Below are 72,089 nucleotides of genomic sequence, written 5' to 3'. Positions count from 1 at the left end.
ATTATTGTTTTATTGTAAAATAGTCGGTGATCTGCACTGTTCCAGAACTTCATACTCATGCTATAAAGTTAAATGCCTTACATGCAGGTTAGTGCTTTTTTAATGTTTTCAATATGTTGAGAGCAATCTTTCCCTTCCCTTACATCTTGGAAAGTCTAACCAAGTTGTCTCTTTGATTTGTTTCTGCTGCAGAATGTCATAAAAGAACTTCCACCTTCAGCCTGTCCTGTGTCTTTCATTCCAGAACAGGTGGAGCTGTTTGCTCTTGGATGAGTTCCAAGACATTAGCTTGATTTCTGCAGATGCTCATTCCTCATAGTCTTCTTAATTCCCCAAAGGAAACCTTAAAACCGTGGAAAAATCTAAACCTATGAGCTTTTCGGTTGGTTTTGTCAGGTCAATTCCTAGGCATTATCAAGCAAAGAATGTGTCTCAAATCTGATTTTGCTTTGCTGATGTCATGTGCTCAGCACTGGCCACATCCCCACATATGGTTGGGATTTTCATGATTCCATGCTTCGGGCAGAGGGTGTAGGAAAGGTTGTTTTGGACATCCTGCAGCATTACTGCATTACTAAGCCCATGACTTCCCCTTTGGTTTTCCATTAAGGGACACCCTTGGGAAGAATTTATGGCCGTCTCTCCTGTTGCTTCAGGCATGGACCTTACTCTTCATTCTCCATTGGCTTCTGTGGCTTATGAAATCAAGAGGTAGCTCTACTTGATTTTTGAACGATTTGGCTAATCAAGGGTTTATATCAATCTTCTGAAATGACTGTCACTGGAGATAGGTTGGAGACATAGTCTGTCACAAGCTCAGTAAGAAATATCCATCATTTCTCAAAGTCCTTTTCTTTGTATGTTGTAATTATGTACGCTTTTCTTGGCATAGACAATATCTCTGTAGATAAGAAGCAGGTGTCAAAATGAAATGTCAGTTTATCTAAAAATAGAAGTAAAGCCAAACATGTTTTCTACTCTCATTTGGTAGTCAAGCCTGTATCTTCATAATTAAGCTGAATATCCTGTTAACCTGATGAGTGTATTTCTATGAAAAAAACATATACTTTTATAAATTTTCACAGTTTGGTTTGACTTGTTTCATAGAAGGCAGTTGCATAGCCTGTGGGAAGAATATTTTTGTCTACATATTCTTCTTCTACCAGGTTTTTAATATTGCTGGAATATGTTGAATGACTGGAATGTCTGTGTCCATTTTTCATCTCCATTGACTGATGTGTCATTAAACCAAATACTAGTTTATTCTTATGAGATAATAAAGATTCCATCTATCACACTTGCTTGCGTGCCACTTTTCAAGGTTTACAACGCTTTATTAATAATGCTTCAAGAGCTTTCTGATTTGTTTTGCCAAAATTTGAGCTTTTGCTGTGGTGTATAATGCATTTCAGTGTATAATGCAATCAGTACAGTCAAACACCCCTCTTTAGAATAATTATGATTCTATCATTCAATTATTGCAAAGTCAGCATGCATTGGAATTAAATTCTTAAAGACATATTTGCATTTAAAAAGGCTAATTTTTCTATGTCATGAATCACGGAATGACAGAATCATTAAGGTTGGAAAAGACCTTTAAGATCATCGAGTCCAACCATCATCCCAACACCACCATGCCCACTAAACCATGTCCTGTCCATCTACGTGTTTTTTGAACACTTCCAGTGATGGTGACTCCACAACCTCCCTGGGCAGCGTGTTCCAATGTCTAAGCACTCTCTCAGTAAAGAAATTTTTCCTAATATCTAGCCTAAACCTCCCCTGGCGAAACTTGAGGCCATTTCCTCTTGTTCTATCTCTAGTGACAAGGGAGAAGAGACCAACACCCACCTCACCACAACCCCCTTTCAAGCAGTTATAGAGAGCAATGAGGTCTCCCCTCACTGGAAGTATTCAAAAAACATGTAGACGTGGCATGCCAGGACATGATTTAGTGGGCATGGTGGTGTTGGGTTGATGGTTGATGGTCTTAAAGGTCTTTTCTAACCTTAATGATTCTATGATTCTGTGATACTGGGAATATTTTTTCGGTGTGGAAATCTCCCCATATATTGTTTGAAAGAAAAACTATTAAGAGTTGCATTAATATTTTACAGGTAACTCCAGACCTCAAGTTTTAAAGGAGAATTGTTTAAAATTTAGTTTTAATGAGTGATGATGTCTCCAGCTGTTCTGTAAATAGCCAGGAAATGAAGACCAGTTGGTTCCCATTTGCAATCTGAAGCTGGATGAGATTTGTTTGCATGCTTTACAGTTAAATACGAGCTTGCAGCATCTTTAACACATTTTCGTCTCATTTCTGAATAAGTACATTCATTGGTTTTTGAGTGGTCTCATGCTTTATAGAAAGAAGGATATGACTTTTTTTTCAGGTCTGTCTCATCTTCAGTCTTATTGTTGCACAAAAATATTTTTGATGTTTCACAATCCTAGGCATGAAATTAATTGAATTTTGTTTTTCTTCTTTTTCTGTGAGATGTGAGCTTATAACCAGAACTAGGCTTATATAATTTTTCTCTGGCAGATACTTTTTTTTTCATTACACAGATGTGAGGAACTCTGATGCTATTTTTCTTTATGTACCAGAACCCATCCTCAATTAAATACTGAACTTTGTAGAAATGACCAGTTTCTTTTGTTGTACTACAAATAAGTCTTCTACATTGCTTTCAGTGAGGTGTTACATTAGCAAAGAATTCTTTCTTATTTTTTTTGCTCTTCTGAAAAATCTGGGTTGTCACAGGTTTATATGATCTTTCTTCCCCTTGCACCACAATTATCTGATAAAATTGGAATGTGGGACAAGAGTCACAGTCTATATGCATGTGGAATTGCTTTTGATAATCCTGTTCTCTTTCTGAACGAGCAATAAATAGTATTGTCAGTATCTTTCTTGGCACGTGTGGGATCACTAAAGATAAAACACAAGTATCAGAAAACAACCTGTCACTTTTTATTTTGGAAGGCAGTTCAGTCTAGCGTAGTTGTAGAAGTAACAGCAATAAAGACAGAACTCCTGATACACCGATGATCTGCAAATAAAGCTGAATAATGCTGAATGCTTATGAGTGGAGTGTTTATCATGCTTCTTCATCTCTTCACCCTCTGAAAATGAGTACAAGTGGCTTCCACCCTAACATTTGGTGTTAAGCTTAGTTAATCTTAGCTGAGGCCTCCACAGCCTCCATCCATCCCAGATATTCTTTGTATGTATGATTTCTGTTGCCCTTACTCCATAGCAGTTGAAGCCATTAGTCTTCCATGCCTGCTGTACTGTCAGAAGGTCGTATGGGATTTTCAAATCTATCATCTTCAACTTGTTTTCTGGAATTGCTGGTACTAGTCATTTCCTAGTCTAGATCAAATGCTAGGACTATTCCCTCTTACATACATTCTCTTACTGAAGAGAGTTTAAGTCTTATGCAATTTTTCCTTATCTTTTGGTAAAATGAAGAGTTTATATTCTACATTTCTTTATGAACGGCAACCTTTGCCTTCTCCTGAGGCAGAAATTACCTCATAAGCACACATGCAACCTGTTTGCCTGTTCCTGGCCTACCAAGTATTCAGGAAGAAGTGGCCTCAAAACACATACCCAAGCCATTTGCCTTCTCCTGGTAAACCTCCTTCTCTTAACTATATTTATATTCTTCTCATAACTATATCTATAGTGTTGTTCTTGTTGTTCTTCTTATGATCAGTAATAATTTCTTAAAGACTTGTTCTTCTGATACTACTGTTGTTGTTAAGATCTTTCTTGACACATGCATTGTTGGGTAGATGGCTAAAAGCATATGGTTTTGAAAGACACGATTCCATCCAAACAGGTACTCTGGTGGTATTTCCAACCTATATTTGTGATGCTATGACAATGAATTCAATGTCTCTGCAATAAAATTTTTAGCTTTGCAGAATAAAAATTTCTTTAGAAAGTCCATGGGACTCCGATGTCTCTATTACACATCAGCAGACAAAAGCAACTGACTGCCATTCTTGATCTTTCGCCAGTTGTTGGCCCAATTCATGTTGAGTACCTGATTCCTTTAGTGCCTGATTCTTCATTACTTCTCTCCTGAGTAGTAGAAGGAAGCTATAGTTTTATTATGATATTTAACTTACATGAATTTATATAAGGGGTTTTTTAGGTATATGAATCACCTCTGTAGTCAATACTGCTAAGAGGTTTGGTATGTTCTCTGTTTTGTCTTAGTATTTTGTATAATTGAGGTGATGTAGCGTAGACTGAAAGAACTTTTCCACCATTATTCAGAACAATGTTCTTCACCTCTGGTATAGAACCTGTGGCCTCTATATTCCACTAGATCAAATGCTAGTCCGTTGGTGAACATGAGCATCTGTCCTGGACATCTGATTTCTCTCTGCTAAAATGATCTCTCTATTGTTTTCATGCCCTACTTGGTAGAAAAATATGTATTGAAATGCCTACCTCATTTTCAGTAAGGATTTGCCAGGACCGGTTGTGATGTCTAATCAACAAACTGTACTTCATGTTCTGCATTGTTTGAAGAAACATGAAATAAATAATCAAACATTTCTGGTGCAAATCTCTAGGATTTCTTGAATGATGGGGGGTCACAGGTGGACAATGTCTGTGTTTGTAATAATTTACTGTTATGGCTGAATGTGGATTTGAAGATATTTTGTCACAGACTCAACATCAGTTGGACTCATTTGACAAAGTCCCATTCCTCTTTAGAAAGGAAAATTACTGTTGTCAAAATTTCTCTTGCGATTTAAACTATCATTATAAGTGAAATGCAGGTGTGAAAGATGATTTCTTTTTTTCAGACAGCAAGTTCAGCCAAGCTTTTCTATGGAAAAAGAAACAATCAATCGCTATTGCTGAACTCCCTGACATGTTGGGTATCGTTGGTAATGTGTATGTTTTCTTCTTTACCCTGTATGTTCATGTCTCTACCTTTTTCAGGATCCTATAGTGACTAAACTCTCAGTTTTGTTTTGAAGCTACTTTAAGACTACCTTCAGGCTGTATGATGAGTCAAACAGCTTTTCTTTAAGCATTATTTTGGTCTTCTACAGGGAGCAGAGAACACCAGAGAACACCAGAGAACTGGAAAACTCCAGTCCTTATTAATTCTGTTTCTTACCCCACAATGAGAAGAACCTGTGTGCCAAGAAATTGTGCACTATTCTGAATTACCCTAACTAAGAAAAATGGTGTGATACTCATTTATGCTATCAAACAAGATATTGCATAAAAAATGTCCCTCCTCTCCTTTTATCCACCAAGCCAGTCACCTCACTGTAGAAGGTTATCAGGTGTTCTGGTTAATGCAAAAGCATGCCTTATACCTTGCTTTCCTTACTGCAATTCTTTTTCATCCTGGACACTGCTGATATCTATTGTGATTGGAAATCATAACAGTCCTGGGCCACTGGCTCTAGGTGGCCCTGCCTGAGCAGGGGGATTGGACCAGACGACCTCCAGAGGTCCCTTCCAACCTCAACTATTGTGTCATTCTGTAATTCTGTGAAATTCAGAATATTTCATATCTTTCAGACTTGCAATGCAATTCCACTCATTGCTCAAAATACTTTTTTTTTCTTATAGATTGATTATTATTGTCAGAAACTCTGACAGAGAAGTTGTCTGGTTTAGATAAGACACAGGGTTCTAAGATGCAGCTACTGTTGGCACTTTCTCATCTGTGAATTTCAACAACTGAAGATCCTTTCAAATTTTTTGCTTGTTTGGCCATGAACTGCATACACTTGCAAAACACTTAATAGTGTAGTATATGATGTCCCTTTTCCCAAAACACTCATATGTTGGAAATATCCCCTTTAGATAACAGGGAAGTAACACATTATCCTTATTTTCAAATTTGTGAGGAAATGATTGCAGGTCAGATGAGAATATTGACACTTTTTCTGTAATCTTTCAAATACTTTCAGACTTTCTATACTTATTTCAAAATGTATGAGGTTTTGAGGGGGGATCAGATATCAATCGAAGACTTACACAATGAGGTAAAGCATTCTTTTGTACACTTCTGCTTGCTCGGTTTGTTCTTCACAATGAAATATTATACCAAGGTACCAGAACATCCTTTCCATGACTGAAGCAGACTGACCAAGTCTTCTCATTCAGGACTGGAGTGAGAAGTTGAATCCACTCAGGTCCTCCAGGCATGGCTAGAAAAGTCTTCTCCAGTGTTACTTGTCTACAAACACAGAACAGTGAACAGACGGTGATGAGGCAGATGTCAGTTTTATTAGCTTCTTATGACCGTGTGAGGATGCGTTCTCTCTCCTGAACTAAATCAACTCTGTATGTTGCTGGGATTGAAAGAACTCTCAGGTACAAAATCTACTCATAAGATATTGTTAGTATCCTAAAACAATTAAGACTACAGTATGAGAAAAATGATACATTGCAAATATTCCCCTCCCATAAGTCCAGGTTTTTTTACCAGGTATTTCGCTAGATGTTTGGACATGTATGCATACACAGAAGGGCTTTTTGCAATTAGTGAACCTGGGCCCATCTGGGTCCATCCTATCTCCTTCCTGACTGCAGACTGTGACTTTATAAATGAACCTTGTTCCTGAAGCGTGCAATTTTAATGTAGGTGCATTAAGTGCCATTTTAGTCACTTGGTCTCTGACTGTCATTCCAGAAGGGTGTGGGTCTCCTATAGGTCCAGTGGCATACCTGTCAGATATCTTAGGTTGTCTTAAATAGAAATAGATGCATATTTTTAGGCACCTAAATAGATCTAAAGGAGACCAGACCTGGCTATATACTACTGAATGATTAAGGAAGTGGCAAACTCAGAATCACTGTATCACAGAATCACTAAGGTTGGAAAGGGCTTTCAAGATCATCAAGGCCAACCATTAATCCAGCGCCACCATGTCCCCTAAACCATGTCCTGAAGCACCACATCCACACGTTTTTTGAACACTTCCAGAGATGATGATTCTATCACCTCCCTGGGCAGCCTGTTCCAATGCTTGACCACCCTCTCGGTGAAGACATTTTTCCTAATATCCAATCTAAACCTCCCCTGGTGCAACTTGAGGCCATTTCCTCTCGTCCTATTACTAGTTAGTTGGGAGAAGAGACCAACACCCTCGTCGCCACAACCCCCTTTCAGGTAGTTGTAGAGAGTGATAAGGTCTCCCCTCAGCCTCCTCTTCTCCAGACTGAACAACCCCAGTTCCCTCAGCCGCTCCTCATAAGACTTGTGCTCCAGGCCCCTCACCAGCTTTGTTGCCCTTCTTTGGATACACAGACTCAATAAGGTCAGCAAACTCAGTAACATCTGTCTCAGAATGATAGGTGTCATTGCCCTCCAATCAAATAATATTTTACCATATTAGCAGGCTCTCTCTCTCCTGAGCTTGTATGTTGCAGGGTATTATACTTATGACATCACTTATGATCATTCCTGGTTCCTGGTTCCTAACTAACATGAATTTAGTAATTTTAAGAAAATTCTTGCTCTTCAAATTTGGAAATCTCTGTTTGCTCCTTCTTCCATGCTCTGTCTTCTGCACGATTTTGATTAACCTGTTCCACTAAGAAAAAACATTGGTTGTTAGCACCTTGGGAAGAGAGATGCTCACCCGTTGCACATAGCTGGCAGCTTCTGAGCCCGTGTCTCATCTCCTCCAGAGGCCAGACTTCACCAATATTTCCCAGCCATGAAGTTTGATTCACTTGTAGATTTGGATTCATTTTTAGGACTATTTTACAATTGCAGGGATTACAGCATATACAGTTTATACAGTTACTGAACAATGAATAACAAGGTCCAACTGCCCAGTAACTTATATTTGAAGAACCCTTGACGTGGCTTCCTTTTTTAGTTATTTGATTAATTCCCTGAATTTTATTATTGATTATTATTGCCTATCATGTGTCTATCACATCGAATTGTCTAATTACATTATATTTTAAGTATGCCCTCACAGAGTGGCAATCAGGAATCTTCAGGTACTTCATTCCCTCAACTGGATGAATTCCACTGCAGATGTTCTGTCTCTGTAAAACATACTGTACCCATGTAGCCCTACAGTACAGTATTGCCATTGGCCATAAGCTTTGTACTGAGTTTGTAAGGTCTCAGGACTCATGTTTGCTCTGTCTGAACTTTTCGTGAACTGCCTGCAATTTTGTGTGACTTGATTTTGCTGTGACAGCAATTTCTCTGCTTGATCAGGTGTCTGTTGCTAATTTATTTTTACTTTTGTTTATCTTTGTCTGGTACAACTATAGTCTTATATAGATAGCAGTAGCAACCAGTTGTCCTAGGCAGAATGAGATATTTATAACTCTAATGCAATGATGCAATGCAGAGAAATTCTGGCAGGGGAGTGCAGGCAGGGGAGTGCAGGCAGGGGATGGGGCACAGCCTGACACTGTAGACCCCACACTATAAGCAACTCAGTAAAAGTCAGTTAAAAAAAATGGAGCTGGACAAAACTTGGTTTAAGGGTAACGAAGAGAACAAAGAAATAACATATGTAAAAGGCATCATATAGAGAGCATTTGGGTGTAACCTGGTGCTGCAGGCCAATGAAGAAAGAAAAGTGTGAATATATGTATATATTACAGAGGAGTGCTTTCTTTTTGCCCGTAAACAAGATTTTGAATGTAACCATACAAATGTGACATGAAGAACTATTAAGATGATTAACTGGGACTCTGATCCACACTGAAATCAGCTGAGGTGGTAGCAGGAGGCTAAAAATGGAAGAAAGTGTGTTATTTCAATAGGAATGGGATAACAGGTTCCACCAGCCTAAATTTTGTCTGCTGTTCAGTTCTTAGAATTATTTCATGTGGATTGTTTTTGCTTCAAATTTTACTATAAAATACCTCTTAGTTAGTATGAATTCCTATGAACATTTTCCCCTGCTACACTGTGTATACTGCGCTACTGTCTGTGTTTATACTGAATCATTAATTTTCTTGTGTGAGTACAGTAAAGATGCATCTATTACCATGAAATAATTTGAAAATGGGATATTCATTGCTTGCATTTATTTTGGAACATCAAGGCAGAAGCATTTCTAATTGATTCTTTCAATTCTCTACATATCCAATGCTGGGTTGCTTTTTGCAGTAATTTCTCCCCATTATTTGTAGATATGAAATGCTGTAGTTTATTGTGCTGACAATATTCAAAGGAGTTTCCTATCATTTTTTCTTCCCAAGGGAAACTGCAATCCATAGCAATTTTCCACTGCTGAATTTTCATAAAAGCACTTGTCTAGAAAGTTTTTATATAATAGTCTATTATAGTAGATAGTTTTATAGCCAGAGAAAAGCAGTAAAGTTTTTCAAAGCTCACAACTGCACACTCGTTCTACCTTCCTTCAAAAGAGCAGAGTAGGAAGTATTATTTATTCCCTTTTATAACAATTATGGAATCAGTCAATACCGAAAGAACAAAAGAATCTTTTAAATAGGTGTATATTTCTCTAATTCATACATAGTTTGTAGTCATCCATAGCAGGGATACCTGTCCCTTGCAATTATTTTCTGTCTTTAGATACATGCACTCCAGCAGTGTTTCATTAAACTTTTTGTGATGGGATGTTTTTACTGCTGTACAATATGCAATCATGGACTGAGCCAGAAAAACAAAACAAATCTTCAGGTGAATTTTACAAGTAGTTTTATGCATGTGTGTGAATCTGCAAATTACATATATTTTAATTTCCACATGTATTCAGTATAAGTTACCATACTATGGGATTTCAGTTCCAGATAGAATTCTTTCCAGAAACCCTTTTCTCATAAAATATTCATCCTGTATGTTTCAGATGTAATTTCAGACATTCTTAATCAATGTGACCAGCTGCTGGGATCAGTCTTTGAATGTTCCAGTCCCTTGACCAGAACAGGTAAATAAGAATGAAGAATTTAATTTAGATACAGGATAAGTATTTCAGTTTTACTCATTTTTATAGGAGAAAGTACCACCTTTCATATTCCTGGGGTTGAACAACCACAGCCAACACTCCTCTACACTTTCTCCTCAAGTAATGCTGTGAGATCCAAGTAGCAAAAAGCTTCTACGTCTTGTGGATGGTGAGAACCATAGATGCAACTATACAGCTGTTTCAGATGGTTTTGGCAAAAATAAAAAGCATGGTGAACATTTCTTTGGCAATTCTCCTGGTCATTACAGTGGAAATGAGACTGAGTCGTCCATTGTCATGTGGGCTTCTATCTAGCATTCTGAGGAAAGTCATCAAGGAAAGACAGTTGTTTTTTTAAAAAAAAAATTACAGTTAAGAGCTTCACTGTAAGGTAAACGTGGATATCAGCTGGGTTTTGGTTTAAATTATGCTTAAAAGAGGCAGAATTCCATGTTAAGGTTAAGTACAAGATTAAGACACCTACATTTAGGTTACATTAATACTAGGAAGTAATTTGTCATAGCAGGAGTAGATCAGCAGTATGAAACAAATCATATCCATCTACAAGAAGGGCCCAAAACAGGACCCAGGAAACTACAGACTCATCAGTCATACTTCAGTTCCTGTCTCTCCTCAGTTCTGACTCAGTTCTCTTCAGTTCTGACTCCTTCAGAGAGGAGAGGAGAGAGGAGAGGAGAATGGAATGGAAGTGTTTTAATTGGAAGGGACCTATAATGATCATCTAGTCCAACTGCCTGACCAATTCAGGGCTGACCAAACGTTAAAGCATGTTATTAAGAGCATTGTCCAAATGAGTCTTTGACATTGACAGGCTTGGGGCATCATTGATTTGGATCAAGACTTTCTCTGTAGTTGTGGGTCTAAGGTGCCCAAACTGCATATGGTTTGATGATCTCCGAATGACCATCCATTGGCTCAGTATCTCATGTATACATCTGTGGTGGGTTGACCTTGGCTGGACGCCAGGTGCCACCAAGCCATTCTATCACCTCCCTCCTCAGCAGGACGGGGGCAAAAAATAAGATGGAAAAAAATGCATGGGTCAAGATGAAGGCTGTTTAATAAAGCAAAAGCAAAGGCCATGCATGGAAGCAGAGGAAAACAAAAGACTTACACTTTACTTCCCATCAGCAGGCAATATCCAACCACTTCCTGGGAAGCAGGGCTTCAAGTATACTATATATAGTGGTTGCTCCAGAAGACAAACACCATAAAAAATAAATGCCCTTTCCTCCTCCGTTCTCCTAGCTTTTATTGCTGAGTTGACAACATATGGTATGGAACATCCCTTTGGTCAGTTTGGGTCTGCTGTCCTGGCTGTGTTCCCTCCCAAGATCTTGCCAACCCCAGCCTAGTGGTGAGGGGGGAATGTTGGAGAGACAGCCTGGGTGCTGTGCGATCACTACTCAGCAGTAGCTAAAGCACTGGTGTGTTATCAGCACCGTTCTAGCTGCCAATACAAAGCACAGCACTATGAGGGCTGCTGTGGGGAAAATTAACATTCAAAGTGGGACGTGTTTGTGAATGGAACCAATGCACAGTAAGTGGGAACAGCTTGAGAATTAAAGCCAAACTATGGGTTCAACGTTGTTATATACAAACTTAGATGTCAATGTGTGAACTCTGTGCCTGCCTCCCCAGTCAGCTGAGACTGAGGGGGGATTCAGATGCCGAGATTTAGGTACGTAGCACCATTTCAGACACTGAGGTATTCTACTTGGCTTCAGGTGCTGCTCCAGAAGAGCAGAGGTCTTCTGTAGGTCTTTCATCAGATTTGCCAACTTCACAGTCTTTTTCCTTGGCTGTTATAGGTCATGCCCTTAGGCATCTGCTTTTGCATGAGCTGAGTAACTCCACTGATGGTATTGACTAATTACATTGATTAAAGCATGAATTCAAACACTCAGCTCATGTGTAGACACTCACATTTAGATGTCTCTGAATCCCACCCTCAAAGCTCAGTTCAGTTATTTGAATTTAGACAGGCAATACTATTTGAGATACCTTAGGCTATGTGACATGTATTCACAAGGCCAGAATATATGGCACACGGCTTGGAAGAGCCACATTTATCTGGAGCAACTGCGAGAAGACAGGAAGGATGTCCTGACACAGAATTTTCTATGTTTAGGAAACAGAATTGAGCTGCTGGTGTAAAACCTTTGGTCTATTACAATTTCCATGACGCCATGTCATTAACATATTTAGAAAAGCAAAGCTATTTATTCTGTTCATGAAAAGCACCTGCAAATTCTTGGATCTTACACGTTGTGACATAAATATCAGGCCATTCTATAAATCCACTTTACATTGCTCACATCTATAAAAAGTTGCTAATTTCTTGCACAAACTAAAATTTACACAGTCAAAATGTTATACGTGAATTAGACTACTGTCAGCCTGTGAAAGAAGGTAAATAAAGAAAGGAAGTCCGTGAGCATATGTAAGCAGCGAGATAGCATAATCCTCTTCTATCCCTGCTGTTATATATCTCCAGAAAATAGTCACAGCCTCTTCACAGACTGTGTCGTTGGTTAATCTACATACTATAAACACAATGTGATATTCAATCTGCAAGACATTAAAAATGGTGAGGTCAACTGATAGCTGTTCGGCCTATACGAGGCCATGTCTTAAATCTGATGAAGTTAACTGGAACATGTGTGGAGTGATTTTGAGGATAAACTTTCTGTCATTGTTATTTAACATCATTCTTTTACACAGCCCCGTGTACGTACATTGAAGGACGTTAACTCTAGTAAATGAGTTCAAGTACACCATTTTTGAAAGGCATGAGACCAGCTGTGAAGAGATAAAACCATCGTTAACTGTGGAAAATTTCTTGATATCTTTCAAAACAAAGTCACAGTTATTTTGGCACAGTACAGAATGATATTTTTCAGCTGTCAATGGTGCTTCAAATAGAGAAGAAAAAGTTGAGACAATCATTATCATTGAATCACTGCAGTTTTACAACACCAGCAACAATAGTTTACTTCATAATTTCTTTAACTAAAAATGAAACATTTGTGAAAGAATGTGTTCCTAGCTGGCTTTCTGGCTCTGCATTTTCCATTTACAAAATGAAAGGGAGAAATATTCTGAAAACAAGTTTTGTTTATAGGAACAAAGCATTCTGTCTGAAAGCATTACGCATTTACATCTTGTAACTTTTCCCTGAAGACCTGCATATTACCGCTACAGTAACTTCTTGATCAACGAGTATTACTTTGCAAATTTGCATCACCGTTAGACCTTTTGCCATATGGAGGTGACTCCATTCTCACCTATGAGGAATTAAATCTGTTGAGAGCTCTATCTCAAATTCTCATAAACTTTTGCAAAGTCTGATGAGTCATAAACAGATGTCCTTTGTCTTTTGAACTGACATCTGTTGTAATGGCTGGAAGATGTTTATTTCTGTCAAAGTGTAAAAAATTTTTTTCTGAAAAGCCTATTCCTTAGACAGCATGTGTTAAAGAGTAGCCCTGGAAAGACAGCAGCTGTTTTTTTTCAGAGCCTAGCAAGGCTCTGCTTCTGCTGATTTTATTTTTTAGTCCTTTCAGAATGGAAACTGGTTGCCCTTCTCATTTATCCTGAAAGTTTTAAGAACTGCCCAGGCTGTATAATCAGAATTTCTTCACAGCCATCTTCTGCTGCATGGTTCACCACTCTTGAAATAGATGGAGTCATAACAGCTCTCTGAGTCATTCTTAAACTGATATAATGCCATTGATGAATGTTTGTACGTTTGATGTGTTTTTTTCATCCAGGGGTCATGCCTTTCTAGTTGAAGGAGCTCCTGCACTAGTCTGTAAAATGAGTTTCATAAGCATTATGGTAGGCAGGCACTTTATGTGAATAGTATGCCTATTATGTCTATCCACATTATTTCAACCTTTAAAACAAGGTCTTATGAGAGTCTCCAACATTCTAACTTGCAGAGACAGCAACATAATTTTAGTGTGTCTTGGAGCTTTCTGTATCTCATATTGTTCTGTATGAAGCTTCTTACCATGACAGTGTTCTTACTCCACCCAGTCTGGGAGGTATCAGGATTAAGTTGCATACATGCTAGTGTTTTTCCCTCTACATAGGGAATGTGATTTCTGTAGTCTCCAGTCTTCCTTCTTTCTCTGCTTGAACACCATAAATTACATGCCAGAGAAAGACAAATTACAGTACTTCTTTAATTGTAAGATCACTTGTCATAAAAATTCCCAGTCCCTTCAGAAAATTAGTGATGAAAGAAATCACATCTCAAGTGTTGCGTAAAACCTTAACCTCAGATAGCAGATGCTCTTAATACCATAGAAACTCTGTTCTTTTAATCATTCACAGAATTATTGCCCTGTGGTCCAGTGACTTTGCAGAGCTGTCTATCTCATTTGCTGACCCCAGGGAGTTACAGGTTATCACCTCCAAAGAGCATAGCTTCACATGATTCCCTCACATCAAGAGCTAACTCATCACTGTTCAGCAAAAAGTTGATTCTCTACATCAGCAGATTACTTCAGGCAGCTTTAAACTCACTTCCTTTTTAATTTCCAGCTCAGTGCATAATTCTGCAGCACTGTATCTACTTTTCTCCTTTCTGTTTTTAATGTCAAGTCTGTGTGTTAGAGAGAACATTTATTTGGCGCATGTTAATAGCCAAAACAAAAAGATTTTTAACATGATATCCTAATGTGTATTCTGCAGTTTTCCACATACGCCTTTGTATCTGTCAGTCCATTCATCCATCCATCCATGATGATGAAAGCAAATACATAAAACTTGGAAAGAGAAAGTTGTGCCTTTACCATTTTTACAGAATATTACTGCATTTGAATATGTTTCGGACATATCAAAGTTCAGAACATCTTCAGGATATTTCATATTGTATTACAAAAACAGGTTATAAATGGCATTTTCTGCCCAATATTCATGCCCATATAGTCATACAGTTTTTATGTAGGGAAGGCTTTGTAATACGTTTGAAATAACAACAGTTAAGTGGAAAAGTAAAGATATGAACACATGAAGTAGAGATACGACCTGAGAATGAAAAATGAGCAAAAGAAAGAGAAGAAAAAAGAAGTTGGGAAGGAATAATTAATGAAGAATGAGAAGAACATCTGTTGAAATTTTGTAGTATCTCTTCCTCCTATTCATACTCCCATGTTAGCAAGGTGAATCACTTATATCAGGACCAAAATCAATTTGCTTGTCCATTGACAAAATATAGTCATGGACTTTCAATTTAAACAATTTCACATATTTTCTTCAAAGGAAACAACATCAAAGAAGAAAGATAAACATCTGCAAGAGAGCACAATTATGTATTTAATTTTGTAAGCTCCTTCATGAACCATCCTTCACATATGAGTGGCTAATGCCTAGAAATGTAAAAGGTCACTAGAAAGGAAGTCAAAATGCCAACTATAACTTCTTCACAGCAGCTAATGAAAAGAGTTGCTTCTGACTCAATAGACTCAGGACAAGGAAGAGAATAAAGAGAGTGTGATACACATGGCATTGACAGAACTGTACATCCTTTGAAAGCAAACCAAGCTAGCACAGCCAGAAAGAATGTTGCTGAAGTAGTGTCCAGAAGTAACGAAAAGTAGAAATGCTATTTTGGATCCTTACCAACCTGACCAAACCATTGCTCTGGCTTTCCCTAACTGTTATAGGGCTGAGGAGAAGTTCTTCCAAAAGCTGAGATCCTTCCTTGTATCCAGAGACCTAAAAAAGGGTAAGACAATGTGCTTAGCCTGTGAGCCACAGAAAGCTGTTCTAGCTGTTCTTGGGCCTAAGGTACTTTTTGCAAACCTCAGAAATGTTAGGATGAGGATCTAAATTCCTGCTTGGATTTACTGGGGATGCTGCAATAGCTTTCAGCTGCCAAAATCTAATATTATTGATGTGCAATATCATTATTAACTAATTATATTAGCACCATCAGCCTGTGGCATACATAAGCAGATGTGAAAGCTTTTGTCAGAGGAAAACCGGACTGTGGGGGAATAATTATCAGTCATAAGTTTAGACTTTAGGGCTTCACAATGAGATTACTTATGTTTCTGCTTATTTACTGTTGCTACTAAAGAAAGAGAGAAAACAAGTGTTCCACCTTCAGGTCAAACAGCCGAAGGCTTTTCACAGCCCTCCTGGCACTTTCTTTCCTGCCTTGCAGCACAGTGTGATGACAGAATCTGTCTCTCAGGCACAAAATGTCAAGTTCACTTGTAACTCTCAGCCAGGTGGGTTCAGAGTTTATTGGTGGTGATGACCAGCACCTTTTAACAAAAACGTCCTGTTGTTCCTTCCTACAGAGTAGGTATCCTACACCATCGGTATCTAGAGAATTGCTTAAAACACCAGGAGGAAAAAAAAAGGCTTTTTTTACAGTCTCAGTGTTATGAGCATCCCGAGAGAATTGAGAACACAGAGTACAAAGAGTCACTTTAGCATCTCATCTCCTATTGTGTCTAAGCAGTTTCTAAAGCTTTGTGAAAACTGATGTTTTTTAATAAGTGTTCTTTTCTTCCTCTCAAATGCTGTGTTGATAAGCTTTTTAGATTAGCAGATAATGTAAAGAACTTCAAAGGCTTATGCAGGCATTCCCAGTTGGCTTCCTGAATACAGCTGGGAGTCAAACTAATTGGCAGGCTGCAGTGAGGCAATTATCCACAGGATGAAGAAAAATGGAGACAGAGACTAACATTATGTATGCATCTTTACTTGACTATGTGCTTTGTTTTGTGTGAGTGAAACTGCTATCAGAGTATTAAGATAGTTTTAATACTCAAATAACTGAAATTCATCTGGGGCAGGGGGCTGAACCCTCCTCATGCATTCTGTAGGCAAACTGGCCATCTAAGTAGGGTAAAAACACTGTTTTTTAAAAAGACATATTTGCACTACAGATCTTATACTTTTAAAAATAGTACTAAAGAAGAGAACTGAGGGCGGTCCTGATCTCTGTCACACAGTAAAATTCAAAATAACTCTATTAACTTCAATTACGTTGTTCTGGTTTTCTTCTGAGATTAGAATCTAATTCATCTCTACTATAATCACATCATAGTCATACAGAAAGACTGCTAAATAACTTTTCCTTAGGTAGATACTGGTAGTATGATAACAAGACTGCTTCTTTCCTTTTTTCTTCCTCCAAGATCACAGGGGCTGCAGCAAACATTCAGAGAGTAAAATACTTTTATAAATGTAAAAATGTAGTGATGGCATTCAGTGTGACATTAAAGGATTTGAAAAATGTCATAAAACTGAAAACATTTTCATGTGGTTATCAGCAATGTTTATTCATCATAATTGTTCTCTGGTCTTCAGGGAATTGCACTGCAGTCATTAGCGATGAGAACAAGGATAGCACTCCGCTCAGAGACTGGACAGCAGAGCAATTGGACTCATTACCCTGAATCATGCAGATTCAGCAGAACAAATCATCCCCGGGAAACAGAATCTCAACTTGAGACCATTGCAGAGGCTCAAAGGAAAATATATTTCTACCACAGAGATATTGTTGGAAATAAGGTAATATCACTGCCATGCAGGCTGATTCTATGGTCTCCAATTGCTTTGGCTTTTCAGGAATGGCACTACCATTTATTATTAACTATTTGTATTTTCCATACAAAGAGCTTCACATTTCACTGACAGGTGAGGTACTTATTGTCTATGGAATGTACAGGGACAAATACCTATGACTTTACATGAGACAGCTAGGAGCCCTTCTATAAAAAAATTTTCCTTAAAAGTTAGGAGACATCATTGAAGCTTTGTCATTAAGTAAAAGCCTACAAATCTAGAAAAGAAACTCTGACAATAGCTTACAGCTGGGAGCCAGAGGACTAAGGCTCTGCTCAGGGGAGTAAACACTAGAAAATCAGGAGCAAGAACTCCCTACTGTCTTATTGCTGAGTTACAAAACGTATTTCCCTCTTGCTGTTTCTCTTACAACTCTGCACTGTCTCACCTCCAAAAGGAGATGTGGTACGAGCCATATTCTGCCTGCTTAGTAAATAACAACATGTGGCTGAATCTGTGTTTCTAAGGTAGGGCTACCGTACAGAATAAATTTCCTGCTGCTACTCTTGACTCTCCTCCCCAACCTAAGCTGAAATGAAGTACTCTTTTTGACCTCTACCTTAGACCTCTTGATTTCTCAGTGTATGCTTCAAGTGTATATTCCACCTCTTTCGCTCTCAAAACCCTTTAGGATCTTAATAGTATAAGTTTTCTACAATTCTTCTTCACTCTCTCTAAAAAGTGGTTGTTGCAACTAGTAGTGAATAGATTCATAGAGCTTTGCCAGTTTAGATTTAGCAATTGAAAAGAAATAGTACAATAAACAATGAAATGTGGGTTGATGAGATTATGCACCACTTTATGGTGGCAAGTGATGTTATGAGCTTGTCATCACCAGGAATTTAACTAGCTTGGTTAGGTATTATTCCATACGTACTTTGGAATTGCCCTTAAGTGGCCACTGGACTCTGAATTCAAAGAGGCGTAATCCTAAAATAGATAATCTTCTCATGAAGAGGCTTTGTACATTTCTGAGTTAATTACTTTTATGTCAAAGCAGAAAGCCCACAGGGGTTATACAGAGAGCGCCAAGTTGGTTGCTTTCCACCATGTGTCGTTAATATCCTCATTGCATTTTTCCACCCACGTTTCCCCCTTGAATTGAATTTCATCTGTTTAACAGTGTTGCTAGGGATAATTAGGAAATCTGGTAGAGTTCTTGGCAGCAAGGCTGTGCCAATATAGGAAGTCATTCCTTCAAGTTGTGGCTTGTCCCATGGGTGGACTAGACTACCTAGAACAGGACAATTCAGGAGGAACACTGTGTTGGGGCATCCTCAAAAAAGAAAAATAGTTTAAAAATGCAGAACTCTTTATGTAAAAATTACTCCAGAAACACAAAAGTTCTTTGTAGAAGTTTATAACTTCAAATTAAATTATGTGTCTCTTGGTTGCTATCTGAGTTTGGGACATGACTGTGCAGATGGGAAGTTAAAATACTTTGGCAAAAAAAATCCTATGATAAAATAACAGAAAGAGCGAACAAGCAACATTTTGATGAAACTAAACTGGCACCATAACTATAGTTCTGAGGTACTTGCCATTTAAATCCTCCAGTTTTGCCATTAATCACACAAGGAAGACCTCAGCTCTGCCACCTCATTGGCTTTTCAACAGCAGCTCAAGGGCTCTGGTTCTCCAAGCTCAGACAGTTTTAGACTTATAAAGGAAACTTAAGCTTTGAAACATATCTACTTTTTGTCAAATACCAAATCTTAATTACACCAAACACAATTGTTAACCAGAATTTTCAGCCTGATGCGATAGTGAAGAATGACATCGACGGCAAAATTCTTTATTCAACAGGTAATCTCTAATCGTCCTACACAACCATGGCTTTTATTGGGCCTTTCTAGGTTTATGCTCCTCCTAAACTATCACTTCAATATGTGTACCCCCGCACATGTTACTAAGTCAGCCCACTCTACCAGTCAGATCACTTCCCATTATATATAACTGCACTTATTAAATAGGCAAATATACTGTTTTCTTTGTGCCTTTGAAAAAATTTTATTGCACCCTAGACACAGATATGCCATATGTGGAGTTGCACACATTAAAGGTTCCAGTAGTAGATTAACTTGTGCTACACTTCCCCATTTAGCTTTTTAAATATTTATTTGGATGTTTGTTTCTGCAGTGAACAGGATTTAAAATGATATAAAACCAATAATGAAGCAATAAAGTGCTCCCCTGTGCAGAATTCATACCACATTTAAGTGGCACAGTGGAGCAGTTTATGGCAAGTATTCTTGGATGTGTGAAAGTTTACTGTTATTGTGCTGCAGATGTTTCTAGGTAACCTTTAATAAGAGTGGGAAATACAGATCTTTGAGATTGCTGCTTGTGCTTTATGAGCATATTTTATAGAAATCTATAGAGATGAGAATGACAGAAAATAACAGTGACATTATTGCCCGAGAGCAGGGCACCATTAATGTGTCTCAGTGGCAGTTCAAATAAACCCCCCGTCATGGTGCAGCTTAGTGTAAAAATCAAGTTTGGCTTTCACAGGCATGGAGACTTGCAGAAAATCATCAGAGGAAAAGTACAAGAAAAAACTTACAGGCATGGCTGGAAGAAGGAATACTGAAGCTAATTCAGAGACAGAGCAAGCATTATTTGTAATATTTGTAATATTATTCTAAAGTATCAAGCAGCTATATATATTTATGTCTGTACACATATGTAATGTATATATGTTCTAAATACTTTCTAAATGTTATGCCCATGCTAATAATGACAGCTGCTTAAAACCAGCTCTGGGAACCACTGGGTGAAATTTTTGTAAGATAACATTCTACCTATTTCTGTTGTAGTTTGGTCTGAACTGTTAGTCATACCAGTGTAACCTGTCTGAAGTCCCTAAAAGTCACTAAACATGAAGTGATCAGCAATGGCTGAGATGTCAGCAGAGGAGATCTGCAAATGGAGTTGTCTGTGTGTCTTAGAACAGCTGTACAACTCTTCATGTTTTGTGGGCCTTATCTCGTCATGCTTTTTTCCTAGAAATTTTTTCCCAGTAAATTTAACATGAATTTGAGAAATTCTGTGAATATCCACAGATTATGGAGGTTTAATACATGTGGCAAATAACTAGTTTATTATGGCGAATTTGCAGAACAAAATGACTGTGTTAGTTACATATATCCTCAGCCTGGGGGCATTTTCCTGTAGAAATGAAGTCCACAAGTTTGGGTTTGGATGCATTCCCATTTGGGCTAAAGAAGACCAGCAATAAAAGCACATTTAACTTTAAGTATTTTAACTTTTATCATCTTATGTGATATTGCCTAAACCAAAGGCATTTTTCATTGGATCTAACAGTGGCAACCATCCTTTATTGTTTTCACGGCATGTTTGAATCAAGTTGAGATATACATTTCCTGCATAACTAGAGAGAGCATTGCTTTTAAAATTTTTTCTCCCTGCAATGACATCTACATTTCTGTTCCTATCACAGAATCACTGAATCATTAAGGTTGGAAAAGGCCTTTAAGATTATCAAGTCCAATCATCAACTCAACACCACCATGCCGACTAAACCATGTCCCAAAGTGCCACGTCCACACGGTTTTTGAACACTTCCAGTGATGGTGACTCCACCACCTCCCTGGGCAGCTTGTTCCAATGTCTGAGCACTCTCTCCATTAACAAATTTTTCCTAATATCTAGTCCAAACCTCCAGTTTTCTTATAAGCCCCCTTTAAGTACCGGAAGGATGCAACAAGGTGTCCCCAGAGCCTTCTCTTCTCCAGGCTGAACAACGCCAGCTCTCTCAGTCTTTCTTCATGAGAGAGGTGTTCCATCCCTCTGATCTACCTCTCAAGTGGATTGACTGCAAGACTGGGACTGGAGGAGCAAAGTCCCTCCCATTGTAAGAGAAGATCGGGGTCAAGACCACCTGAGGAACCTGAACATGCACAAGTCTACGGGACCTGATCAGATGCATCAGAGAGTCCTGAGGGAATTGGCTGATGTCATTGCCAAGCCACTTTCCATGATATTTGAAAAGTCATGGCAGTCAGGGAAGTCCCTGGAGACTGGAAAAAGGGAAACATTGCACCCATCTTTAAAAAAATGTAGCAAGGAAGACCCTGGGAACTACCAACCCATCAGCCTCACCACTGTGCCTGGGGAGATCATGGAGCAGATCCTCCTACAAGCTCTGCTAAGGCACATGGAGGACAGGGAGGTGATTTGAGACATCCAGCATGGCTTCACCAAGGGCAAGTCCTGCCTGACCAACCTAGTGGTCTTCGAGGATGGAGTGACCACATCAGTGGACAAGGGAAGAGCTACCAATGTCATCTACCTGCACTTCTGTAAGGCCTTTGACATGGTCCCTTACAACACCCTTCTCTCTACATTGGAGAGAGGTGGATTTGATGGGTGGTCAACAGGTCAATCTCCAGATGGAGATCGGTGACAAGCGGTGTCCCTAAAGGGTCCGCATTGGGACCAGTACTCTCTAATATCTTCATCAATGACCTAGACAGTGGGATCAAGTGCACACTCAACAAGTTTGCTGATGACACCAAGATGAGTGGTGCAGTTGACATGCCTGAGGGACAGGATGCCATCCAGAGGGACCTGGACAAGCTTGAGGAATGGGCCCGTGTGAATGTCATGAGGTTCAACAGGCCAAGGGCAGGGTCCTGCACCTGGGTTGGGGCAACCCCCAGTATCAGTACAGGCTGGGCGATGAAGGGGTTGAGAGCAGCTCTGCTGAGAAGGACTTGGGAGTACTGGTGGAGGAAAAGCTGGACATGAAACGGCAATGTGCACTCGCAGCCCAGAAAGGGCGATCACCACCAGTGTTGTTGATCACTGAGCTATTGATAGTGAGCTGTTACACACTGGTGACTGACTTGCATAGCTTCAGCAATTAATGTTGTATATTTCTGATGCCTGCTTGTGTTTCATCTTGCTTTTGTCAGAAGTAAACTTCATTTTCTAATGACAAAGGATTTATTCCCCTAAGGTCGCCAATACTGATGCTGACATTTTCCCCATAAAATCTCCAACACTTAAATCATTGCATGTACTTTCATTTCCATAGGCAAAAATAAGGCATTTTTAAGTAGAAATTTCTGTAGCTTTTTTTGCTTTGTAAATTAGCACACCTTATATTTAGAATAGCACTTCAGTCTGTCTGGCCAAGGACTGTGACTTAGAAGTAGGATCCCCGGGTGGGATTGACGTTAATTAGATGTGACAGCCACCCAACATTCAGGCTTGGCACAGATCTTGCAAGCGTCAGGAGTTTAGCACATTATAGCAGGAACCTCTGTCCTTGACAACAGAGAGTGGTGAATACTGATCTAGCATGCTTGAACAGGAGTTTGCAATATTCATTGCTTAGAATTGATGGGAGAAGTACCATCTCATTAAGAGTGACATTCTTGTTTTTTTCCATTTTTAATGTGATGAGTAAAACTCTTTCCCACTGTACTGCAAAAACTCAGGAAGGTAATGCAAGAGTGAGAAATGTCTGGCTCTGAGAGTCTGTCATACATCCAGCTATACAGTACAGGCAAAATCAGCCAGATGTTAAAAATGTCTATGCAGGAGCACAGATAGAAACACCTCAGCAGGAACTGTGAGCACAGACTACCTTTAAAGATTAACTTAGCCCTGGCCCAGTAGACCTGATTCAATGAAGTGTTTGGGCATATAATGTCTGGGGAAGTCTCCAGATTAAGTGTCTGCTCTGAGTCTTCATAAAGTCATTGAGTTTTAAGTGTGGCTTTCAAAGTAAACACGATTAAGGGCACTGAGAACTGGGTTTGGAGGGAACGAGAGGAGGAAATGAATGTCAGACGGTATAAAACTTGGAAACTTGATTTAGGAGAGCACTTAAATTTAAATACAAGCCCAAAGCACTTTTTTGCACAGGATGTGTGGGATGAATCCATGTATCGCATTCAAAGTATGGCATGATGCTTAGTAGAGTGTGAAATTAATAAGAAAACATGGCTATTTAGCACTTGAAACAAGTGTTTTAATCTTTTAATTCCAACATTACTAATGGTCTAAAGCTTCATAGGTTGGAGTGGTTTCTTGCACTCTAGACTCCTTTAGTTTTCTAACCTAAGCTAAGGAAAGCAAAAGGAATCTAAATGGAAGACAGTAACACACCTACTTCTATTAACATGGGCCAAAGCGTCTAATCTTGTGTTAACTATCCGGAGAAGAGCAAACATACATGAAGAGTCAAGACCAAGCAGCAGACAGCACACAGGGTGCAAGTCCTTCATCTTCCAGCATGTCTGTTGTGTCATCTTTGTTTAATGTTTATAAGTGGAATGGGGCATTTCATGTTTTTCATATATGACATCTGGTTTTATAATTCAGGAAAAGCTAAATTTAAGAAATTTAGGAAAATTCAGTGCTGGATACTGAGGAGGGTTTTCTAGTCTGTCACAGTGGAAAGCTGCAGTTCTTTCCAGAAGGAGCTGTCATTAAGAGATTACGGTACAGAACTACTGATTATTTGCTTTTCCATTAAGTGATGCATGATTAGGCAACTGGAGCCACACTGTGAAAGAAGACTAGACACACACCTTCTTGAGTCCGGGAGTAGAGGGTTTGGTTGATTTTGAATGGAAATTATTATGGTTAGGAGCAGGAGTAAAGATGGGTATGAACAGTGTTTCCTTCCATACCAAGGCCCATTTTCTTTTGGAGACATCTAATAAAGAAAAGGTGGTTTTCTGGCAGCAATACTGATGTAAATTATTTCCTCTTTTATCTCCAATTTTTATCAAATTGCCATTTTTTTTAACTTTGAGTCAATTATATTTCTTAGAAACATAGAGTCCTAGAATCCTAGAATCATAGAATAGTTTGGGTTGGAAGGAACCTTTAAAGATCATCTCCTTCGACCCCCTTGCAATGACCAGGGACATCATCAACTAGATCAGGTCGCTCAGAGCCCCGTCCAACGTGACCTGGAATATTTCCAGGGATGGGGCATCTACCCCCTCTCTGGGCAACCGGGGCCAGTGGTTCACCACCCTCATTGTCAAAAAGGTCTTCCTTAGATCTAGTCTAAATCTGCCCTCTTTTAGTTTAAAACCATTACCCCTTGTTGTATCACTACAGGTGCTGCCAAAAAGTCTGTCCCCATCTTTCTTATCAGCCCCCTTTAAGTCCTGGCAGGCTGCAAGAAGGTCTCCCCAGAGCCTTCTCTTCTCCAGGCTGAACAACCCCAACTCTGTCAGCCTGGCCTCAGAGCAGAGCTGTTCCATCCCTCTGATCATTGTTTGTGGCCTCCTCTGGACCCGCTCCAACAGGTCCATGTCTTTCCTGGAGCTCTTTCTGGAGCTGAGGGCTCCAGAGCTGGACACAGCACTGCAGGGAGGGTCTCCCCAGAGCAGAGTAGAGGGGCAGAATCCCCTCCCTTGATAACATGCAAGACACATCCTCCTACATTTCTCCACCCAACTCAACTTGTTAGCTTCAGATGCAGATTGAGAATTTTGTCTGTTTTTTTAAACATTGCTCAAACTGCTGAATGTAGCTACTACCTTTCACTCAAGACCGCTGTAAGAAATCTTTGAACACCTTTGTACAGTCCCTGAAATATTGATAAATTCTAAATATGTACAAGTATCTCCACTCAAATCAGAAAGCAATGTAAGTTCATTGAGGAATTCTAATAAACTTGGAGGAGATGCTACGGTTCAGGGGAGAATCTCTGTGTGGATGGGAGAAGGTGTAGGGGGACTACACAGCCACATCAATCGCAGCCACATCAGCACAAGAAAAGGGACCCTAAGAAAAAGCTCAGAGCTGGGAAACTGCCCAGCTGATCTGATTTGATTTTACCTGTTTTTAAGAAAGCAGGAATTGGTATAAAACCCAAAATATTCCTGTTATCATCATCTGCTAACCAGCACAACTCATTATATCTGTAAAGCCACTTAGGCTATATAGATATAACCCTTTTAGGGCTACCTCCATTGTGTGTCGCTGAATAATAAGAGATATTTTACCCCACCACAGCAGGCTGTTGGTCCACCTACTGAATAATAGTGTTGTGTTTGTGCAAGAGCAACTCTTAGATCTCTGAAAGATTAGCAGATCTGTGAGCTTTGAAGCTCTGTTGCAGAGAATTTATTAAAATGACCATAAATAAATCAGTATTTTTGCCATTTCTTTCTAATTCTCTTAACATCTGACTGGTGGAGTGTGATAGTAGAAGAGTGGTTTTCACTAGCTATAATCCAATTCTTTCCAAATCTCCCCTTAATGACCCTATTTCTAGGGCTTCTTGGAAGGCAGAACCCTGAGCATTGGAGAAGCCACGAAGCAGGAAGATGTTGCTAAAACTGAGCTAAGAAGTGGTGCTGAAATGCAGGATAAACACAGTGAGGTTCAGTATTGTGCGAACTTGACTACATTTCTGTCAGGTGCATCAAGCATAATGAACATCACATGTCTACCCAGAGTGTAACTCACACACCTGAGCTGATATTTATTCATGTAGTGCAAGGACAGCATATGACTTCTGGACCAATTATGAGATTAAGTGGTGCTAAGCTTTTATGTTGTTCCTGTGGGAAAGAGTGTCTCCCAACTGGGATTTCCAGACGCACTTATCTTGGAAGGTCATGTCAATCAGGCAGCTGCAGTGCAGACCTATGCATCTGAAAGGCCATCTACCTGCACAAATATGTAGTCATTACACTAAACTGTGGCATCACTGCATATGGGTGTGGCCAGCAGGAGTAGGGAAGTGATCGTGCCCCTGTACTCGGCACTGGTGAGGCTGCACCTTGAATCCTGTGTTCAGTTTTGGGCCCCTCACTACAAGAAGGATGTTGAGGTGCTGGAGCGTGTCCAGAGAAGGGCAACGAAGCTGGTGAGGGGTCTGGAGCACAAGTCTTATGAGGAGCGGCTGAGGGAGCTGGGGTTGTTCAGCCTGGAGAAGAGGAGGCTGAGGGGAGACCTCATTGCTCTCTACAAGTAGCCAAAAGGGGGTTACGGTGGGATGAGTGTTGGTCTCTTCTCCCAAGTAACTAGTGATAGGACAAGAGGAAGTGGCCTCAAGTTGCACCAGGGGAAGTTTAGATTGGATATTAGGAAAAATGTCTTTATGGAAAGAGTGGTCAAGCATTGGAACAGGCTGCCCAGGGAAGTGGTGGAGTCACCATCTCTGGAAGTGTTCAAAAAACGTGTAGATGTGGCACTTCAGGACATGGTTTAGGGGACACGATGGTGTTGGTTTGATGGTTGGACATGATGATTTCAGAGGTCTTTTCCAACCTTAATCATTCTATGATTCTATTCTATGATTCTAAGATACAAATCATCACAAAATTAAGACAGAAAAATGTTGTTCTTTCCAGGATGTACTATTAACAAAAAATCCTAGCAAAAAAAGTCTGAATTGCCTAACATGTTGTATTGGATTTGCATGGCAAGGTTTTGGTAGCGAGGGACTGCAGGGGTGGTTTCTGTGAGAAGCTGCTAGAAGCTTCCCCCATGTCCGACAGAGCCAGTGCAGCCGGCTACAAGATGGACCCACCGCTGGCCAAGGCCGAGCCCATCAGTGATGGGGGTAGTGCCTCTGGGGAACGGAGTGAAGAAGGGGAAAAACTCTGCAACAGCAGCCGGAGAGAGGAGTGAGAAGATGTGAGAGGAGCAGCCCTGCAGCCCCCAGCCCAGAGCAGGAGGGGCAGGAGGGCTCCAGGCGCCGGAGCAGAGGGTCCCCGGCAGCCCCTGGGGATGCCCCCGGGGAGGCCGGCTGTGCCCCTGCGGCCATGGAGCTCCACGGGGGAGCAGATCTGCACCCGCACCCGGGGAGGGCCCCACGCCGGAGCAGGGGGATGCCCGAAGGAGGCCGTGACCCCGTGGGCAGCCCGCGCTGGGGCCGGCTCCTGGCAGGGCCTGTGGCCCCGTGGGGAGAGAGAGGAGCCCCGGCTGGAGCAGGTTTGCTGGCAGGACCTGGGACCCCGCGGGGGCCAGGCTGGAGCAGCCGGTTCCTGAAGGATGGCACCCGTGGGGGGACCCAGGCTGGAGCAGCTCGTGAAGAACTGCAGCCCGTGGGAAGGACTCACGCTGGAGAAGTCCATGGAGGACTGTCTGCCGTGGGAGGGACCCCAGGCTGGAGCAGGGCAGAGGGTGAGGAGTCCTCCCCCTGAGGAGGAAGGAGCGGCAGAGACCAGGTGTGATGAACTGACCACAACCCCCATTCCCCGTCCCCCTGCGCCGCTCGGGGGGAGGAGGGAGAGAAATGGGGAGTGAAGTTGAGCCCGGGAAGAAGGGAGGGGTGGAGGGAAGGGGTTTTAAGATTAGGTTTTATTTCTCATTATCCCGCTCTGATTTTGGTTAGCAATAAATTAATTTCCCCAAGTCAAGTCTGTTTTGCCCATGACAGTAATTGCTGACTGATCTCTCTCTGTCCTTATCTCGACCCATAAGCTGCTCATTATATTTTCTCTCCCTTGTCCAGCTGGGGAGGGGAGTGATAAAGTAGCTTTGGTGGGCACCTGGCCTCTATACAAGGTCAACCCACCACACATGTCCACGTTGATGACTTTTCTTTCTTGTTTCTAGTCTACAAAATGAGATGAGACAAAAAGGTTTTCCAGGGTAAGGTGAAAACTGAGCACATTTTGTTCATCTTGATAAATATTCCAGGTCATAATCACCACAAAGATAAAAGGAAGAGCAATGAAGCTCTTCAAGCTTTCAGGCCATTGTTACATACTTGAGGATTGGAATGATTTACAATACACTTAATTTGTCAGTTACTGCGTTCATTCCGTTGGCCTGTACTAAAATGAATGTTCTTTGGGCATGAAATGTGCATATAATTTGGTTTTAACTGGGTGGAAAAAAAGGCTAAGTCATTAGAAATTAGGACACTGATTTCTAAAGAAAAGAAATGGATTTTGGTGGCTAAGGCTTTAGCTGAACTGATTGTTCAAAGGAGCTTAACATGTGGATATAATTTGCTAAAGGATTTCCCAGAGGGCTAATATGGTAAAAGAAGTCAGATGTGTTACATGATTAATACAGCTGCTTTGTTATCATAATTCAAGTGGTCATCAATTAGATCAGTGTAACGAGGTCAACTACAAACTGTCAAAACTATAGAAAACACAAAAAGGGCAACAGTGGAGACAAAGAGGGGAAAAAATAGAATGCAACAAATGAAAAACATGCATCAATTGTGGACTGATAGGATGTATTCTTATTATAGATTGACTAGCTAAAACCTCACGAATGAGTTATTACAAGATTAATATACTTATAGTCATTTAGAAGTGGTAGTACACCTTCTACCAAATGACTTGAGGTGAACAAATGCTCCAGCATGAATATCAGCTAAAATTGGCTAAAATCTCAGGTTGGAAAGGAAAAATTCATCTTCATTATCTATTACTGACTTTGACAAAAGATGAAATACAGGAAGGTAAGATATAGCCAAGAAACAGCCAACTGACTATTAACAAAACACAAGCACCAATAAACTGATGCCTCACTTTGTCTTGTAAAAGGGCAACAAAGAAGATGCAGGCAAGACAAACTATTTCAAATACCAAAGGAAACTAGGAAAAAATGGAGAAGAAAATACAAATCCAAACTCATCTGCTTCATAGAAAATCTGTAGTTCCTGGGGAAAAACAACAGACAATCTCAAAATACTGAAAAAGAAAATAAAAAAAAAAATTAAAATGCCCTTAGAGGAGTTATTGTTAAACTAAGATTATTAGAAGGCACGGGATTTTTTGTATGTTTTCTGCTTTTCCATATTTATGCTCTACTCCTTACATTTTAAAACATAATGCATCTCATCCAAATTTTTGCCTGAAAGTCAGTCAACCAGTTACACTGGTCATGTGTGCTTCTGCCACAGTCGATGTTAAATCATATCCAAAGACTGATCATGACTCCCTAAGACAGATACCGAAACAACTAAGAACTTCCCTTGAAATGTTTTTCTTCCACTCCAGAGTTTAAAGGCAGAAAAGGAAACAAGCTTAGATTACATGACAACATCTTAAGGAACAGGAATTGGCTGAGATAAATCCAACCACTGACTATAAGGGAAAAAGAAAATGTAGACTGAGCCATGTGTCACGTCTGAGACAGGTTTATAGGGCTTAAGTGGCAAGGTTTTGGTAGTGGTGGGCTACAGAAGTGGCTTTTGTAAGAAGATGTCAGAAGCTGTCTGCATGTTGGATAGATCCAATTCCAGCCAGCTCCAAGATGGACCTGCCACTGGGCAAAGCTGAGCCCATCTGCATCGGTGGCGATGCCTCTGGGAGAACGTTGTTAAGAAGGGGGAAAAAACAGTGCATAGGAGCTGAGAGAGAGATGAGTGAGAAAATGTGAGAAAGACCCCACGCCGGAGCAGGGGGATGCCCGAAGGAGGCCGTGACCCCGTGGGCAGCCCGCGCTGGGGCCGGCTCCTGGCAGGGTCTGTGGCCCCGTGGGGAGAGAGAGGAGCCCCGACTGGAGCAGGTTTGCTGGCAGGACCTGGGACCCCGCGGGGGCCAGGCTGGAGCAGCCTGTTCCTGAAGGACGGCACCCATGGGGGGCCCAAGCTAGAGCAGCTCATGGAGAACTGCAGCCCATGGGAAGGACTCACGTTGGAGAATTTGGTGGAGGTCTGCCTTGGGAGGGTGTCCTGGTTTCAGCTGGAGCAGGGGAAGAATGTGAGGAGGAAGGAGTGGCAGAAAACAACATGTGATGAACTGACCTCAACGCTCATTCCCCATGCCCCTTCATCACTCAGAGTGGGGAAAGGGTGTGTAACATTGAGCCTGGGAAGAAAGGACAGGCTAGCGGAAGGTGTTTCTAGTTTTGTTTTTATTTCTCATTATCCTACTCTGTTATTAACCACAAATGAATTAAATTTATTTCCCCAAGTTGAATCTGTTCTGCCCATGAATGTAATTGCTGGGTGATCTGCCTGTCCTTATCTTATGAAACGGATATTAGTAAAAATTCCTTCACTGAAAGGGTTATCAAGCACTGGAACAGGCTGCCCAGGGAAGTGGTTGAGTCAGCATCCCTGGAGGCATTTAACCGATGTGTAGATGTAGCACTTAGGGACATGGTTTAGTGGTGGAGTTGACAGTGTTATCAGTTGGACTCAGTGATCTTAAGGGTCTTTTCAAACCTAAATGATTCTAGTTGTGTCAGGGGAGGTTTGGGTCTCGACGCACAAGCTTTTTCATTATATTTCCCCGCCCTGTCCTGTGGAGGAGGTGAAGTGATAGAGCAGCTTGGTGGGCATCTGGCAGCCAGCCAAGGTCAATCCACCACAACATGTTATGCAAAGGGACATTTTACATGATGCTAAGGATTAAAATATAAATACTCAGGATATCAAATTGCTTGGCTCCAAGCTGTTACTGAAGAAGAATTTTCCTAACACACAGTATGATTCTTGCAGAACACAGGCCAAAAAATTGTCACCCAATTACCCTGGCTTCCTGTTGGTTGAAGGCTTGTAGTCCCCCAAAATATCTACGGCTGACTTCATTTCATTTACTCTGTAACATAAAAAGAGTCATCCTGGGTCAGACCAAGGGTCCAGTGCCCAACTTCCACTAATAATCAAAAGCAAAAAGGGTAGAGTAAGAAGAGTGCAAGTCCTTGATATTGGCTCAGCTATCAGCTATTCTTAGCTCAAAAACATCTCAAGCTGCATGTGGTTCTTCAGTAGATTCCACTTCCACTAATTTATCTGGTCTCTGAGTATACGTAAAGTTTTACCTGTCTCTCACGCAATCCTGCTGCCCTTGAGATTCTTGTCATGTTAGGGAAAAGATCTGAGAAAAGCTAGCAGAATGATCTGAGAAAAGCTTATTTTTGTCGTCACCATTACAAGCAAATGAAAAGATTTCTTACTAATGACTGAAATCTTAGCCCAATGACTCAATTGATTGAGATGATTTCTGTGGCTGCCAGGCCACCTCTAGTTTTAGTGAAGATTTCTGTGAGGCCGGTCACTTCACTGGTGCCTTATATGGCACAGCAAAAACAGGCACAAGGAAAGGTGAGAAAAGCGGATTTAGCTGCTGGGTTGAAGTGTGGCCCCAGGGAGATGGAGATTTAAATACCCTACTGGAGATCTCCTAGGGAATTGTTCTACATGCTGCATGATGGGTATAGTTCAGTGGCTCAGCTGCTGAATCTTTCCCCTTGGTATTTCTATGTTTCTTACCAAGAAAAGAAAGATACCCTTGGGACTTAATCTAAGAGGATGTTTTTCTTTGATCTTCACCCTATTAGGGGTATTGCTTTTGTACAACAGTCACCAAGAAATAGGAAAGAAATTGTACATCACCATTCCTGTAGCATGTTGAGATTGATAAATCCCAAGAGACTGCAATGAACTGTCCTTCCACACATTTTGTGAAGGTACTTTAATCAGTGTGCTATAATGTAAAACACGACCTTTCATTGATCCACCATATATCTGCTTTTAATTTTCTAGATCTGTCCTAATTTTCTGCCTTTAGAGGTCTGTCTGGTTGATTTTAGTAAGCACAAACTCTTGCTAGGGATTTTTAAACCTGCCACAGGAATTGTCCTACTAGGAGAAGCTAGGGAAGGGCAAAGCTTGACTGCCTTCTGTAGTCAGTGAAAGAACAGCAAGTGGTGGCCTACTGAAAGAGCGCAGAGTTGGGGGCCAGGTCCACAGTATGGGTGGTGGCTGTAGAACTGGGCAGAGCAGCAGAGCGTACTGGGGCAATGGGCTGTAGTAAGGGCAGCACTGAAGGAAGAGGAGAAGTTTTCAGAAATTACAGTTGACTTTAGACAGTCACTTAAAGCTGCTAATTAACACAAGTTAGTGGCAATCCTTCTGCTGAGGTTTAGTAAGCTCCCAGTTTCTAGAGTCATATGGGTCTGTAGGACTTTTTCTTTTGTTGTCTTTTTTAGAAAAAGGATTATTCTAGATCTTGTTTGATGAGAAAAGCTGGGAGGAAAATTGTGTGGAGCCTTCAGTGTTTAGAAATCAGAAAAGAAGGTTTTATTTTCTTTTTAAAAGAATCTTATGACTCTGAAACCAGCATGTCGTTGTTTGGGGATGGTTTTCCTCATGACCTTTGAATACTTGAAAAGCATTGCTGTCGACTTTGTATTTCCTGTGTCTCCCTTGTATAACAGTAACATACCCTCTGACAACTCAGTGGGAACTGCAGGGCTCCTATAGTTCCAGAATTCAGTGTATTTTCACTTGAATTCTTTATTGTAGATACTTCAGTGTATCTATTCTGTGGCTACTAAGCATATACAAATCTGAGACCTGGTCTAAATCTCTATGATTTTTGGTGCCATTTGCAATCCTGATTTCCCCCCTTATAAATATCATATGCTGGCAGTAATTTGGTATTGCTGATGTATCTTTACTCAATGTGTCACAAGAAGAGCTACAATACCTTTTTGTTTCCCTTGTGAATTTGCAACGTTGTCTTTTTCTCCTGTTTAAATTGAAATAATTGAAATAATTAAAATAATTTTATCATGTTAATTCCTACTTTCTGTATTTTTTCTCTAATCATCTCAACACATTGCCCCACCATGTTCTTGCTGACAGCCCTATCTGTTTGACATCATAGGCATTTATTCTGACTTGCATTTGTTTACTTAATGAAAGTATATTATTATAAATATCCATTCTAAGATTATCTCTTATATTTTCCTTAACACTTAAAAGACATTTTGCAATTAATTTGTGCCTGTGTGCATTTTTTTAATTTGCATTTTTTATTTTCCTCCTCAATTTCTTTATTAGGTGGTAAATCACCTCACAAATGCATTTATTGTTATCAGAGCAGAAGACTGATGTACATCCAGATGTATTTATAGCTTTTGTATCTCTTAAATCAAACCTGGCTTTACAGAAATGCAAATGCAGCTATTTCAATTCTATGCACAAAGTTTACCTGTGATGCATAAACACAGAGAGGTAATATATAGAAATGAGAAGAGGCAGCTGTTACAAAACCACAGAGGATATTTTATAGCTCTTCTAGAACTCACATCTCTAAATCTTAGGCTTGATTCTTAACTGTGCTTCCACAACAATCCCCAGATCACCAGGCCATGGTCTTCATGTAAGGCTCATGAAAGCTGTGATGAAGTTCATTCACTCTCTGTCAAGCAGCTCAGGATTTGTTAAGGAAAAGGAAACTGTGGCCATGTGGCTTCATACCATCTTGGTTATTGCAGGCAGCCAGGAATGTGAAAGATATGAGTACTGCTTTTTCTTTCTATTAAAAAAAAAATGCATGAAAGTGTGTGTCAAGCAGGGAAAGCAATTCAAGTCTTTGCACATTTTCCAAGTGAGTGCTTTTGCTTCCAGATTAAATAATTTTTTGACTAATTCAGTCTAAACTCTGGTCCCAAAATGGTTCATTCTAGGCAGGCAACAGTTCGATTGCTTGTTCCACCTCAGGGCAACATGACATGGGGCTTTGAAACCCACCAGGAAGAAAAAGTTCAACATTTTAACCAGTGGGGTTATTACATAAAAAAGAGGGTGGCAGTAACACTTTGAAGTTGTCGTTTAAAAATTCATAACGAGGAGCTGCGTAGTGGAGGACTACTGAGAATTAATTGGGTACTAAGCTGCTCAGTCTTGTCACCACAGAGGCATCCGTGAGCATGCCAGGAGGCAGAGCTGAGGCATCTGGAGCACTGCTGCTGCCAGGAGCTGAGGCACTGCAGAGCTGGACGTCTTGGGGCTGGCAGCTGCCTCTGTGTTTTGAGGACTGTAATTTTGGATTTCAAACGGTGTCCCCAATGCAGGACTCAATATACTGCTTGCATCCTCTTTTAGATATGGCTTTCTTTTCTTTAAAGAGTCTAATCACTGGTAGGCAAGATTGCATCTGAAGTGGTATGGGGCTGTGTTAACAAAGCACAGGTGGGACTCCAGAGGAGTTGTAAACTGATGACTTGCGTGACATGTTGAACCCATTCCCATGTGCTGGCTTAGTCAGCAGATAGGAGTAAAGTCCTCTTCAACTGCATGCTTGAGCTGAGGTTGTGTGGCATCAGTCCTTGTTCCCCCTTGCCAGGAACCCAAAGCACTGCCTGGGACTTGGGTTTCCCCCGAACAAACAGAGATGAGCTACAGCAGAGGATTCGCCACAGCATCCTGAGCCCCCTGAATATCTCCTAGACAGGGTGTTTCTAGGTATGCTGCAGTTTACGGTGTGAAGATGGAGGGTGACTCAGACAAATAATGCACATGAGCTTATTGAGATGGACATCCTAAAATGATGTCCATTTGTATAAAGCTAGATGAGTAAACACTGCAGGAACAGGTATATAAAATGGGTAGATAGAGAAGTAGACCTAAGGTACATGATAAATATTCATCTAGCTTTATTATGCTAGTCATAGAGTTTACAATATTTCCATCACCCTTGATATCTTTTTGAATGTTTAGATTATAAGCCTCTTTGGGACAGAGCATTTCACCTCCTTCTGTTAGTCTAATACCTGTACTTGGATGGAGGTGGGGACAGGAGGAGGAAGCCTAGTTCTTGGCCTTGCAGTCCTTAGGAAATCAAAGGCATCTACTGTAATGTCAGATTTTTAATATTAATAATTATAAGACCTAGGAAAGGGCAGACTCATATCTCTACTGTCAATTTTCTCTGTTTGTGTAGTTTTCATTAATCTCAGGCAACCCCACTCAGCTATTTCCCTGAAGGTTTTCCACTGGCTGGATTTTTTGCTGTCTGAACTACCTGAAATGAAGAGTTTGTATAATCCATTTGGGGTAATAGTTTCTAGAGACTGGCTTCCTTCCTCCTCTCAGCTCAACTCCTTTCTGAATTTCGTCAGCAAGGTTACTGGGGGAATTCCTCCTGTTTCCATTCCGGTGTGTCTGTCCCAATTTTGTCACCTATCCCAGGCAGTGGTTTTCCAAAGTGAATCTTTTCAGAACGATTGAAGTTGAAAAGACAAGCAGAGGCGTAACCAGAGATCACTGTTGAGGGGACATTGCAGACTAGCTCTCTGAGTAGCTTCAAGTTTGCTCTCCTGAAAAGCAAGGTAGCAACTCCTCTGACCTGTATCTCATTACACTAAAAACTCCACTGTTTTGTGATCACTGTGGCCAAGCCTCTTACTATCCCATCTCCTACGAGTACTTCTCCATACAAAAACAGTAGGTAGTAAGAGATCTGTTGGGTAGATAAGCAGCCATGGGGAAACACGGTGAGCAGTGGAGTGACCTGCTGCATGGGCTACGTGCTTTCCGAGTGCGAAGCCAGCCCCTGGCTCAGTGAGTGCCTGGGAAAGGGAGTCTGCAGCCGGGAATGACAGAGCCGGCCAGCAGGACAGCTGGCAGCCTTCGCTCGGGCATTGCCCACCTTGTGACTGGCTGTACCTGTGATGATGTTAATGCTCTTTGTACACAGGTCTGTTGCGTTGTGCTGTATTGCGAACCAGACTTCCAGAAGCGTGCCCTGTCTGCCCATCGAAACTCAAGGGACATTTTCACCCAGCACAGCAGCCAGGCTTTGGGCAGCCTCGCCTCATGGTGTTTTTGACATTGCCAGCGAGGATCAAGTTTCTATCATTGGGTTTCCGTTTAGAAACCAAGTAGTGAACAAGTGCTGTTTTAATGGAGTGGCATCTCAAACAATATTACACTGGTAGAAAGCCTTCAGGAGAAGACTGGTGTCCTCTGGACCTCTCAATAAGGCAGCCAGCAGCTCTGTAACTGCTATAGCTACAAACATCCACGACTGAAACAACTGCGGCTTTTTAATACAGTTACAGAGGTTTACACTTTTTTTTTTCAGACACAAAGCATACTTTTGTCTTTAACTTTTCATTAGTCTGGAAAACAGATCATTGGTAGAATAGAATTTCATGCTGTTTATTACATGTAAATAAATTGACATATATACAGAAAGGATCTTTTCCTCATCATAAACAATGCTGAAACAATGAGCAACTCTGAAAAGAAAGGTAAATAAGGCTCTCGTGCACAGCACCCAAAGCTTCAAAGGAGAAAGGTGAAAAAGTGGTACATCCTTATGTCACAGGACAACCTGTGATTAACCCAAGTTATGGACACTGTCACATCATAGGTAGTTGGGGCCAGTTCAGATCAACTGCCTGCTAGATCAGCCTTTTTGATGACCTGGGTGTTTCAAATCTTATAAAGCTGCAGAATCAACCAGAATAGACACTGAAATGACTGTATTGGCTACAGAATGGCTAGGATAAATATGGAGGTGTGTCCTGGCTTTTTCCTGTTGTGGAGGATGCGTGGGATTCTGGGCACCATGAAAAAAAAAAAAAGCTGGCTTTTTTAACTCCTTCCCATCAATCCCTAGGCACGTGTTGTGGCTGAAAGCAAAGCATCACCACTCCGGTTCTGATTGACAGAAAGGGGGGTGTTCACATCGGTCCAGCGAGAGCTGATCAGCAGGAGAAGAAGTAAGAGCGGAGTTTTTGCTGTAGCTAACCTGGAGTTAATTCAGCTAATGGAAACTGCAAGCTAGTCATGTTTGATCAAGAATACTAAGAAAGGGTATTGTGCTGTGTGCTGCATACAAGGACTTGCACCGACCAAAGGGCAGCAATGGGTGCTCCCTTCTTGTATGCAGCAAGTTGGTTCAGCGTCTCTCTGCCAAGAATGAGTCGTGGCAAAGAAAACCTGGAAGGTTTTATAGTCTAGAACATGCTGTCCAGCATGTCCCTTGTGTCCCTCTCAGATGATATACACCTCCACGCCCAGCATGCTCCATGTAACCTGCAGGTGACATGCCAGCTCCCCACGGGGGCAGCTGTGCCGGCTGGTGGGCTGGTGCTGACGGAGCCGAGGAGTGAGCCAGCAAGGCCTCCCGCCAGGGCTGGGCTGGGTCTGAGGGCGCTGCGGGGCCGCTCCGGCGTCGCGGTGCCCGAGTGAAATGTGCCGCCGGAGCAGAAGGGCGCGGTGCCTCCCTCCTCGCCTCCGCCGAGGTGGTGCTGGGGCTGCATCGCGCCCCTCAAAGCCCAGGCAGCAGAGCTCATGCGGGCAATCCAGGCAGCAGAAATAAATCGGCACCTACAAGAAGAGAGTCAAAAGTGGTGATGAAACCATGAAGGCAGGAACAGGTACGACTTTGTGCCCTGTTCTTTGGGTAGTATGCTGTCCAAAGGGGAGTTCCTGGCACAGGAGAGGGAACCCTCCCTGGCAGTGACTACGGCATTGCTTTGTCCCCTTCTCCACACGTGTGACACCCTCAGAGCTCTGCAAGTTGACAGAGATGTGCAGCACTGCTTTGCTAGGCAGCAGGGCTGGGCAGGGGAGCTGTGCTGTGGTCCTTTCCAAAACCCGAGCAGCAGCATGCCTCACTGTCCTTTGCTAGAAAGCCAGGCTTGAAGGCAAAACACGCTGTTTTTCTATTGTTTGGTTGTTTTTTTCTTCCCTCAATTGTCTCAGGTGCAATGTGAGCTTTTTGAGAAGTGCCAGTACCTCAGGGTCTACAGCTACTTGGCACAGCTCCTTGCTGCGTCTTTGGGATTCAGACACCAGCAGCCAGTGCTGGGCTTGCCAGCTGACATGAACATCTTGCAGTGGTCTTTTCTTTGCACAGTTTGTGAAAGCCAAAGGCACGCATTCACAAAAACAGAAGATATGTGGATAGATTAGCATGGGAGCTAGATACCCAAAATGACCTTTCATATGCCTGAGAAAATATTTAGTCATCTCTGACTTTTAAACCTTTAACAAAGGTGCCATTTTTGAAAGAAATTGCAGCATGTCTTTTAAAACTACTTAAACTCCATAGATGCCAGGTGCGAACATTACCAGTTGCTTTGAATTCAGTGGAATTGAGCTACTACAGCTTAAGTGAAGCTCATTTCCTGAAAGAAACCAGGCAAGTATCAAACTAGAACAACTTTCTCCCACTACTGGTGTGCAGAGAAGTCTACTAGGAGATATTCATTTGCTCAGTTTCCACTCTGGGGAGTCGCGTGCTCTGGCTTTGCTCGGTTTAATCTCTTATCTTTGTAAACGATTATTACTGCCTTTGAAACATAAACCACAGAGATTCCAATCTTAATTTCAGGACGATTTTCAGGAAATGGGTAGTCCCAAATTGTGCAAAGGTATTTCCTCATTACGAGTTGATTGGTCAGGGTAGCTGCAACTGCGTCACTAAATGCTGGGGATTTGGTTGTGGGTCTTGCAGCACCTCCGGTTGTAGGGTGTGAGAATATCAGATTGCATTACGAAAAAAGGCAACAAAATCAGACTGTTGGTTGGGGTTTTTTTGTGGTTGCAGAAAAGCTAAAAACTGTAAAATAAAAGCTAGACCCACACTGCAAGCAAGCACCTTTTTTTTTTTTTTTGACTAAGAAAACAACTAATATTTCTAGGGAATCATGAAAGGTCAATTGTGTAACATTGCTGCAGGTACCAGCTTGCCCTGACAGCTGAAGACAAATGCAGTTACTACATCCTAGATATGCAGCTGCCCGATTGGCAAATGTAGGCTATTTATTACCCAGCCAGACTTCCAGGAATTGAGTGTGTGGTTAATAATGAGACCCCAAACTGATGATGCATCTATTTGTGAGCCAAAAATTGTGTCTGTAAAATCAGACTTTGAACTGATGTTCTTTGAAGAGCTGGAGCCATAAAAGCTGCATCTGGAATTGCATATCAAATAGGATGATGAAAGGAGAAAAGGTGAAAAGTTTCTTTCTCAGCTATGTAAGCTTTTAATCACTGTCAAACACTAACCTGGCTAGTTTTAAAGAGAGGTTGTACAGAAAGTAAACCGTCTAAATGAAACTATTAAAATATATATAAATATATATATATCAGAGATTTGCTACATATGAAAAAAGCTGAACAGTGAATTAGCTTGTGGCTACTTGCATGTGTTTACTTTGTTAATGATTTAATTTCACAAAACACTTATTCCATATTTTGTCAGAAATATCACCTTTTATTACAACAGAATCTGCAGTCACATGCATAAATATTGGTGCAGTAAAATATATTTCCACTGATTTTTTACTGGCAGTTGACATAAAATTGCATTTCCACATGTATTTACCAACTTCACTTCATCCAACTAGACAAGCTGTTTTAAGAAGTAGAACAAAACTGCTATATAAACATGCACCTTCTCCCGCCCTCCCTCTTTTATATGGTCAGGTAGGATAAATTAGAAGCCAAAAAAGAGTCTGAAGATAAAATATTGATATACAACAATTCAAGCTGCGTACATAAGGTACTGTTGGGAAAAACTATTCCTCAATAGAAAAGTTCAAAGAAAATATTTGATCTAAAAAAATGGTACGTAAGAAGAACTTACTGATTTTCAGGCTTTCTGTTGAAAGCTTAACTTGGTCAAATAAATTATGATATTTCTGGAATAATAGAGTAATATTTACTTTTCACTCCATCCATTTTCTTACCAGTAATATATGTATCTTTCCCAAGGTATTTAGTGTCATGATTTTTTTTTTGTATGGAGCTTCAAAGATGGAAAATGAAAGACATCCTGTCATTACTGCTGTTGTGGCTGAGTTGGTAAATTAAGCCTTGGGGTGCAGATGCTCAACCACCATTTTTCATGAGTGTTTTGGGCTGATCCCTTGTGCCCAGCACCTCACCTATGCATCAGCTTGTGGTTCCAGGTGCTGAGAGGGGCATTTATGGAGAACTAGAATGAAAATTAATTTTAAATCCACCTTGCAGTATCTTTGCCTACTTGGAAGGCAATAGAGACTCGTGTCTTTTATTACTCATTGCAAACAGAAGGGGAAAATGTTTCATTTTGAAATGGCCATGCAATTAAGATGCCTGGTCCCTGATGACCAGCAAAGAGGACATAGCACAGAATGTGTCAATAAAAAACAAGGAAATCCAACCTGTTAGGGACTGACACAGTATAATTAAACTTTACATTTGTTCCTGAAAGGGTATTGGCACAAACTGAACTCATTAATTCTAAATTAAAGATTTTATTCTGGCCTGCCTATGACAACCCCTTCTAAAAAGGCTCTGTTTGCTAGATACCCAGGTGGCATTACACACTTATTGCATTACAGAAGGAGACTTGACAGATTCTTATCACTTCAGTACAAATAAAAATGAACATTGGGAATTATGTAACCTCCTAAGGAGGCCTGATTCTTCATAATACTGTTCTAATTCTTACAGTGTAAATATATATATGACTTTAGAAGTTAGACCTTGTCCTTAGTCTAGAAACTGGCCAAATTCTGTCCACCATCTACCAGAGGTGGAAAATCTGCCCCAGAACCGTGACTGCAGTGAAACCTGACACAACAGAAACAAGGGGAACAGATGTGTTCATAGTTTAAAGCAGGTTTATACAACACAGTGAAGGAAAAAAAACACCACCTATATGTCCTTTAAGTATTTTATTTATATGGGTTTTTTAATTACTGTTATACCAGATCTTTAGCCATAGCTCTCAAATATTTGTGAAAGTTACCATTGTGCTTAATGAATATTGTCTGGAAGCCACCAAAGACAAGTGATCTGAAGATAACTAAAACACATTAGCAGCTGCTGTGTTTGTTGCAAGTTGAGCACAAAATAATTTTTTGAAGAAATGACAACTTATTCTGCTTCACCTGAGGCATCCAGATTTATAATTAAAGCATGGGGTTCAACTCATGAAAACTTAGTCCTCAAGAAGCCGTCTGAGTATCTAGGTGCTTGTGTTCCCCACAGTGGTTGCTCAAGGTATATATTAAGTGTTATCCTTAATAAGGCATCCATACAAGTTGACTTCGATAATGCTTTAAATTTGAAATAGCTGACCTGGCACTAGTTCTGAATTGCAGCTTTGCTCCTGAGATTATTAAACCAGTACTATGACATCTGTGTAGCCACAGTTTCCTGCAGCTAATCTAATCATCCCATGCAGTCACACGTTGCTTTATGACCTTGACTGAGGTGGAAGCTAATTGTTTCAGCACATAGAAGCCCTGGATAGATCTAGAACATTAAGGCATTACAGCACCATGTATTTATGCTAGAGGGCACTCACATTTCATTCTGAGCAGTAACAGAGCTTGGCATTGTACAACGTGTATCTTCAAAGCATGGTGCCAACAGTAACTTTCAAGGAGTGCTGTGAGGTAGGTGTGTACATCAATCCCTATTTTACAGATGAGGAAACTGAGGCAGAACAGTTAAGGTGTTTGACCCAGGTCACAGCAGGACTTAAGGGATGTTTAACACATGTTAAAGGATAACACGGTGATCAAGACAACTTGAAAATTACTCTCCTCAAAAAAAAACCCGCCCATGATATATATGGATCCTTACATCTATGTGTGTGTGCGGATTAATTCTGGATGTGGCTTTTTATTTTTCAAACCACAGACCTTGCTTTCTTATTCTAAAATTCTGTGACAAAAATATATCATTTTAAGGCTTTAGGAAGAGCACATAAAGAGTTACATCTTTGTCCTTGTCTCTCCTCTGCAATGCCTACATAGTAACAAGTCATTCAGTAATAGGCTGAACGTTAGAGACACATGAACCCTGTAGGTCTCACAGGGTAAGGTCAGCTTGAGGGTTTGGGTTTGGTTTGTTTTTCATTTTTCCTACCAAGCACCTGTTTACTAGCCTTTGAGAGTTCTACTCCTCCATTTCCAACTAAGTATCCAGCGACGTATTGCAGTGATGTCTGCAAACGCAAGAGGTCATGAGATTCTGCCTCCTCCCCTCCACGGTGTTACACATCTCTAAGGACAGAAACACATCTCAGAAGACAGCTCCTACCACTGAGAGTTCACAGCTTAGGAAGGAAGGGGCTGAGTAGGAACAAGAAAATGGAAGTGATTTGTCTATGGCAGGAGACAGGCAAAGTTTGTCTTGCAGGGGCTTGCAGCCAGATGTCAAGACTTCTTGTCTAGACACACTTGTCTGAAAGACTCCACCAACCTGCATATTCTGCGAGACTCTGAAAATCAACCATTTCATTTCCACAGTACAGCTCAACAAATTCTGCACATATTCCAGGAGTGTTTCTTAGGACTGTTTCATTTTGCTTCCTATGATCATACATTGTGTTTTTGAGAAGATTTTTCTCAGAAAACAAATACCCTGCTATTCAACACAGATGCATTCTTGAAAAGCTCAACTGTTACGTGATAGTGTGAATAGTGAATTTTCACATGAGAATCAACAATGGAACGATGCATGCAGGGACTTATAGAATATGCACAGTTTAAACACACAGGGACAACATCTGTGGCATGAAGGATGGAAAGGCAAGAACAAAATCAATGAGTGCTTTTCAGAGGAGATGTTGGCTTTCCAGAATAGATAACCTTTCGGAAAACTATCAGCTGTTCCAACTATGAGACTGTACTCCTCTTTTGTGACCCACTACCCTTGACTTGTTTTATCTTGCTTCACCTGAAGACAATGCTAACAACAGTAAGAATTTAACTCTTCAGAAAGGGGCAGCAAAAGCTACAACAGGGTTGTCTCAGAACTGCATTCTTCCAGAGAACTGAATGACAAGAAAGGCTGAGAGAGTTGGGGTTGTTCAGCCTGGAGAAGAGAAGGCTCTGGGGAGACCTTACTGCAGCCTGCTAGGACTTAAAGGGGGCTGATAAGAAAGATGGGGACAGACTTTTTGGCAGCACCTGTAGTGATACAACAAGGGGTAATGGTTTTAAACTAAAAGAGGGCAGATTTAGACTAGATCTAAGGAAGACCTTTTTGACAATGAGGGTGGTGAACCACTGGCCCCGGTTGCCCAGAGAGGGGGTAGATGCCCCATCCCTGGAACCATTCCAGGTCAGGTTGGACGGGGCTCTGAGCAAGTTGGTCTAGTTGAAGATGTCCCTGCTCCCTGCAGGGGGGTTGGACTAGACAATCTTTAAAGGTACCTTCCAACCCAAAGATTCTACAGTTCTGTGATTCTATGATTCTATGTTCAATCCTGCTACTTCATCCATGAGACTGAACTTGCAATGGGATTATTTCACTGAATATTTTTGTTGCTTCTTTCTGAAGAGCTGTATTTTCATTGTCATCACCATCTTCTTTGTATGCTACAAGATCGTTCAAGTGTGAGGTGTGACAAAAAAGTGTAATGGTGATAGTTGCTTGGTCATGGTATTGAGAAGACGTGCTAGAAGACCAATGGACAAGTAGAGTATTACTGCAGTCACATCAAAAATATGAGCTTTCAGAAACCACATTGCAAAGAAATAGGTTTTGATGTCACTGTTGGTGCTACCCAACTTGGAAAACACAGTCAGCACCATGAGTCTTATTTGATCAGTAGCCAAAGACAGTTTTGAATAGTTGCTATCAATAAACAGCCCATAATAAATTTTAGCTGTCAAAAATTATGGAAGAAGTTAAGCATATTTTTGAGAAAATGGCAATCTGCTTGTGGACAATCTGGGCAGACTGGGTATGTTGGATAAAGTATATGTTGTGAATCATAGTTGTTCAACTCTTGAAATAGTCTGGAAGTCTCAGGATTTAAAGCAAGCTGAACAACTGACTATCTTGGAGGAATTCAAGTGTGGCTTTATAATATCTGGTTCAATAGACTGAACTGGGTCACTCTCACTAGCAATTATGTGTTTCACCAAGCATCTGGAAGCTTCATTGATGTTTATATTTTCCTGCAAGTGAAAGAGAAAGAGAGGTTGATTAGTCAATATTAATTACACCATGCTGCATATTTCCTGTGCATAATTAAATTTTTCTCTAGGCAACATCAAAAGTTTCTTTTCCTTAATAAAGAGCTTTTAAAAATTGACTGTATTAAGTAACACTTCCTGTAGTTTTTAAGTTAGTTAAGTTTTTTGTACATTATGATTCATATCTCCTTTAAATTATACACAGAGCTCACTTCAAATTATGCCAAACTCTTGGTGATTTGATTGCTTCAATAAACTAAACAAACAAATGCCAGAAGGGTGTTAAAGACAGATGCCTGAAGTAACACTCCAAAATCCCTATGTTACTGCTTGAATAATGGTTACTCTGATTTTCAAATTAATAATTACCTACCAACAGTTTCAGCCATCAATAGCACTTATTTTTTAAAGCCTTTTCCTCAGTTTCAGGAAGATTTCTGTATACAATGCTCACAATGAAACCTGTGATGAGCCAGATTAATTGAATAAATGATACAATCTCAAGTTATTCACAAAACAGTAAAAAATGTTCTACATCATTTGGAATCCTCACTTATGTTTTGCTGAGACTGAGCTATCTCCAATGTACTGCTTCAGAAGAGCCATATCACCATTGGTTTCATTTGTAAGAAAGAAATTCTCACTCTAGAGGTTTAGAACAAAAACAGGTCTTTTTCTACATGTGTCTTATTTCAACAGCATGTTTAACTTGCAGCAACCCTTATTCTGTTTGTAGAAAAAGCAAAGATGAAACAACCTGATCAGTGAGACCCAGCTCAGCACAGCATATAAAAGAAGCACTAATAATGTGTAAGGATTTTTCTTTAATGACAACCACTGGTATGTTTGGAACAGAAAGTCAGGCTTTCTGGCATAAAAGACACTCTTCTACTCTAGCTATTGGCCTTGATTACTTATTTTATATGACAGGAGATAGAAACTTCACTGTAGCTTCAATCTTCTGAGAAATTGTATCACACCCTTACATACATACATACATACATACATATAAAAATGCATACAAATATATACGTTTATGTATATGCATATACTCCTCCTGGTCCATAAAGATAATGTTTTTACTTGCAGTCTAGGAGTGCCCCAGGTTTCCAAGCTGAATCTGAAGCCTGTTGTACTGAGACCATAAACACCCACGCACACAATGCCATGAAGTCTACCTTCAGCAAATGCTCAGAATCAATTCAGAATGATTAATGAAATAACCTGTAACATTTAATATATGAAACTTTTTTTTTTTTTTGCATGTGTATGTTCAAAAAAGGTCAGATGAGATGTTTCGGTATGAAGTTCAGCTATAAAAGAAAGAAACCAAAGTACATGTGTGTGTGTTTCAGCAGAGATGGTACAATTATATGAAGATCAAAAGCTAAAGTAATGAATTCTGTGAGGCTGATTTCTAACTCCCTTGAAATCAACGGCAAGCTCCACAAACTCCACTGTCCATCCCTCTGCACCACAGTAAGAGCTGAAATCTGGGGATCTAACTGAAAATCTTTATTAGTGACAAGATTTCACAGGTTTCTTCATCTGCACAAGTGAACGTAACTATTTGAAATTTGCCCTGTAAAGAATATCAGTTGGTTGTAAAAAACCAAATCTTCAGACAAGTACACTTACATACTAACCCCTAGAAGGTAATACAGAGCTGGGAATCGGCTCTGTACGCAGATGTTAAAATGTTGCTGTATCACATGGCGCTCTCAGACCAGACAAGCAAATTCCTCAAGCATGCACCAAAAGCCTTTTTCAGAACACTGTGAAATTTTATTAGAAAAAATAGGCAATGAAAAATATCTCTCAGAACTGCTGAAGACAAAACAGATTGCTAAATGCACAAAAATACACACGTAAAAATCATTGCATTGTGTTTTCCTTTATTAACACACCAATAAACTTTTCATTTACCCGTGTGCTGCTTCTTTCTTGGGATGGCAGCATGCATTTTTTCAATAATGTCTTAGTGACTATCTGAGATTGTGCCCAAATTGATTAATGTTCAGATGTATTAACAGAAACCCTCTTTGTCAGAGGCTTAAGGTCAGCATTTTGTAAGAGTGGGAAAGGGAGAAGGAACCCAAGCCCACAAAACCATAAAAAGGTTATAGGTGGACATCCCTCATCCTGACTGGTGATGGACTGGAAGTCCATGTGACACACCTGAGCCTAAATATTCAAAAGAAAAAAGCAATGCTGTTTGATTTCAGCCAGAGCTCAAACCAAAGTGAAATTGGATTATAAAACCTCTTTTTAAACCTCTATAGTTTTTTTGGGGAAGAAAGCCAAATCTGAACATGCAAGTATTGTTTTGACATAAGAAGTCAAAATATTTAGTTTTGGGAATATGAAAACTAAAAGCATTGCTCTTTCTCCTTCTTAATGAAATGGTTTACCAAATGTGACCCATATTCCTTATTATGTTATTAATTGCATTTTGGATTGAGTTTGCTGTTTCCCTGGTAGGTGTCGGCCCAGATCTACTGAATATCTGTAAACTGGGATTAGATACAGATAGAGTCCCCCCTGGCCCTGGCCGTTCCACTTGTAAAGGCTTCCACTTTCAGTCCATGCCCATCTTCCTCTCTACCAGGGCACCATCCCTTCAGATGTGCCTGCTGAAGTTTGTGACTGAGCTCTTACTTCTTCAAGCAAAGTGTGGTGGTTTGCGAGGATCCACTATTCAAAGCATTTGCACCCGTGCCATTAAATTCTGCCTTTGGTTCTACATGAGAGGAAAGGAGTAAAGTGTCCTCTCTGTAGTGTGTGTTAGATCGGAGAGGCATTTTCTTATCCTGAACATTTATATGAACTGTTAAGCTGTGTGGATGAAAATTTCTGCTGGGGTACAAAGTGAGCAAGAGAGGAAGGGTGACTCCAGCAGACAGCACAGCTGGTTTTCCGCTTGTGTCTAGCTCCAGCCTTCTCCCATAGTTCAGATGACAACTGGTACATGGTATGGATGAGGAGTGACATGCTCAGTCACTTGCTGCAAGAAGCCTGTGCTCATGCCAACAAAGGAACTCCTGCTGTCCCAGCTCTATGCCTTGACCGCTTCCTTTCTGATGCTACTATTGCCTTTTGTTACAACCCTAATCCTACGGTGCCTACTCCGTGTCCCAGGTCTATGGATCAGACACGGTTGTATTCTGGTCTGTCTAATGAAATATTGATTTCTGCACCTCTCCTCCTACAGTGTGTTTTGCAAAAAAAAAAAAAAAAAAAAAAAAAATCAATATTCTGCTAGGCAGTGAAGCAGCTGCAGACAGTAGAAGGTGATCTGCTATCCAAACACAGACACCCAGAGACCTGGTAATTTTAGAGAGCAGGAGGTGTTGAAAGGCAATCTAGGGAAGGGCAGAAAAAAAGGAGCAGCTGAAAATTCACCCAACAAATACAAAGAAACCAACAATCAGAGTGTAAGATTGGACAGAGAGGAATAATCACAGACACCCTACTAACTGTACTGAAACATGGAAACAGCCCCAATTATGCCTAAAAATAAAGTTAATTATGTTTCAAAAAAGAAAGAAAATATAGGTGAGACAACAGAGTGAAACGATGTCTTTCAGTGGTTCTGTATGTTGAAATGCCTTAACTTTCATCTCCTTTATAGTTTTTGTTCTACACAAGGCACCACAGGAATTGTGATGATTACTGCAGTTCAGAATGTTTTCTTCCTCCTTTCCTTGCCTCGCTTCACCTCACCTTGCCTTGCCTCATTTTTCTCTTCTCTTCTCTTCTCTTCTCTTCTCTTCTCTTCTCTTCTCTTCTCTTCTCTTCTCTTCTCTTCTCTTCTCTTCTCTTCTCTTCTCTTCTCTTCTCTTCTCTTCTCTTCTCTTCTCTTCTCTTCTCTTCTCTTCTCTTCTCTTCTCTTCTCTTCTCTTCTCTTCTCTTCTCTTCTCTTCTCTTCTCTTCTCTTCTCTTCTTCTCTTCTCTTCTCTTCTCTTCTTGGTTTTACTAACTCCTTTTCATGTTCTGAGCAAATTCTTTAGGTCATACTGAGGGGCCTACTCTGCCTCCTTGGTGGAGCCACTTCTTAACATCAAGATGATCAGGGGTTATCTAGCTCTTGACATGGTACTAGATGCACCTGTAGTGCTGTAGCTTGTTTTCCAGACCGCTCTCAGGGCACTTTTACCTTAACAGTTCTCCAAACACTGGGCAAGGTCTGTCTACCTATACTACTTTTAGGCTGCTATTACTCAGCACTGCACCTTTGACATGTTTATCTTCACAGCATCTTTCTGTGATAGGGAAGTGCTGCTATGGCCATTTGTCAAATGGAGAAAAGCAGAGCCCCAAACAGAGGAAACTGCATGAAACCTGGTCCAGCACATGGTGGCTAGATGGAAAATGGGAGATGGCATAGTTTGAAGCCTTCTCATAACAAGGTGGGAATGCAACAGCTTTTTTTCCTAAGGCTTATGAAAGAGTTTTTACTGCAAGACCAAAAAAGAAGGATCTTGCCCATATCAAGGCACCTTTGTTGCTCTCAGTCCTCTCTTCCTGCTTCTGCTCTACTTCTCATATTGACATTCTGATTTAGTATGCTAGATTTTATGGAACCCTTTCCTGGGCATCTCCCCTTGCCCTGCCCCCTGAGATGCCTAGCCCATTTCTGTGACTTTTGTGCCTCAGTAAGCCCCAGCACCTGAAAGACTATCACAGTCAGTGATGCAAGAACTAAGTTGTGAATCCAGCCCTAAGTGATTTACCCTGCATCAACCTGCCAATGTCTGCCAGAGCAAGGACCTGAACCCAGCTCCTGTGATGACGTCTGACTACTTGAGTCAGTCGTCCTCTTGACCCAATCAAGAAGGAATGCAAAAGTGAAAATCAGCACATGCTACTCTTTATTCTATTAGCAAATAAAGCAAGGCAAAGAAAATAATTCTGAGCTATCTCTGAAAGCCAGAAATGAACACTGGAAGACACAAATAAAATTACAGTTTGCTTTGTATCTTGATCTCTTTCAAATGTGTGTCTTCAAAGGGCACTTTTGGGGAAAGGATAGCAACTTGGGGCAGGGAAGTAGAATTGCATGATTTAAAACCTTTGAACTTATTACTATGGGAAATAATGTCTTAGTCTTGTAACATGACAATCAACAGAAAGGAAAACAAATACTTCATGGGATGTGTCTCAAAGCAGTACACAGGCTCAGCAAGCTTCTTTGCATTCTGGATTGCCTCCTTATCTGTCAGCTCTAATGCAGATGCAGAACATTTAGAACATTCCATTTTTATATATGAAATAAATCCCCTCAGGCTAGACTGACTCTTAGCTCTTTACAAAAGAAAAAAAGCCTTTGCTAGTTTTACGGTCCTGTGTCACTTCCAAATGAAATTTTTTTTCTTTGCCATGCAGATATCTTAGATTTGTTTGTCTGGTTGTTTTCTGGTATAAAACTACTCCTTTTCTATATTTGGGTAGTTTCCTTCTCTGACTGAATCTGATGCTTCTGAGTCTTACCTTGCAAGTCAGGGTGAAGAACAACGTGTATGCAGGCATAGCTACCTAAGATGGGCAGTTGGGGAGGTCTAAGCCATCACCACTTAGAGACATGACCTTAGACTCTACTACTGGAGTTAAAGAAAATCAAGTTCCCTTAAGTAAATATTTACAAATTCTGAATTATTCAGGTATTAGATGGAAACCTAGTGATAATCACATAGTTTCTACATTTTATTTCTATAACACATTAAAATCCAGGAGCAGGGATATGACTTTCAAGATGTTTTAACCTGCACTACCCTGGAGCAAGGAATCTGAGGGAATGGCTCCACATGCTCCCTTAGCAGAGCTCCCAAGGAAACTGCTGGCAGCAGAGTCTTATTAAGATGCTGTGCCATACTGGTGTGGTTGTGTTTCTTAGAAATATTTTCTAAGGTTCTGTGTAGTGAGGTTGGTTAGATATTTTTGAAGGGAATTAAGAAGACAGTGTAGGAAGATACACACCCCTATCCGGGTCTGGCAGTGCCAAATGTATTGCTTTGGTTTCAGTTACCAGATCAGCAGATTAGCTACAGTGTGTCAGCCTAATTCAAATACATGTCCAAACCTCATTTGTCTTTACGGAAATTGAAAACACATATTGTGTTCCTCTGCAAGGCTACAGTATAACTTGTTTTTTTCAAGTTTCATAATAATTGTCCAGTCAGAAGAATTGGTGATTTAGACAAGGGATAGTAGAGCTTGTTTCATGCACAGAACACACTAGTAAGACGAGCAGAATTTCTGTCCTTGCTTTACGGAAGAAGAGGTGGATCAGAGGAAAGAGTGACTTTCTGAAGGCCACCAGGTAGATCAGTGACACAGACCTCCTAGTCCAGTGTTTGGGTGCTATGACACACTATGGACTGTCTGTCAGACAAAAGCTGGAGAAAGGACGTGTTATTATCCACTATTCCTAGAGGAGGAAAGATTCTGTAACTTTTTCCTGGTCCAAATAGGATGTGTCCACATAGCCCAGAGACTCAGTGTTCATTCAGTCTGCCAGCCACAATGGTCAGCAGAAAAGGAGCTGTGTGCTTAGCCTAGTTTGGCAAGGATCTGAAAAGCAGAGCTACCAGTCCTTCTGGGCAATTTGGGCAAAAAGTGAATGTCTTTTCACCTAATTCTGTATGGCTGACAGCAGAATTACAGCAGGGGAAGGGGGAACTCAGGCATAATCACAGCACAGCTATGGTCAGTTGTAAGATATTTGAAGTTATTTCTGAAGTAGGTATTTTCAAGAGCATTTAGTTTTGCCTGACTTGACTGTTTTGATGCATAAATTCCATTTTCATTATAAAGTGATAATAAGCTTGAAATTGCTGCTTTTCTAATCCAAGTCAAAAGCTCACCTCTTTGAACTAGGAATAGTGGTGAAAACAGTTTAAAAGCTTGGAAATGTGAGTGGAGCTCTCAGCTACTCTGGCCACATGCTGGATAATTAAATGTGTGACAGGAAGGAGAAATTTCCTTCCTTTAAAAAAATGCATCTTTCACAATAGTTCTGGTAATAAGATTTATTAAAGAATTTACTCTTAAGTGTTATTTCATGACTATCTGGGGATGTGCCTTTCAGACTGCAATCAATATGAACAAACCAAATAACCATACGTAAAAGAGACCAGGCTATCCACTGGATGTATGGTGATGTGCGCAACTTATGACTCTACTGCGTTGTGCTGTTGCCCAACAAGGCCCTTCTTACATTGCAAACCATCAGAACAGATTCTTCTATCTTTGTAGGGAGCAGAAGATCGGAACAGGCTGAGTATTTTCTTTAGATTAATGTAAGAATCAAAACTAATATGTGAGAATGCATTAGGCAGCTCAAGTGTTTTATATTGAAGCTGTTAACTTAAGAAAAACAGCACCAGAGAATAATACAGTGATGTTTTTTGGTGTAATCTGCCAGTGCTACAGACAAAAATTTCAAGCTATTGACAGCTTGAAATATGGTAGGTACATATATAGCATACTACTTTCCGCAAGGCAACCAGAACTAAAAGATGTATTTTTATAAGTAATCACCTTTGTTTTTCCAAAATGCATAAATCATACTCAGTTTGCTCTGAAGGCTATAACGTTTCCAAGCACGTCTCCAGAAAACCTCTGGAGATCTAATTATTCCAGGATACCACAAAAAAGAGTTATTACTTATTTGAACTCCTAACACTGCTAGCTGCAATATGATGACTTCTTTCTCAGTATTATTCTGCTTCAGAAAAGAATTTCTATTCTCTATAGCAAACATAGCTAGGTTTTTACTTTCCCCAGACCCAAGTTCAATTATTTAATATGCCCTAGGCTGAAAGAATACCAGATACATGTAACATCCAGTATTTTAAAATAGCAGTAATAATAACTTGTTTAGAAAAAACGTGTAGGGTTTAGTTCAGAACTTAGACCAAGTGGGGAAATTATTCTGATCTAACTTAGCCTAAATGTTGCGATTCTACCCTCTTTAGTGGACTTACTCTTCTTTGCATCATTTTCAAGTCAGGAGCCTCCAATTCTGGGTGGAAATGAAGTGTGGGGATTGCAGAATAACAGATCCTAGCCTTTAGTCTATAGCAGCAGAGAACAGACTGGTAACAGTCATGTGTCCTCAACTCCCACTACTCCCTTCACAGTGGCTTTTGAAGAGAAGTCTTGTCAGATGGATTTCTTTCTGTTCCCATGTGAGTGCACTGGTAACATGAGGACTGCTTGGCTGGCAGTTATTTCTGAGTTACATAAAATAAGAATCTCGATATTTCCTCTGTTTGAAATAACTCAAAATCTTAATTCCATGTGGCCCAGAAAAACTTGGACTGAATTTTCTCCTGTTGTGACTTTTTAAAACTTTAATTGTCCTTTACACTTCCATAGTTCTGCCTAAGACAGGCTCCATCACCACAGTAAAACCTCTCTGCCATTTTTGAAATGGTGCATTCATTCTCTGCCATGACCTGCAATGGCCCTTGGCACAATAAATATGGTTGTTCTTTTTAAGAGGTGGACAGGTGCTTGCTGGGAACTGATGTATGGAGTTCACGGTACAGATTCCCTTCTCGTAGGCCAAACAGCAGTGACCAGCTGCATGGCTTTGTTGAGCCAAACCTAGAATAATGAAACTATGTGCCTGTGTCCTTTAAACAATGGTCAATCCTGTTCCCTCTCATTCTCTTTGAAAGTCTTTCAGATACCGGCATTTTAAATCAATCTGTTATTCATTTCTCTCCACATGATTTTTGCAGTGATTTTGCCCTCAGGTCTTAGCTTTCAGTGAATTGGTTATTGTCCCCAGGAAATGTAGACTCACGTACATGACAGAAATGAAAAAAAAAGTGATTCTGAAGAAAACAGCCATATACAGTGTTACACATCACTGGTGAACTGGATCACAAATACTTGCAACCAGATATTTCATGTTATTTGTGGTCTGAAAGACAGTTAGACGCCTAATAGAATATTGAAAAGGGGCAGAATATGTAGTTCTTGTACAAATAACAATAATTTGTCCTGTAATAATCCCCTCAACTCTCCACATTTTCTTCTTGTAACTGCTATTCCAAATGCTTTGCTCCCTAGGCTTTCTTTTTTTCCTGAAATAATTAGCTTTCTGCCATAATTATCAGGAAGAAGACGATGTAAGAGACCTTGGCCTCTTTGTTAACCAGAACTAGACACTGTCCATAGTCAAAGTTTGGTTATCGTAGAGAGGAACACTGGATTCTGGTGGCCTCATCCAGCAGAAATCAGCGGAGACCCACAGACCTGAATTCAAACTAGGTCCTGACCATGCAGGAATGAGAAGTACCCTGTTTGTAGAGCCTGATAATTTACACACTGACCTAGACCAAAATGTCTCCCTAAAAATGGCATTTTGAAGAAACGGTGACTAGTTTTGAGACCCATTCGGTAGGAAATTTTGAGACCCATTCGTTACATCTGCTGGTTACAAGTGAGACTTCTTTGAAATATTAATGCTTAAAGAAGGAGTTAAGTCCAGAAAAGTAAAATACAAATATACACTCCAAAGGTTCTTAACTTTCATAAAGTGCTTAAAAGAAATTAAACAACTGAATGTAGCATTTTTGCTTTCAGTCTACGAACAACCTAGGTCAAGCCAGAGCCAAACTGTTTACGTTTAAAATGTCCAAACATTCCCCAGAGCTGTTAGTGGTGACACCAGCTTTCATAACTGGAGAATACAATAAACACAATATCCATTGAGCTGTTGTGTTCAAATCAATATTTCACATGTCAGCTCTCCAAACCTTGCATGCACTGAGATTATCTGAGAAATCTCAAACTGATATACCGGACCACTGTACCTTGGGCCTTTATACTCTGAAAGTCCCAGTGCCCGTTCTGCTTTTTATCTCCATTTTCTTATAGGCACCCAGGAAATCTGTACCAAGGCAAGGAACTGAACCTCAGAGCAGCTCGTTAGGCTCTTTGACCACTGATCTTTCCTTCCTCCCCAGATATGTGATTTTTTTGAAAAGGCTTTTGAGAATAAAAGTTTATAAGAGTAAGCACGGTACAAGCGCTACGATAGACCGACTTTTTTTCTGGAATGTAACACAATAAAGCTATTGTCTCAAATCAGCATTCCTCAAGCAAAGTGGTTATATAAATATTTAGAGATAATATTCACTGTTAAGAATTATGAAAAATCATAGAATCATAGAATAGTTTGGGTTGGAAGGGACCTTTAAAGGTCATCTAATCCAACCCCCAAAATATCCTCACATCATTCATAAGAGGTAGCTTTTGTGCCTTGCCAAAGGTCATCTTTCTCCCCAGGCTATTACGCAGTACGTTGTTGACCAGTTACATACTTTACTGCTGGCCTATCGTATTAGAGCAGCTGCATTTCAGAACGTTGCATATAATTTGCTTTGCAGTAAAAGACCTAAAAAAAAGAAATGTATTAATTTACAAATTCACCTTTAATTAATTCCACCAAGAGAGGAGCATTGCAAGGTACACATTTTGACCGAGTGAATTATTTTAGGAACCAATTTCTCTGCACTTGGAGAAACGTTTAAAAAGAAATGGAAACATTACCTTGGCTGATGTTTCAAACCAGCCCACGAACCCATTCTCTTTGCAGAACTGATCCATCTTGATGCCGTTGTTCATAAGAACATCTATTCCCTGGTCGCATTTGTTTGCTAAGAGGACTGTTGGCACAGGTTTGCCATTTGGAAGAACCAACTTAGAGTCCAAATCCTCTTTCCATTTTGTCACTGCTTCAAATGTTGCAGGTCTTGTAACGTCAAAGACAATAAATGCCCCCATGGCTTCTCTGTAATATACCCTGGTCATGTTTCCAAATCTTTCCTGACCTGTGATGAAGAAAGTAGGAGGGGAAAAAAACCACCACATGGTAAAAATCACTGCTTCCAATCCAGGTCAATATTTCACATAGCAGGATTTCTAAGAGGACATTACTGAAGGGAGGACTTCATTTTGTAAGTCTCTGGAAAGATACACTGTCTAAATAACGATAAGTACCATGCAAGAAAATATATCATGAAAAAGAACTTTTAAAGCAAACACCCAAGGAAATGTAATAACTTTATGACAAGCTTGAACTTCTGTGTACAGTCTTATTAATCATCGAGATTTCTAGGTCTGTGGACAGTACCAAGGGTCTTGGTATACGTTATAGGAATTTAAACAGGAGTCACAAAAAATCTAGGTACCAGATTGGAAGCTCCTTAATACTATGGTATTTTGCGGGAAACGTAATACAGCTGGTCTGCTCATGCACAAAGACCATCCTGCATATTCTTATGCAAGTGATAATAATCAACAGTAACATAATTAAGCTCTGGAGCCATACCAGGCACTATTATGAATTTGCTTTTACTGGTAAACTAAAACACAGAGGTGAGAAAGGTGAATTTAAAGCCTTACAAACATGTAAAGCGTTCTGCAAAATAGCACAGCAGTAGCCATACGAAGAGCTGTATTGCTCCGCTGAAAAGATCTGGGAGGAGGCATTTCACACTAGATCTGTTCAGAAGCTTTATGGTTTTATTTGCTGAATTCAAAGTGTTTTCTGGGAACTTACTTATAGTGTTTTGTGGGCTAACAATATGTTATTATATTCAAACATGGTCATTTGTAAATATCTACCATTTTGTATGATTAAGAGTGTAAAAATTAACACACCTGATGTCAGGATGTGGTATGTTCATCAGGTGTGGGTTTGTTAATATATATGCTGTTTTCATGGGAACTTTGAAAAAATGTTTCCATGAATGGAAATAAATTACACAGAATTTTTCTTGAACTGAAAAAATAGAATTTCCATTGAGGTATACTGCTGAGCTGTGATCTGAAAAAGAATTATAAATTCCTGAAACATCTCACGACAGCAGTCTTTAAGCAAGACAACTCTTGTATTTAACCATATGCTTCCATAGCTGAGAAAAGGTGCTATAGGCAACATTCAATGGAAACCCATTTCTAGCCTTATTTTCTCAATGTGCATAATTCTGAGTAGGTTAGGAAAACAAGACGACTGGCAGTCTGCCTCTGACCCTAGGAAGGTTACCTGTGGAGCTTTTATCTGATGGAAATAGTGCTGTCAAATGTAAGGCTGGGTTGAGAACTGAAGAGTGCTGATTACTGGGCATCTAGACCATGCAGTTTCATTTAATGGAAATAGCACTGAACACACTTATGGGGTCAACACCACCTGTTTGTGATGTTTATCTCTGGTTTTATGCACTAGCTCTTGCAGCAAGGAGAAAGGCATTCACGTGATACAGAAACCAAAAGTGAATGTCTGTCTTCTCCAAATTCATGTTAGATTTTTTTTTCACCTTAAACAAACACTGTGTCCCGTTGATAAAGCAAGATAGAAATACATCATTTCTGGGAAATATGAGGTCATACTGAAAACTTCTTATGGCTATGCTTTATTAAAATGTCTTATGATTCCTATCAGTGGGCTAATCAGATGAACGGCTAAGTCATGTGTTATTCAATAATCTCCTTGTTGAGCATTTTTTTTTCATCTGCAAGAAGGTACCTTCAAACAAAAGTCAAGATCTGATTTGGAAACTTAGCAGTGAGGCAAGTAGCAACATATACAATCAGCTTTTGATGCAGATTGTATTTCAGTGATACTTTACACTCATGCAAAGTTCCTGAGATGCTTGCACTGTAGGTGAGATGTACACGATGTAAGAACAGTTAAACTTGGGCCTTACACTTATTTATTGGGACACATATCTCTAAGATAGGTGGGACATGTTGTCATAAGAATGTGAATGAAATTCTTAATTTGCAGCATAATGCCATCAAAAACAATCAAAGTTAGAGGAATTTTAGAGGATATTAGAGGAATAAAAGGCTGGTATGATGTGACCTTCTGGCTAGTAGTGGCCCACAAAGTTCTGATAAAAGGTATGACACTGATTCCTCCTCCTGCTTCCACCTGCTTCTGCAGATACCTAGGTTTTTCACTGCACAGAAAAGCCACCGTGTTTGTAAAAGCAGCTTTATGCAGGAGGACAGTGCTCACTAATTTCCATTATCAATCACTTCAGAGAAGGAGAAAGAATGGAGTTGCTGGCTGAATAAAGTGCCCAAAGCCTTTCTGAGGTGGTCTTTTTCCCCATCAGTTGCAATTAATATATGAGCATACTTGGCATAAATAAGACATGCAACTCTGAATGGAAAAAGGTGGTTTGTAAACCACAGACTTTTAGTTTTATGTCATTTGCATAATGACTTTATTTTTATTTAATTTAATTGTGAAAAAAGAGATCTCTATTGTTTTTATTGTGCTTGGAGAGCTAAATACTGTGTCTAAGGATCCAGGAGGACTCTTTTTTCCAAAGATTCTCCCTTGTGTGAACAAACACCTATCTTAATAGATGAGGTTCCTAAAATTTTTTTATTTAGCACAATTACTCATGAAACTAGGCACTGTTTGATATATTAAAGGTGTCAGAATCTGGCCTTAGGTTTTCAGCAACACAATGGCTTAGACAGTAATTAGGTTAGAAAATAGATCAACCATTAGCTATTCAGTGGTATCTCGCAGGCAGCCTTGAACAGTAGAATCTGCTTTGCAAGAAGAACTAGGGAAGATGGGTTTTGCTTTTCACTCGAAGGGTCAGAAACTTGTGAAATGTTTGTTTGATCCGGGCGATTGTACTTCACTGCATCCCTTGCAAGGCCATTGGTATCTGGCATCAAACCCCACGAGTCTGATGGCCTTTGCTTAGGTTCCAAAAAATTAACTGCTTGTATCTAAGATGAGGATTTCTTTGTGCCCTGAGATGGAGAAGAGATATCTAGAGGTCATCTTCTCAGGAAGGATAGACATTTAAGAGTGGTCACATAAGCTTCATTATGGAGGTATTTAATCTCTATGCTCAACCCCCGGGTGAGCCCAGGTTGAGCAGCTTATACTCAGATGGTGCAGTACAAGGTGTCTAATTGTTAAACCAGATGAATCCTACTCCACTTTGAAGTGAAGCCAGTGAGACCAAGGTGCCAAAGCAACAAGTTTTCCATTAAAGGGGAGGACTCCCTGTCTGAATGGCACCTGCCTGCACATTTATCCCGATCTCAGCGGCACCTTTGCAGCAGGAAAAGGTGTAATGTCATGGACTTAAAGCAATCAACAGCTGAATTTTCATACTGTATAAAAATGCACTCCACATAAATTTGCCAACGTCACTTGTACAGAAATCTACAATTTCCACTAACCACTATCATCTCTGATAAAGTTCTAAAAACTACTGATAAAGTGGTAAAACTCAGATAATTTCCACCATCTCACTCACAATATCTGAAATACAATGCAAAATAAAAATTGATTAAAACTGCCTAATGCCCAACGGGTTTTACGTCTTGTCACCATACCTCATCCTAAGAGGCAAAAACTTCTGGGAACCGTCGTGCTTTACAGAGGGCCTTTAGCCAACACTGAGAAGCTGGAATTTGTGGGGAAGGTTTAAACATTTTTTACCTTTCAGTTCAAAATAACTTTCAGAATTTTCACTCTCGAATTCAAGTCATTGTCTTTATGGATTGACACTCAAGCCAGCCTTGAGCTGGTGTTCACCACCCCAGAATGTGGAAAAGCAGGCTGCACACAGGATCAGGCCTACAGATCCCACAGCAAATCTACACTGAAATAAAACCACCGCAGCAAGGGGCTTATTTATGTTTGCAAAACAATAATTTCAAGGTAACTTAGCCGAGAAATCACCATGGCTATCTTATTTATGCATATGTACTGCAATGCTTAGCAGCCACTAAAAGCCTAAACCGCAGAGGATGTGCCTGGCATTAGGGAACGGTCCGTTTGCTCCTTCTGGAGCATAACAGGCTTAAAAACTTTGAAACTGCAGAGACGTTTGCCTGTATCTGTGCAAAGACGGCTGTTGCCGAAGGTGAGAGTTGCAGGGAAAGGAAAAGAAGTTGTTCTTTCCCCACTGGTGGTGTGTGGAGGTCACCAGTGCATTGGTCCAGCTCTTCATGAGATCCCATCCAGCCTTGTAAGAGCAAACCAACGTATTTTTTATATATTGGATATATTAATATCCATATAATGGATAATACAGCCCACACGTAACGTCAGGAGGGATAACAGTGGTGCTGGCACAGCCGTGAGGGAGTGGCAGGGAAGGGGAAGGCTCCGAAGTGCTCGCTCTGCCCTCCCCGCACTGGCAGAGCTGCTCCCTGCAGTAAATCTGCAGCTAAAACCGGTCTTCAGAGCGATCTCAGGGCTGTGTGGACATGAAACACGGACAGTAGCACTGAGAGCAGCCTCGCCGAGAAATGAAGAGCAAATACTCCCGGATCTGGTGTCTGCAATAGTTGGTTTCTTCAAAAGCGGTCCCAGCCTGCACCCGCAGGGCCACCCCCGCCACAGCAGCTCTGTGCAAAAGGTGATTGAGTTTCTTTTAAGGCTTTCCTTCTAACAATCTCTTAATGAATTTAAAGGACACTCACGCAGAGATAGCAGAAAAGGAAATTTAAAAAAATTGACTGATGAGCAAGATTTAAAGACGTATGACACAGCAGTAGAGGTGATGGCTCACTTTAATGGGGGCGTGACCACCAAAACTGAGAATTTTATGACATTCAATGAAATAAAATGGAACTGTTGGGAGGAAATTAAAGACAAGGAGAATTTTACCATGTATATCTCCTTCCACACACAACAGTGAAAATTCAGTCGCTTGAAACTTTAGGCACTTCACTGGATCAGACATAAATTCATAGATTTTGATGCCAGTGTGTTATTACAGATACCATTATAAACCATGACGTTTTGTCCAATCATTCCTGTCTAACACCCATAGCCTCAGGAATACATTAACTGGTAAAAAAACCAAAGTCAATGTAATAATATGTGATGCAGAACCTACCTTATCCATGAATTTTTTTTTGTAATGCTCAGTTATCATCATTGCTCAGCATTTATCTCTCATCTAAATAAATGCAGTTTCACCTGCATAAAATGCATTCATAAATGTTATGAATTTTCACATTCATAAAATGCATTTAGCTATTAGGTCTTACTATAGTTTTGTTCAACAAATTAAAGAATACAGAAAAATATGTTACAGAAATATAAACTACATTTAACTATGAAATGTGGTGGCACCAGATGAACCAAATTTGCTTTTTCTTCTTACATCTGTAAGGGTAAACAAGAGTAAACTGCTTGGTCACTCCTCCCATGAAATCACCAGGTATGTAAATCCTACTAATAATATAGATAAGCTTGATACTAGTTTTATTCAAAACATTTCTGAGAAAATTATTTCTAGATTGTTAAGCAATTTATTACCCACTGATCCAGACAGTGAAATGCAAGGAAGAATACACATTATGCTTAGTAGTAAGCTCACTGGCTGTATAATGGAGGGGGAGGAGAGGATGTAAGAAACAAAAATGGTGCCTAATATATATACCTATATATATATATACACACAGACATATATACTTACATATTTATATATAAATACTGATATGAAACATTATTGCTACATTTGCAGTATTTGCTTCAATTCAAGATGTCCTGAATGCTAAACCAACATCCTTCAGCTTGGCTAGAGACCGGAAATCCATTGCTTTACCCCCAAAGCTAAACATAACCTAATAACAGAGATTCTACCAAAAGAGAGAAGATGTTCTGAGACCAGATATGTTATTTTCCTCCCTCTTATCTTCACATATTTGTGTTTTGCAAGTGGTGATACATGACCAACCACAGCCAGGATAAAACACTTCCATTCCCTCCATATTTCCAATCAGTTTTACTTCGTTTTCATTTTTAAACGATTTTTCCCACCAGCTTTATTCATGGTAACTTCTATGCCAGCACCACCCTGATCTGAATCCAGTGTGCTGCTTACAGAACTTATTTTCTGTGTACAGCCATCGACAGCTAAAGCTCCTTACACAGAAGTCATTAAAACTGAGACAGCAACTCTTTTTATTATGGGCCACTGTCTTGACCTTCACAGAGATGCTTTGAATTGAGCAATTCATACGAAATTTAGTACTATGCTGTAATTCTCTCTGTCATGTGTGATAACTCGGAAAGCATGCTAGTCATTCAGTACTACAACTTGGTGTAATTGCTTCTGCAGCCTGACTGAAAGCTACATCATATGATCCGCCAGCACATGATTAGCAGTGTAATAAATCTCTGAAACAAGGCATGCAAAATACATTCTTTGAGTCCCTGATGCATGCAGAATTTACTATTAAATTCTTCTTCTCATGCAGAAAAGTTTTGCTGGGTGTGTGTGTATTTATTGTTTTAATTGGTCACTGGTGAGCAATAAAAGCAATGCTTTCCCCATTATTCCAACTTTTAATAAAGAAAATTGAGCATATACATATTTAACATCATAAAACCACAGGACTATACCGATGTGTAAAAAAAGCTGAAGTTATGCACGTTTTGCATAAAGCAGTGCTGTTGCATAAGTTTTAGTACCTTGGTGCCAAATTCAGAGCTCAGACATGAGGCGGCTAAGAGCAGAAGAAAGGCACTCCCTCCGCCGATAAGAATGTCAAGAATTTTCTCATTTCACTAGTTTTACTCTGTGCCGTTCCAGACTATATCACTGAACCCGCAGCTCAGGCCACAGGCTGGCATAGTCGCCTAACAGCTGATATAACCTTTACCTCTATTCCCTACTTCTCAAATGCAACTTCTTAATTTAATTGAGTTTTTAAAACGCCCTCCTTTCTGCTGTGAGCTATGGTGTTATAGCTGTACTTGGATTCCTGCATACACTAAATGAAAAATGATTACCTATAGCATATGCCACCAAGATGAACTTTTGTTTTGTGGGCTGAATCAAAAATTATTAATTCCTAGTGGGGGGGGTGGCAAAAACAAGGTGTGGGTTTAACTGGGAGCCAAACACAAAAACTCCGAAGCAGTGACAGCAACAATGTCAAATCCTGTATGTTTTAATTATGTAAGCATGCACGGCTAGATGAACTTCTTTATTCTTTTTCTCCTCGCACAGAGTAAATTATCTTTTTTTGCTTGATGTTAGAATAAGGACAAGTAAACAGGAGTAAATACATTTTTAACAACCAGGATTATTGCCAAATAGAAACACTTCTCTTTTGAAAGCATGACAGAAGTTGTTTACATTCCATTGGGCCGAAGGAAGAAGGTAGAAGAGAGAGGAGGAAGGTCGAAGGAGAGGAAGAAGGAATGTATTTTGGTAACGTAACTCAGTGGCACTTTGTCCTTATTTTTTAAACTATAAAAATAATTTTAACCACGTTATTGAATCCCTCATCTCTTCCAACAAATTACATAGATGTAACAGGAAATTTTTGTTAGTCTCCCTCCCATCACAGGGATCTGTTCGTTTAATGAGGCAAATGGAACAGCAGCAGCCACAGGGGAAGAGCTGGGGCATTTGGAGAGAAGTGCCCGCATCCTCGCACGTGTCTAAGGGCTTGGGAGAAAAATCAGACAGGGTAGGTTTCACTCTGACACCCCTTGTTTGGGGGTCTGCTGGCTTTAAGGAAACTCCAAAATTTCAATATTTTCTCTCCTCTACCTCCTCTCGCTCACCGCATAGGCACTGGCCACTTTCCAACTTAAAGATTAGTACAAATGAATTTGGGTCTATATTTTGTATGGTCTCTGGATGAGTTACGGAGCAAAGGGTTCTCCTCTGTACTCACCTGCAATATCCCAGAGCTGCAGCCGTACCACAGTCTCAGCATCCCAGCTCAGCACCTTCAAGGCAAAGTCCACCCCGATGGTGGCCCGGTAGTGGGGGGAGAAGTTCTGGTGGACATAACGTTTGATGATGCTGGTTTTGCCCACCCCCAGGTCGCCGATCACCAGCAGCTTGTAGAGGTGCTCCTTCTGATTGTGCTTCTGCATCGTTCCTGTGGCTGCGGCTGCTCCCTGCGAACTGATTGCATGCTCTGCCCGAGGAATCCTGCCAGCCCGAGGGGGAGAGAGGGAGTGAGGAACCGGGGAGGGAAGGAGAGAAGGTAGGTGGAGGCTCCTTCCCTTTGCACGGAAGCAGGATCACCAGGTCCGGCGGGCAGCCCTGCTGGGAGATGAAGTAAGCAAAGGCCTGGGGGAAGAAAGTCTCCCAGAAAGTGTTGTGCGTGTGTGTGTAAAGGTCAGCACGAGGTGTGTCTGGGATTAGTCTGGCTACTAAAGACTGCAGGAAAATTCATGCAACCGTCCTGCTCCCTGTTTCGCGCCTCGCTGGAAGGACAATGTTTCTCTTGTGCACAAGTTTTACATACTCTGTTTTAATCACTGTCTTCTTGGTGGTAATGTATCACCCTGCGCTTGTTTCCAGGCGTCTTTAAAATGCCATCTACTGCAAAAAAGCAGAAATCTCCTTTCAGAGGTTTCACGCCTCCATTTAAGTGCAAAAATTAAACCAGTGTGACTTTAACTTTGGATGTGATCTGGTTTTAATCGATGTAAGTCAGTGCGAATGCAGTTATATCAGGAGAAATGGCAGTTATAGCAATATAAAGCATCTTTACATGTGTCCACACTAGGAGTGCTGTATGAATTTAATTGTAGCAGATAAATATTCTTAAATTTCATTGACATAATTGTGATTGTACCTATAAGCATGCTCACATCTGCTGAATGCAGCACACAGCTTATGCTTGAGTTTTTTCATACAACTGGACTCCAAAATGTAAAACATCCAGATTTACCCCATAGCTCCGATAATCAGAAGTTATGAAAGCATAACAGAATTACAGCATATGAATGCCAGTGTCTCAACAGGCCTCTGTTTTCCAAAATAAGTGGTACCAAACTTGCAAACAATTGAACACATTTGAGTAAATCATTCCACTGACATGACTGACCCTATATTTTAAACGAAGAACACAGTGACAGTTTCAACTTGGCAGCTTAGCTGGACACCCCTATCCATTACCTAGAGGTGTTTGAGTCTTTTAAGAGTTTTGATGGCAAAGCCCCAGAATTTTAATATTCTGTGAAACTCATCCATGAATGATTTTTACATTTATTGATGATCTTGATAAAATGCAAACACATTTTACACTTACTGAAGTATTATTTGATGGTGTCCTTATCCAAATGTGCACTGAAATGGCATTAGAAACTTGTAATCTATCCAAAAAGCTGGATTTTAGTAGACAAAGAATTCAGAACACTTATGTTATGCAATCTTTTATAATCAGTCTTTAAACTCAAACTTTAAAGTTTGTATATTTTCACACACAGAAGTGGAAATGGGTAGTTTGAGGAGAAAAATGTCTTATTTTCCTTGAAACTTTTAATTTTTAATACGATGCTTTTTTTCAATAAGTTATTTTATTAATCTTTCCAAAAACAAGCTGTAGTTTTTATCCTTCTGTTTGGAGAGAACATTTTAAAGGGTTTAGCTTTCTTAGTTAACAGACATCATAAAAGACTACAATTTGAGAAGCAAATCAGTTCATTCCAATCAGTTACTAACTTTGCATGATTCAAGCTTATTAGTATTGCTACTGGTAGTGTGTGGTCTGTGAATCTTACCTTCCCGGCGCTCCTGTTTCCAGAGAGTATCCAACGCCCGAGCACTTCTAAGCACTTAAAATTCCCCTCTAAAGTTGAAGATTTCTTATTTTAGAGGTTAAAAAAAGAACAGGCAGAGAGGGTTTAGCAATTTAGCAAACTACAAAATTTGTGTTTTGGATGAGGTTGAAATTATATCTGATCTCGTATTCTTCTTTGATGATGGTCAATGCTCAAAGAACAGTGCGTGGAAGATCACTGTGAGCAGATATTAGGTAGGTCTTAGGACCTTAGGAGGTCTTAGGCTATTAGTAAGTGGTGTTAGAGATTGGCCTACACCCAGAAGCATGAGGCTTTACCTCTCTTCCAAAGTTTTTGTTAGCATTAGCTTTAATAGCTCTGGATAATCGTGTTACTTGTTTAAGTTTCCAGTTCTTCTTTGAACCTGGCTAAATTCTTGGCCCCAGCAACACCCTGGTACAATGAGCTCCTCACAGGCTGAATCAAGGTCACTCCGGGATGGTGGTAGGGCTACAAGCGAGGCGTCCAGCACGGTGTTCAGCTGCGGAGCGGGCGTGCAGGAGGCTTCACTGCATTGAGAGCGACGATGCACTGAGCTGAAGTGAAGCATGGACTGAACTGTCCTGCTGCGTGAAAGATGTACCCAGATCTCCTAACTCCACAGTGAACTGGCTCTTACAGACACCGTCTGCTGAACGCTCCTGGGGCAGGATAAGGCCCTAAGCCCTGCCTCGCTCCATCTTTTCGGAGGAGTGTTGCCAGGTCCTGAGCTATGCGTCTGTACTGGTCTGGCTTCACTGGCACCTGAAGGCCGCGGGGCAGGGAGGTGTGGCTGCATGGCTCCTTTGCAGCGCTGCTGCAGGAATAGCAAGCACTGCCATGCGGGAAGGCAGATAATTGTGGCTCGTCATGTCTTAAGCGATCCCTGCAAGACTTGTTTGTCGACGCCAGCTGATCCTTCAGGCACACAACCAGGTTACTGCAACTCAAAGATCTGCCGCAGAAGCAGCACACAGCCCGGAGCTGATGCGATGCCGTCTCTCTTAGCCGAGACAACAGTTAAGGGCAGTTAACACAAAACGCATTAGCTTGCATTTGCCACCCACGGGTAGGTAGTTAGCAAGGCCCCGCTGACATGGAGCCACTTGTTAAGCTGGGAGAACCAGGTGGTGTCTCCAAGCCCTTATTCTGCTGCTTTAGGTCCTTTGACAACGTCCAGGCAACAAGAACATCTAAACATGCTGCCAATTTAGTTGATATTGCTATGATTATATTTTGGTTGTCTGTTTTTTCTCTGGTAAAGACATACATTTTAAACTTTATTACATCAATGTAAATAATAATGAAAATCCCACGTGATATTATGTATATCTGTGCTGCTTTATTTTCGTGTTCACTGCCTACCCACTATGCTATTTGCCACAATAGTGTCATCTGATGCTCTGCTATCTCTATTTTAATAGCTACATGAATATTAATAGGGTATATTAACACTCTTTTTTAATTGGCAGGAATTGATACAAAGTCTACTTGTTTCTCTTGTAAATAATAATATTTAAGCAAGTTCCATTAAAAGAAGGTATTACAGACTGTGTTGGCCTCAGCATAAGAATGAAACTCATTTTACAGTGATAATTTTCAGGAATTTCTCACTATTTTCTCTGTCATTAGCAGAGATCTCTTTCCCTGAGAGAAATGGTAAAATTGAAGATATAATTACATTGACAGGAATCAAGGACAGCATAACGGCATCCTGGATACTATCCCTCCTTCTCTTCGCATGGCATATACCACAGAAAAGGATGTCAGTCCTGACTGAGCACCACGGTTGTTACAAAAATATCTTTAAAAATGACAACAATGTCTGAAACATTGAAACCTTGAGAAAATAGTTTTTGCCCAAGGAAATAGATTGAAATTATTAGAAATTTATGTGTTTGAAGGACCATATCTCATTATCTAGGGGTTTTACACTACAGCTATCACTATTATACCTGGTAGCCTGGAAGGCCTAGAAAGGATCTGCCTATGCCCTATATCATATCATATCATATCATATCATATCATATCATATCATATCATATCATATCATATCATATCATATCATATCATATATGACCTATATATCATATAATATAAATGACACCATAATCCAGAGAAATGGTATATATACATATGTATACATTTGTATGATGATAGATTAAATACATATGATAGAAGATTTTATGTTTTAGAAAAAATACAAAAAATTGAAATTCTACACAGTTTTTTTGCCAGACTGACATATCTCAATTAATCCTGGGGTATGGATTAAATACTAAGTTGTTAGCAACACAGAAGACTGTTCATCTTTTATTAATATATTGTATACCTCATTTCAGTCATAGCATATTCACTGACTTCATTATGGGAATAGTCAATCATGGTAAGAATGATCTCTTACAGAGAAAGAGACTGCTTTTACAAAATGGTGCATTTCCCCCAATTTTCTTTTTAGACTAGATGGATTTAATTAGTTTGGATTTTCCCTTCTTCCATTCCAACTGTTCTTGCGATTAAGACATTCAGTTAAAAATTAGTGTTGACTCATCAAACATACCCGTAGTGGAATGGTTATTGACTTGTCAAACATAGCAAGAAGAACTCTCCTTTGATTAAATTATGATCTTCTTAACTTATAATTAACTTAGCAGAAAATACACTTTATCAGGAAAGATCCCTCAAGGAATATTTAAACAAATGTGTATGCAACCAATGGAAGTACTGGTTAGCTTTTATGGTCAGATGTCATGTTATTGTTCTGAAATGAGTTATAACTCCTGCACTCAATTATTCTCACTCATTAAAAGTTCAGTCTACACCCTGGCTGAAAGCACACCATCAATAACATAATAATATAGACTTAATGGACATGCCCAAGTGTTACCTGTTGGGAATTATGCTCCAGATGTCCTACAAAACAAGGTCTGCATGGTAGGAATAGTCTATGGCAGTGTCTTTTATCTCAGCAACTACACCTCTTGAAAACAGCTGAAACCTTTCCCTCTAGAACAACTACAGCGCTGTTAAAAAAGTCTTAAACAGGTATGAGTTACAGCTTAAGGGTACAATTTTGCCCACTAGAGCAATGGCTCTGTTTCTAGGGTTACAGATCCCACAAGATCAGACCTCAAGGCACGATAAGATTCAGGGCAGAAAAACAGTGAGAAAACAGGGAAAGAGATTCCAAATTTTAGCAGCCTATAGGTGCACGAATTGTATTTAAAGAGTGAGAGCTTGTGGCTTTCTCACAATTACAAGCTCTTAGTCTTATAAAGGGACCCGGCTTGGTTACTTGTTGCACGTTCCAATATACCTTCCACATCCATCAGCCCTGTACTGATGCCTCAGGGCATCTCAGATGGTTTTAGTTACCTGTGTGAGCACAGTCAGCACTCAGATGCAAATATATTTTTCTATTCCATCAGACTCAAAAAATAATAAAAATTTGATGTAATTGCCTTTCTCAAGGCTGAATTATTTTGTTTATTTTGGTATAGATCCATAGAGCCTAATAAAATCCAAGTTAAGATCTATCCTTTGGAGCCTGCAGTGAAATCTTAGATGGGTTGCAGTGCATTTTACACCAAGTGCATTTGAACCATCACCTGGGAATACATGAACACTGGACAACTTGAAAAGCAATAAGGAGAAGGACCAGAATGTCTGCCACGGGTAAAATCTAATAGCAGGGGGTCAGTAATACTCTGGGAAAAGTAAAATGGCTTCTCCCTGAGGCTAGACGGCAGTGAAAGCATACAGCACAGAATTAATCTGAAATGTGCCGGTTCCAGACAAATGTTGTCGTGTCTCCGATTCAATAAGCGAAGTGTAAGAGCACTCACGGAGGTTGTACAGCACCATCACACCCATTGCAGGGTCGCTACTATGGAGATACCAACAAAAGCCTAAACCAAACTGACAGTGCGGCAGTTTCAGCTGTCTTCAGGTACTGTGAATTACTTGTCTAATGAGGATCGAACCGTGCTTCAGATAAGTATGTCTAAATTAAGCTAGAAATTTTCTAATAGTCAGTAGTCTGTATTATGCTTTCCTATGATGGTCCATATGCAATTCTTACAGCAGGAGCTTGGAGACCAGTCTACCCTGTCCCCCACGGGGGGGGGTGGTGAGGGGAGGGGATGGAGAAAATCTTCTTTAAAAAGAACAGGGCTGAATCACATCAGCAAAACTGCTGTCATACTCAAGTAGATTTAAGTCTGATTCCTGGAGACTATCAATCTCTAATGGTGCTCACCCAGCAGCACCAACTTCATGTGCAGGGACATATATGAGAATAGATCATAAATCAATATGCATTGGTTTAAATAACTTCCATTAATGATTGGGTTCCCAAACTGCAAATTTAAACCATGGAACAAAGCAACAAAAGATACTCCCTTTACTTGATAAAGGTTCATCAGGAGTATAGTTTGTAAGTTGCATTGACTCTAATTTAAAATATCACAGAATAACTAAGGTGGGAAGGTACTTCTGGAGATCACTGAGTCCAACCCCCCTGTTCAAAGTAGAGTCAGTGAGAGCAAGTTGCTCACAGACATGTGCAGTTAGGTTTTGAATATCTTCGGTGGTAGAGACATAATCTCTCTGGGCAACTTGTTCCAGTGTTTGACCATACACAGAGTAAGAAGCTTTTTTCTTATGTTTAAATAGGATTTCTATCTTTGCCTGTGTTCTTTACTCACCCCATCAGGTATTTATACACATTGACAAGATCCCCGTGAGCCTTCACTTCTCCAGGCTGAAACTGTCCCAGCCTCTCCTTGATGTCCCAAGCCCTTAGTCATCTTTGTGGTCCTTTGCTGGACTCAGGCTCCTTGTCTCTCATACTGCGGAGCCCAGCATTGGACACAGTATCTCACCAATGCTAATTAGAGGAGAAAGATCACCTCCCTCAACCTGCTGACGACACTCTGCCTAGTGCAGCCTGGGAGGATGTTGGCCTTCTTTGCTGCAGGGCTCAGGTTCAACTTGTTGTCCACCAGGACCCCCAGGTCTTTCTCTGCAGCTGTTTTCTCTTTCTAGCTGGTTGGACCTCAGCATGCACTGATGCCTGGGATTATTCCTCTCCAGCTACAGGACTTGCCATTTCCCCTTGTTGAACATCGTGAGATTCATCTCTGCCCAAAAGAGTCGAAGTCTCTCTGAATGGCAGCACACCCATCTGGGTACCAATCACCTCGTATTAGCTGCAAACTTGCTGAGGGTGCAACCTGTCCCCTTGTCCAGGTCGTTAATGAAGATCTTGAACAGTATTGGCCCTAGTATTGAACGCTGGGGTACAGCACTAGTCAGTGGCCTCCAGCTAGGCTTTGTGCAGCTGATCACAACTCTTTGACCCTGGTCATTAAGCCAGTTTTCAATCCAACTCACTGCCCATTCATCTAACCCCACCATACTTCATCCATTTGTCTGTGAAGATGTTGTGGGAGACAGCACCAAAAGCCTGTCCACACACAGTAATTTCATCGTAGGTGGCTATCTGTTTGGTCAGGAATGATTTCTTCTTCATAAATCTATGCTGAGTACCCCAAATCACCTTCTTGTCCTTCCCATGTTTGGAAATGGCTTCTAGGAGGATTTACTCCATCACCTTTCCTGGGATCAAGGTGAGGCTTACCAACCTGTAGGTCCCTGAATTCTCCTTCTTGCTCTTCTTGAAGATAGCAGTGAAATTTGCTGTCTTTCAGTCTTCAGGAAACTCTCCTCCTCTCCATGATCTTTCAAAGATAATCAAGAGTAGTCTCACAACAACATCAGCCATTTCCCTAGGCACTTTTGGGGGCATCCCTGTATGCTTGGACAGTGAGTCTATATTGCTACCTGGTCACCTGTTCCTACTTCCACCTCTTGTATGCTTCTTTTTCATGTTTGAGTTTAGTCAGGAGCTCCTTGTTCATCCATGCAGGCCTCCTGCTGCCTTCGCTTGATTTTCTGGATGCGTGATGGTCCATTCTTGAGCTTGGAGGAGGTGATTCTTGAAAATCAACCAGCTCTCCTTGACCCTGCTTCTGTCCAGGGCCTCCCAGAGAATTCTTCAAAGCAGAGTCCTGAACAGGCTGAAGTCTGTTCTCCTGAAGTCAAGGCTTGTAAACCTGTTCTTGCTTTTTCCCTCTTCTCAGGATTCTGAACTCCACTCTCTCATGGTCACTGCAGCCAAAGCTGCACCTAGTTTTCACATCACCATACATTGTAAGTATGAGGTCCAGCAAGGCATCTTCCCTCATCGGCTCCTCAATCACCTGTGCCAGGAAGTTACCATCAATGCACCCCAGAAACCTCCCGAGTTCCTTCTGTCATGCTGCGCTGTCCCTACAGCAGATACTGGGGTGACAGAAGTCCCCCATAAGGACCAGAGCCTGCGAACCTGAGGTTCCTTCCAGATGTCTGAGGAAGGCCATAATATGTAAGAATATTTCTAACACTAAGGAAAAAAGACATTCAGGAGCAGATTCAGTTTAAGGAGCAGGTCCATCTAAGTTATTTAGGTCATTATGGATTAAGAGCCTTACAGTAGTTGCCTGTTACATGAGAAATCAAGCAGTTTATTCATACAGCACTGTCAGCCGCAATCTTTGCCTCATTTGTCTCCTGCTGCAACTGTCTCAGAGGGGATGCTGTGCACAGAAAAGCTCCCAAGAGCTTTACTGTACTAGAATAGACTAGATTTGGCATGAAGTAATGAATACCCAGAAAGCCTGATCCTATGTAGTCCTGACTATTTCGTGAAAGACGTGACCTATCCACAGTACTTTGTGCAGTCAAAGAAATTTAAGACCTCTGGGTATCTCAGAAAAAGAGCTCAGAGGCTTCTAATAGCTGACCGATATGTCAAATTAATCAGATTATTGGTGCAATGGGTTTATAGACTAGTTCATATTGCAGTCAAGTCATATTCATACTCGGTCGTCAGTAACTTTTGCGTCTGAAGAGGCTGAAAATCAGTCAGGCACAAGGAGATGCTTAATTGTGAGATACCTGTTCATGGGCATGAAGGTGAGCTGTGCAGTAGTGTGGGGTCTCTAAAACCCTACAGCATGCCAGGCAGTTTATCTGTGCAAAACGTCATTATCGATAAATGATACATGCCGAGATGGTAAGGAACCACCTGCTGTTATGTCTGCAACAGTCCCCTTTCTCTGCTATTTCTGACCTGTGTTTCTCTTTCTAGGCTCTCTCTATGACAGGCTACAAACAGGGCTGCTAAACCATTCAACAGCCAACAGATCACGTCCTGAAGCACTTGTATCAAGGCTTTTGTTCAGTGCAAGTGAGTCTT

At 40.5% G+C, this 72,089-nt stretch overlaps 1 protein-coding gene across 2 annotated transcripts; it reads right to left on the bottom strand.

The window, feature by feature from the left end:
• Positions 1-44,031: 44,031 nt before the first annotated feature.
• On the bottom strand, positions 44,032-65,231 carry RAB38 (RAB38, member RAS oncogene family; the record flags this gene model as incomplete). Of its 2 annotated transcripts, XM_082004329.1 has the most annotated exons (4): positions 44,032-44,184; positions 54,769-55,049; positions 62,908-63,170; positions 65,203-65,231. In XM_082004329.1, 3 exons carry the CDS (start codon positions 63,110-63,112, stop codon positions 44,032-44,034), a joined length of 639 nt encoding a protein of 212 aa, XP_081860455.1. The 2 variants fall into 2 exon arrangements, with proteins under 2 accessions (XP_081860455.1, XP_081860454.1); XM_082004328.1 differs by lacking the exon at positions 65,203-65,231 and having other exon boundaries at positions 62,908-63,112.
• Between the last annotated feature and the right edge of the window lie 6,858 nt (positions 65,232-72,089).

Source organism: Phaethon aethereus, assembly GCF_964289735.1.
Source record: "Phaethon aethereus genome assembly, chromosome: 1".
Classification (NCBI taxonomy): Eukaryota; Metazoa; Chordata; class Aves; order Phaethontiformes; family Phaethontidae; genus Phaethon; species Phaethon aethereus.
Note: the sequence above shows the minus strand (reverse complement) of the source record. Positions and strands in the feature narration are given on the sequence as shown.